Source organism: Bidens hawaiensis, unplaced genomic scaffold, assembly GCF_021521415.1.
Source record: "Bidens hawaiensis isolate Kalapana, Puna unplaced genomic scaffold, B.hawaiensis_p1.1 tig00002338_1, whole genome shotgun sequence".
Lineage (NCBI taxonomy): Eukaryota > Viridiplantae > Streptophyta > Magnoliopsida > Asterales > Asteraceae > Bidens > Bidens hawaiensis.
The window spans coordinates 2,306,080-2,378,168 of NW_027491126.1; the positions used below are offsets into that span (position 1 = coordinate 2,306,080).

Genomic DNA, 72,089 nt, shown 5'->3' on the forward strand with positions numbered 1-72,089 from the left:
ATGATTTATAAATATATTGATTTATGTTGATTATGTTCTTTATTTTCCCCGCTGCGCGTGCGCGATAAAATGTGTATTAATAAATATTGACACCAATAGTGTCACGAGTAATGAAACAATATGTGGCGCCCCGATGTATAATCCGCCTTTGGTCGGGGTGTTACAACATACAATACATACACATATCTTACATACATACGCATCTTATCCTTGTATAATTATCCATAAGAGGACGTCACATAATATCTATTAAAAGAACTATTACTATTACCCTGTTATTTATATTCTCCATAGAAGGACACTCTATATATATTCTCCATAGAAGGAACATCCTATATACTTCCATAGAAGGAACACTATGGTTTCCATTAAAGGAACACTGTGCTTTCAATCAAAGGAACACTGGGCTTTCCATTAAAGGAACACTATGCTTTCCATCAAAGGAACACTCTGTATATTATCCGTATAGGGAACTCTGTATATAAGTTATCATTTAATATCCATATAAGGAGACCATCATATTTATTCTTGGCAATACATGCAATATCCGAAGATCGTTCACGTATCGACAAGTAATCATCCCTGCATTACATACAATATCCATATCTTTATTTATAACCTAACGGTACAGGCAATATCCGAAGATCGTTCACGTACCGACAAGCAATCACTCATACCGTACACATATATCACATAGGGCATACACTTATCACTTAGGATAAGTGTATTGACTGATCACATCGAGTATGCACACAACCCCGAAAACATAACAAGGAAGTGGGGCTAGAAATTCCCCTGAATGCGGTTACGTTCACCGTTTATAGTTATTCCTTTCTTGAACTGTGAACGGCTAACTGTATAACAATTACACGTATCAATCATCTATCGCTATCTATATTGTGTTTCTAGTTCAATTATAACCCACAACGAACGGGGGTCCGGGTGCAGCGCCCCTGGCAGCGGGATCTAGGGGCGGCAGCCCCTAGCAGGGTCCAAGAGGCAGAGCCCCTGGCTGGGGTCGAGCTGCCAGGTCAGCTTGAAAAAATTTTATTTACATTAACTGTTTTAACATATTTTTCACTAAGATTTTAATTTATTTCCTAATTCGTTAGCTCATTCCTCATAACGAATTAAGTCTGATTCGCTATCCGATTCGTTACCGAACTTAACTTACGCGAACTTAATTGTAAGCGAACTTGTATATAAGCGAAGTTAACTACAAGCGAACACATTCATAGGCGAACTTATACGTGAGCGAACTTAGAGTGGCGAAGTTATAGCCAACACTTAGTATCTGGCGAACTTAACCGGCAGCGGACTTAATCAATCAGCGAAGTTGATCGGTTCAGCGAACTTGCTTGCAAGCGAACTTGCTTGCAGGCGAAGTTCGCTTGTAGGCGAAATTGTTCAGTAGCCGCCGTTGTTCGTCCCTAAATCCCCAAAATCATCATCGTTTTACCGAGAAATTCCTGGATATGATGTTAATCGAACCCGTGATCATTCCCATGGTCTTGTTTGGGTAAAACTTGGCCCGGTAAGACATAAATATTGGTTCTAAGGTTTATCTTAAATGAGCCATTTATGTTTACGGTTTCATTAGGTTCGTTTTAACATCAAGTTTATAACTTTACGTTTTGTTTATACCCGGTCTACTCTCGTTTTAAGTTTCAAGGCTAACCGATCCTAAAAACATAAACTTTAAAGGGTCAAAAACATACCTTTAGTGTTCGTTTGGATCTCGTTTAACTTGTTTACGCACTCTAGATCTTGTATATAGCTCGCGTAATAAAGATCTAATACCAAATAACGTTCGTTTGGCCTCAATTCCCTCCCATCTCTCTCTCGGGCATGTATAGGGTGGTGTGTGGTGTGTGTTTTGAGTGTGTAGAGGATAAGATGGAAAGTGTGAGGATTTAGGGTTTTAGGATGGTTTAGGGGATATTTATATCCCTTAAAGCCCATGGACCTAAGGCTCATTCCCCTTAATCCATCTTAATTAGTCCAAGTCCATGATCTTTTCCTTATTAGGTGCTAGTTAACATTATATAACACACGTCAATTTAACGCAACTTTCTTTATTTAATATTATAATATTTGGGATGTTACACTAGGCTTAATTATTTATGTTATTGTTAACTGGGTCTAATTTTAGATGTATGGGAATTGACAATTCATACCAGTTACCAAAATTCGTTTAATTGATATGATTAATTATATTAATGGCAATAAATATCAATTACTAACTTATTCTTGTACATTACTAATTTTATGCTCTAGCTTGAAATATGGTGTAGATTTAAACATATCAATTTTAATTATATTGTAATTAATCGTGTTTAAAACATTATATCACCTAACGTAACTAAAACACGTATTATAAGAATCTTTATAAAAACGTAAATACATTAATTAATTAAAAATAATAATTTATTTGTTACCTTAATTAAAACACGGTAATTAAAAAATTAATAAAGACATATTAAATTGGTCAAATGTATTAAAGATTCTATAATGTACATGAGCACCGGATTATTAACTATATAACTTATTTTTGTAAGTGGTCAAGAATTCGAATTTCAAAATGTTTCAAATAAATAATTTTTATTATTCACTTAAGGAATTTAGTTGAAATTGACATTAAATTCACAAGAACTTGAAATATTTAGAAGAAAGTAATATTTTTTTTATTTAATGCATGAATATTGAATAATTATGAAATGAGTTATATTTATGGATGGTATTCAAAAAAATAAAAAGGGTTGAAAAATATTAGTCAAATTAGGAATGAAAATTATGTTTAAATATGTAAATTTTATTTAAACCTATTCAATATAAATGGTCAAATTGAGTCAAATCGTTAATTTATTCAAATTGTTGTTATTTAAACCTATTCAATATAATCAAATATGTAAATGTTATTTAAACATATTCAATATAATTGGACTTTGACCAACAACAATATAAGATTGATTATCTTACTATAGATAATTTAATGTATTATAGAATAATCAACTAAATTTCATTTCGGGATTATATAATAATCAATTAAATTACATAAATTGTGAAAAATAAATAAATACATGAATACTAACATAAATATAAATCAATATTAAACAAAAATAAAAGACATCTTATCAAACAATTCTCAATCCATGAAATTAGCTATGCCAAGTTGGGGACAATAACCTGAAATAATAAAATTAAATATTAATATTAATATCACATAATAAATATATTACAAATTATGGAAGATTTTGAATCATGTGAAAAAATCTAAAATTGATGTTATAACTTACAACCGGAAAATTTGAATCGCGTTACCGGAAAAACGAAATAGTGAAGATCTTCATTGAATCTTCGATTTTGATATATAAGCTAAAAAGATTATAAGAAAAAATCATATAAATATTAATATAAATACAAACAAAAACGGAAAATTATCAAGTTTAATCTTGGATTTTGATATAGAATCTAAAGATATTATAACAAAGTAATATAAAACTTAAAATAAATATAAATCCTTACCGGAAAACGTTACCGGAAAACCGTAATAACTTCAACATATTAATTCAATATTGGATTTTGATTCACAACCTAAAGAGATTATAAAAAAATTATTTAGCAATTAAAATATGGGCTTTGAATTGTCCTTCAGCCGCCAAAGTTTCAAAATACGCACATTTAGGATACACTCACTGTTAAGAACGTCCAATTGGTTCAACATGGTGATATTTGTTGGCTCCATCTTGCTAGTGGTGAAAAATTTTAAAAAACAAAAAAATCATTTAGAAAAAATAACACTTTTAAGCCAAAATATGAATACAAAAATGGACGATATAATAAAAACAACCCAAAATAAAAACCTTTGGCACAAGGCTAATCATTTTTGCTAAAGAGGGTTTGATGGTGTAAGAATTACCATATCAAAGTTACGTATTTATACGAAATGAATTATGGGAGACTCATTTATAGAATGAAGGTATATAGCTAATTTTTTTTTTTTTTTTTTATCGAAGTTTTATATAATTTACTATAAAACGATTACAATAAAGTGGCAGGCAAACGGGCAACAAACTGCGCCGCAACCCCCTTTTGAACAGCAAAGCCAATCCTGCTAAAAACGAAGCTTTGGGACCTAGAAGCTGAAGAGGTTCCGTGTACGACGCGCTGAACCCTACTCAAAAATTTCACAGCCTCTGGAGCCAGAAAACCAAATGTATCAAAGGCAAATGGTAGAAAGACATGTTGATTATCTAAACAAGCTTTCTCGTGTTTAACAACTTTGCCCGATTCAGCCTTCAACGCAGCCTGACCCACAACAAACCCACGGTCCCTGAGCCCAACAAGAGGAGACACTCCTGTAAGATCCACACATGCGTGTTTCCCCCCTGCCCACCCGAACACAAGAATATCAGCTGGTCGTAAAGTAGACCTCCCTTCAATAGGATCCGTGAGAAAGTTAACAGGGGCCTCCTTTTTAGCAGAAATCCCTGCCCGTTTAAGAACATCACACAGAACATCCCTAACCAGATCATGTCTGTATTTAAAGCCAGGCAATTCTTTGCAATGCACCGCATGGTCACCAAAAGAATCCAAACAGACCTTGCGACAAATTGGGCAAGGTTCATCCGTCGGGAACATAAGGATCATTAACCGGTACTTAAGGATAGCCCGATACTCCAAACCCGACATACGTTGGCCTAATCCTTCAATGGGGATAGCCGTTAGAAAATCCTGAGCCCGAGGAGCCCGAAGGCATTCAAACACCGCCTTTTGGCGAGGGGATAGATCAAACTTCACTTCTAAACTCTTGACGATTCCACTAAATAAGGCACTCGCCACAACATGTTGGGCTTTAGGGGGGGCGGTGTCCTTATTAGAGAACCCGCTAAGATCAAAATCTGGAAGTGAAGTACGTAAACGATCCATCGCACACCCATAATCAGAGTCCAACCCATAAATATCACAACCCCGAAGAATATGGTCTTGCAAACACCACGACTGTGCTCTCGAAGCCACAAAAGCTGTCACACCCTCAAAATCCACTAACGGAGTTTTACCGTCAGAGGGTGTGAACTGGCAGGATCGGAATCATTAGTTATAATCAAACCAAAGAAAAACGTTTAAATGTAAATAAGTGCGGAAGCGTAAAACCTTAATTCAAAAGTTGCGTCACGCAGGACGACTTAAAACCAAATGTAACTGTTAAAAATTAAGTTTGCAGAATAAAGATGGTTTCAATTAATGCATGCTCCTAAACCGCGCGCCCGCCTCGGCTACCTGAGAATAACATACTAAAAGTGTCAACACAAGGTTGGTGAGTTCACAAGTTAAATAAGATAAATCGTTTAGCGTTTTGCGTAACCTCGTTACGACGATTCAGTGTTTTGCGTAACCACGTTACGACGTTTAAGTGTTGCGTAACCCCGTTACGACGTTTAAGTGTTGTGTAACCACGTTACAACGTTTAAGTGTTTTGCATTACCAGATAGTGTTATGTCAAATTATATATCGATAGGTAGCTAATCTATACAACAAGTATCGCTAAGTGGTTCGCGACCGAAGCTGACTGTTTATCAAGTGCCCGTCACCAGGTCAATCCAGACCATGGTAAGTGTTAGCCAAAATTACACCCACTCAACCTCCAGTTGAGCTTAACGTCTGGTGGGGTTTGTCAAACCCAGTAGTACTACTCAACAGTGACTCGCTATTCCAAATATTAACCGGTCCGATGTGTGGGACTTCAAATGTTACGTTTGCCGCTTAGCCTTTACAAGTGATATATAATTTATAACAAAATCTTAAATATGCGTTTATCTCAGAAAATATGTTTATCGGAGTATGTTATCTCCCCCAAGTGAAAAACGTTTGAAAACAGTTCAAAGAGCGGGGTAAGTGAAACTCACTGTTTGCGAAGAATATCCCGATCTAGATCACCAAGTGATGTGCGTCGTAGAAACTCTCTAGCGTTCTAAATAACAAAGAGATTTTCTAAGTATCGGTACGTTTAACGAGTCTCTAGACTCGGCACATAATACCTATGCACGTAACAGATTTCGTGTTTCGTTTGTGAATTGTGTGTGACTTAAACAAGTACAATTGTGATACGATACATGAGTGAGCAATTACTTTCGTGTCACGTACTAATAACATACTTTACTAGCAATTATTCCCGTAAGGGCATTTTGGTCAACAAACAAAGATTAACTAACCATTATTCCCCATAAGGGCAATTTGGTCAATTCATGGCAATCAACTAACAACTATTCCCCGCAAGGGTATTTTGGTCAAAATACAACAATTATACAAAAACTATCATATTTCATGCATTCCTACACAACTCAGCAGCTAGTTTCGTTATGACAGAATTTCTACTTGAAAGATTGCACTAGTTCACCGATCATAACGCCTCAATTAATTCACCAAAAATCACCACATAAGCATACATATCTTAGGTTTCCAGAACATATTTTATCTTATTTTTATTCCACAAATTTTTCTTATAATGACCAAAACATTACAGCAAACTCATATCAGTCAGATTCATGTGCAACAGAATGTTATTTGCAATTCCCATTAAACGAAAAATCCAATAAATGCAAGACCACTTGGGTTTGGTTCCTAACTCAATGAGTCAACTTCCAGAAGTGGAACCAACCCAATTGGTCTCGTAGTTCATGAGATATAACATTTACAACATAACCTAACAGCAGGTCTAACAGCTCAGCTTTGCATCACGTTTTTGTAAAATCATAAAAGTATACTTCCACTTATCCAAAAATTACGAATTTATACTTTATAGAAACTAGACTCAACCTAGTTTACTGCAGTACCCACAATCTCAATCAATTTTCACGTTTACACTTCGTTACAGTCACTTAAACATCGTATATACATTCTGTCCAGAATCTGTTCACATCAAAACTCAACATAATAACAATCTATGAACTATCGTGCATCCATATAACCCTCTAGACACTATAACTACTATCCATGCATATCAATTACACCATACATACAAGATTAGGGTTTGTGTTTTAACTCAAATCAAAGACAACAATGAATCATGCAACAACATCAATCTAGTTATCAATCCATTATCCAACTAACAACAATCATATTAATCACATACATGCACATGATCGGCCGATTAGGGTTTATACACAACCCATTAAACATCAAAATTAAACAACAAAGAGGTAAGAGGTGATCAAGTATACCTTCCTAGCACCTAGTTCTTGGATTAATCTCTTGATTTGATGTGTATATGTGTGAGTTGGTGGACGGCAGCCGTGGAGAACCAAGGAGGGGAGGGCCGATCGGTCTTGAGTTTATAAAATAGATTAGGGTTTAGTGTTTAGGTTATATTTATAGATAACCAAGTTACATTCTAGTCCCTAAACTTTCAAATGCTACATCTCTAGCCTAAACTAGTTGGTTCTTGTTTCTTGTTTAACATTCCACATAACAATCAAGTAACACACATATACCTAACACATAATAATCACATAATTAGTGTTTTGACGTTTGTCGTTTATTTATCAATCGCTCGTGTCAACTCGTTTGCGTTTCGGTGCAAATCCCGAAAGACTACACATGTAGTAAATGTTAAGCGTCATTTAAACCCTAGTTTAAATGTAATGAAGTATGCGTTATAGATTCAACGATCTTAAAGTTTGAATTGACGGAGTTGAGTTAACGGGGTTAACCTGAAATTGACGATTGTCACATCATTCCCATGTTAAAGAATTTTCGTCCCGAAAATTTGAGTCAAGTCGTGATGAGTGTCTGAAAAAAAATAAGAAAATTTTCAGTTTGTCATATCATCCCCTAGTAGAAAGAAATTTCGTCCCGAAATTTAGTTCATACCTCCGGTGATGTTTGACGGTTTGCCGGGTTTCGCGGTTTTCGGTGTTTGGTTAGCCCTTCAAAAAGGTGAGGATACTTTTTCATCATGTGATCCTCGCGTTCCCATGTGAACTCCGGTCCACGTCTCGAGTTCCAACGAACCTTAACGATTGAAATTTTGCTGTGCTTGAGCGTTTTGGTTTCCCAATCCAAAACCTCGACTGGTTCCTCAATGAACCGTAACTGTTCATCAACTTGTAGTTCCTCCAAAGGGACTACTTGGGTTTCATCAGACAGGCATTTCTTCAAATTTGATACGTGGAATACATCGTGTACGCCACTGAGTTCTGTTGGTAGGTCCAGTCGGTACGCCACCGGACCAATGCGCTCAGTTATCCGGTACGGACCAACATATCGTGGGTTGAGTTTGTTTCGCTTACCAAAGCGAACCACACCTTTCCAAGGTGAGACTTTGAGTAACACCCGATCGTTCACTTGAAATTCGAGAGGTTTTCGGCGCTTGTCGGCGTAACTCTTTTGGCGATCTCGTGCTGCTGCCATGCGATTTCGGATTTGAACAATCTTTTCCGAGGTTTCGAGTACCAGTTCCGGACCAGTGATTTGGCTATCACCCACCTCTGCCCAGCAGAGTGGTGATCGACACTTCCGTCCGTACAGCGCTTCAAACGGCGCTGCCTTAATACTTGCGTGGTAGCTGTTATTATACGAAAACTCTACCAAGGGTAAGTGGGGTTCCCAACTTTTTCCGAAATCTAAGACGCATGCACGCAACATATCCTCCAGGGTCTGAATAGTCCGTTCACTTTGCCCATCCATCTGAGGATGGTATGCTGTACTCATATCGAGACGGGTGCCCAGTGCGCTTTGCAGCGACTTCCAAAAGTGCGAGGTGAAACGAGAATCTCGATCGGAAATGATCGAGACAGGCACTCCGTGTCTAGACACCACTTCTTTCATGTATACTCGAGTCAGTCTTTCCATTTTGTCTGTTTCTTTAATCGCTAGGAAGTGTGCCGATTTAGTCAACCGGTCAACGATCACCCAGATGGTATCGCATCCCGTCGGTGTCTTAGGCAAACCCGTAATAAAGTCCATAGAGATGTGTTCCCATTTCCACATTGGGAGTTCCGGTTGTTGCAGTAGACCAGATGGTTTCTGGTATTCTATCTTGACTTTGGCACAAGTCAAATATTTGCTCATGTAGGTGGCAATGTCGGCTTTCATGTCGGCCACCAGTAAAGTGCCTTTAAATCATGATACATTTTATCTGAGCCAGGGTGGATAGAATATCGGGACTTGTGAGCTTCGTCCATCACTAGAGTTCTCAACTCTCCGTATCGTGGAACCCAAATCCGGTTCTCAAAATATCGGACCCCGTCCGATCTGGTTTCAAGTTGCTTGTTCATGCCCCGCATGAGTTCCGATGGAAGATTATCATCTTTCACAGCTTCCAGTTGCGCATCGCGAATCTGATCGGGTAAGCTGGCATGAATCGTGAGTTGCAATGCTCTCACCCGTCTGGGTTTATCTGTTTCTTTTCTGCTGAGGGCGTCGGCCACCACATTGGCCTTGCCAGGGTGGTACTTGATGGCACAATCATAATCTTTAAGCAGCTCGACCCAATGACGCTGTCGCATGTTCAGCTCCTTCTGATCGTAGATATGTTGGAGACTCTTGTGGTCGGTGTAAATGGTAAACTTGGTACCGTACAAGTAATGCCTCCATATCTTAAGAGCAAACACTACAGCTCCGAGTTCCAAATCGTGGGTCGTGTAGTTCTTCTCGTGAACCCGTAGTTGTCTAGAGGCGTAGGCTATAACCTTCTCGAGTTGCATCAGCACACAACCGAGACCTTGTATAGATGCGTCACAGTGTACCTCAAAATTTTCCGTTCCCTCGGGGAGAGCTAAAATAGGGGCGCTACAAAGCTTGGTTTTCAACAGTTGGAAAGCGGATTCTTGCGCGTCACCCCAATTGTACTTAGTGCCCTTGTGGGTCAAGGCGGTGAGGGGTTGAGCAATCTTTGAAAATCCCTCGATGAAACGCCGGTAGTAGCCGGCCAGTCCTAGGAATTGCCGCACCTCAGTCGGAGTCTTGGGTGCTTCCCAGTTTTTGATGGCCTCTACCTTACCGGGATCGACATGGATACCATTCTCGTTGATCACATGTCCTAAAAAGTGAACCTCGCGAAGCCAAAATTCACATTTCGAGAGTTTAGCATACAGTTGTTCCTTCTTCAGTAGTTCCAGAATTATCCTTAAGTGCTCTTCGTGGTCAGTCTCGTTCTTGGAGTAGACGAGAATATCATCAATGAAAACAATCACGAACTTGTCGAGGTACGCCTTGCATACTCGATTCATGAGATCCATAAATACGGCTGGTGCGTTGGTTAGGCCAAAAGGCATAACCGAAAACTCGTAGTGACCATACCGTGTTCTGAAAGCCGTCTTTGAAATATCTTCCTCGCGCACTCTCAGCTGGTGGTAACCGGATCGTAGATCGATCTTCGAGTAGTAACTCGATCCCTGAAGCTGGTCAAACAAATCATCAATTCGGGGTAAAGGATAACGGTTCTTGACCGTCACCTTGTTCAACTCCCGGTAGTCGATGCACATTCGGAAAGTCCCGTCTTTCTTTCGGACAAACAAGACAGGGGCTCCCCATGGCGATGAGCTAGGTCGGATAAAACCTTTATCCAACAAATCTTGCAACTGAGTGGACAACTCCTGAAGTTCCGCCGGTGCGAGTCGATACGGGGCTCGTGCTATGGGTGCTGCACCGGGTGTCAACTCGATTTGAAATTCGACTTGACGAATAGGAGGGAGTCCGGGCAAATCCTCCGGGAAAACTTCCGGAAAGTCTCGCACAACCGGTATGTCCTCAATTCGTTTCTCCTCCGCGGGTTTCTCAACAATCTGCGCCAAAATTGCCGGATGGCCCTTTCGTAAATACTTCTGTGCCTTCAAAAGGGTAATGACGCTGGTGGTCATGCCGCTTCTCTCGCCTCGGACCGAAATGATCTCGCCGGAAGGGGTGTTAATATGGACTATCTTATCATGGCATATAATCTCCGCTCGGTTCTCGGATAACCAGTCCATGCCGACAACGACATCGAAACTACTAAGCGTAAAAGGAATAAGGTCAATGTCAAAGACATGACCTGACAGTTTCAACTTACATCCCGCAAGTATATGAGTTGTTATTACAGTTTTACCGTTAGCTAATTCAACAGGAAACTTAGCGTCTAACGGGGTTGGAGTAAGGTTTAAAAGTTGGCTAAAAGCTTTTGACACAAAACTCCTATCAGCTCCAGTGTCAAACAAAATAGAAGCAAAATAATCGTTTACAGGGAACTTACCAGACACCACATGCGGATCATTGCGGGCTTGACCCGATCCAATCACAAACGCTCTTCCTTTGCCATTTCCTCCACCATTACTGCCACTTCCATTACCCCCATTATTGTCATTCTGTTTCAGCTTGGGGCAATCCTTCCGGAAATGACCTTCCTGTCCACATTCAAAACATCCCTTAGTCGTCATCGGTGGCTTAGGAGCACCCTTCGCCGCAAGGTCAACTCTACATTCCTACGCTTGGTGACCTATCTTTCCGCATCTTAAACACTTGACACGGTCACACTGACCAACATGATGAAAGTTGCACCTGTTGCACTTTGGATATTTCCCAGCATATCCGCTCGAAACCTGCCCGCTACCGTTGTTGTTGTTGTTGTTGTGATTCTGAGTGTTGAAACTCCGAGTAAATTCGGGCTTACGGTAGTGGTGTTGCGGTGGGAGGTTTGAGGATGAAGATCTGGTGTTGTCAAACTTTCTCTTCCCGCTGTTCGGGTTGCTGTTGTTGTTACTGTTGCTGACGTGGTCATTACTCGGGTTGTCACGGGCTTTAACAGTCGAACCCCTCGGTGGTAACGCACCCTGGGTCACAGCCTGATCCGTCAGTTTGTGAGCCAAACGGATCGCTTGTTGGATCGTGGCTGGTCTGGAAGACGTCACCATACCCTGAATCTGTGGTGCTAACCCATCAATGTACATCTCTATTCTCTTGCTCGGCGGATCCACCATCCGCGGACACATTACAGCCAACTCGTGCGAACGAGTAGTGTAGGCTTCAATCTCCGAACCCACCATCTTCAACGACCAAAACTCCGACTCTAACTTCGAAATTTCCTCCCTCGGACAGTACTCCTCTCGCATCATGTTTTTGAACTCCTCCCAGTTCATCGCGTTAGCCAGTTCCAATCCAAGGATCTGGACGTTCGAATTCCACCAAGTGAGGGCGGAATCCTCAAGTGTCCCAGCAGCGAATTTGACCCTACTGGCAGGGGGGCAGTTACACATCTCAAAGGCCGACTCGGCCTTCTCAGCCCAACGCAGGAAGCCTATAGCTCCCTCAGTGCCCTTAAACGTACTGGGCTTGCAGTCAAGGTAGTTCTTGAAGGTACACGTTCCACTCGGACCTCCAGTTTGATTCTGAACGTGTGCGGCTAAAGCGGCCGCCACATGGTCATTCAGCAGAGTTTGGAGTTCAGCTGCAGTCATGCTGATGTTACCACGTCCTCGTCCAGCGTTTCTTCCGGCCATTTCCTAGAATCACAGTATAAAATGTTAAACATGAATTTTTCTTTCATATACAACACACCATACATGTAATAAAAGATAGGTAAGAAAAAAAACATCACATCACAACCACATATTAGTCTAAATAAAAACTCATGATTAAAACCATTGTATTCGCTACAAAGTATTTCCAATCAATCCTTAAAATCATAGAAAAATAATAGTTAGGATGGAGACAACCCCTCCATCTAAGTATCATCATCACTAGATGTCGTCATCTGAGGACACTTCCGAATGTGCCTCCTCCTCAGCCGGTTCTTCCTCCGGTTCTTCTTCGGGTTCCTCCTCGGGATCTTCCTCGGGATCCTCCTCATGCTCCTCTTCGGGATCTTCTTCAGGTTCTACTTCAGGCTCTGCCTCGGGCTCGGCCTCAGGCTCTGCCTCAGGTTCTGCTGCGTTCTGAGCAAGTTGCATTTGTAGGTCATCGCAACGCTCGAGTGCTATCTCGGTTCGGGTTCTTGCTTCTTGGAGTTGCTCTTGCAAGTCTATCATCTCGGCTTGCATCTTCATCATAACCTTCGTTTGTTGCTTACTAGTCTCCTGCATTTCTTTCATTGCCGCTGCCATGCGGGCAATCTCCTCCTGAGTCTCGGTTCCATCTTTAAACAGTCTGGAAACATTCTCTCTCGTGTAGCGCATGTAACCCACATCACGCTCCAAACAAGAAACGACAGCTGCGAGAACTCGCTCCACAGGTTCGGTTATGGGTGGTAGAGTGTTAGGGTAAGCAGGGTGGTTCGGGTGAGGCAATGGGGGAACTTGTTCACGGTAGACCATACGTCTGATCATGTTGGGGTACCAATCCCAGCTAACGTCGTTTTCATACAGGCCTCCGGATAGGCGGTACCTCTTCGGTGCAGGAGCTTCGAGTTCCGGGACTACATGGGGTGGCGAGGCAGTAGGTAACTGCGGTTCCTTCCCGTGAGCATGCGTCATCGAATCGGATGATGATGAGGGTGGCGTCGACATTCCTACAGGTAAGCCGTGTATATGCGCGCGTATGAGTGAAGGAGGTAAAGAAATAAGATTTCAAGACTACACAAACCTATGCAGTGCGTATCATTATAACTAATGGGTCGTCGCGGTTATAGTCTAGTATGCATGCAGCTTCTAGTTCGCTATAAGTGAAACTCACTGTTTGCGAAGAATATCCCGATCTAGATCACCAAGTGATGTGCGTCGTAGAAACTCTCTAGCGTTCTAAATAACAAAGAGATTTTCTAAGTATCGGTACGTTTAACGAGTCTCTAGACTCGGCACATAATACCTATGCACGTAACAGATTTCGTGTTTCGTTTGTGAATTGTGTGTGACTTAAACAAGTACAATTGTGATACGATACATGAGTGAGCAATTACTTTCGTGTCACGTACTAATAACATACTTTACTAGCAATTATTCCCGTAAGGGCATTTTGGTCAACAAACAAAGATTAACTAACCATTATTCCCCATAAGGGCAATTTGGTCAATTCATGGCAATCAACTAACAACTATTCCCCGCAAGGGTATTTTGGTCAAAATACAACAATTATACAAAAACTATCATATTTCATGCATTCCTACACAACTCAGCAGCTAGTTTCGTTATGACAGAATTTCTACTTGAAAGATTGCACTAGTTCACCGATCATAACGCCTCAATTAATTCACCAAAAATCACCACATAAGCATACATATCTTAGGTTTCCAGAACATATTTTATCTTATTTTTATTCCACAAATTTTTCTTATAATGACCAAAACATTACAGCAAACTCATATCAGTCAGATTCATGTGCAACAGAATGTTATTTGCAATTCCCATTAAACGAAAAATCCAATAAATGCAAGACCACTTGGGTTTGGTTCCTAACTCAATGAGTCAACTTCCAGAAGTGGAACCAACCCAATTGGTCTCGTAGTTCATGAGATATAACATTTACAACATAACCTAACAGCAGGTCTAACAGCTCAGCTTTGCATCACGTTTTTGTAAAATCATAAAAGTATACTTCCACTTATCCAAAAATTACGAATTTATACTTTATAGAAACTAGACTCAACCTAGTTTACTGCAGTACCCACAATCTCAATCAATTTTCACGTTTACACTTCGTTACAGTCACTTAAACATCGTATATACATTCTGTCCAGAATCTGTTCACATCAAAACTCAACATAATAACAATCTATGAACTATCGTGCATCCATATAACCCTCTAGACACTATAACTACTATCCATGCATATCAATTACACCATACATACAAGATTAGGGTTTGTGTTTTAACTCAAATCAAAGACAACAATGAATCATGCAACAACATCAATCTAGTTATCAATCCATTATCCAACTAACAACAATCATATTAATCACATACATGCACATGATCGGCCGATTAGGGTTTATACACAACCCATTAAACATCAAAATTAAACAACAAAGAGGTAAGAGGTGATCAAGTATACCTTCCTAGCACCTAGTTCTTGGATTAATCTCTTGATTTGATGTGTATATGTGTGAGTTGGTGGACGGCAGCCGTGGAGAACCAAGGAGGGGAGGGCCGATCGGTCTTGAGTTTATAAAATAGATTAGGGTTTAGTGTTTAGGTTATATTTATAGATAACCAAGTTACATTCTAGTCCCTAAACTTTCAAGTGCTACATCTCTAGCCTAAACTAGTTGGTTCTTGTTTCTTGTTTAACATTCCACATAACAATCAAGTAACACACATATACCTAACACATAATAATCACATAATTAGTGTTTTGACGTTTGTCGTTTATTTATCAATCGCTCGCGTCAACTCGTTTGCGTTTCGGTGCAAATCCCGAAAGACTACACATGTAGTAAATGTTAAGCGTCATTTAAACCCTAGTTTAAATGTAATGAAGTATGCGTTATAGATTCAACGATCTTAAAGTTTGAATTGACGGAGTTGAGTTAACGGGGTTAACATGAAATTGACGATTGTCACAAAAGCATATGTAGATACATCCTCGGCCGAACAGAGACCCAACCCCCCATAACGGATCGGAAGTGACGCCAACCTCCATTGGAGATCCCCAAAGAACGGACCTCCACAAACCACGATGTCCTCAATCGCCCTTCGAAGACCATTGTCAAATATAGAAACAGCTTCCCCCACATACATAGGTTGGCATGTTCTCAAACCGAACAAAAGCTTGGCGACTCCCATACATGAGCGAAGCAAAAGAAGCTCGCATTGAGGATCCCGAAGTCTTGGGAGACAGCTCATCAGTTCCACAGCGCTAGATGCCCTTTTCATAGCCAAACTGCTGATAAACCCCGCATCCTGGCTTACAGCACCACCAAGGAGTTTCACGCCAAGCACCGGCCTTCCAATTGATTAGAAATTTTTTTAGGAAATTTCAAAAATTTTCAAAAAACTTTTAGTAAGAACGAATAGAAGGGAAATCGTAATTAATGGAATTTTCAAATTTTGAATTTAAATTCGTAATATAAATCTAAATGTTGACTATATTTAAACATTTAAACATCAATTATAACACCATATATTATGTAATGTAATTTAAATCAGTCAATAAGTCAACATTTGTATTTATAGTAAATCTTAAGGATGGTTAATAAAATATTTAATTAATTGAGACGAATTATGGGAGACTTTTTAATGTAGGAAGATATACAGGTAATTGATTAGAAACAAAAAAGTAGGAAATTTCAAAAAAAAATCTAAAAACTTATAATAAGAACAAATAGAATGAAAATCGTAATTAATGGATTTTCAAATTTTGAATTTACTAAAATGCAATGTTACAAAATTATATTAGTGTAAATGTAATATTATTTAATCTAAAAGTTGACTATATTTAAACATTTAAACATCAATTGTAATGTAATTCATATAAGGTGTGAAAATAAAAGTTACTAATTTTGTATTTATTTATTAACATGCGCCGTATACTATGATGTCTAGTGTTTTAATTTATCCAGTATAATCAATTTTCTTATTTTAAATCACCAATTATTTAAATCAGTCAATAGGTAAAATCACCAATCTGTATATTATTTGATTTGATTATTTGTTACGTATATTTGTTATGATTAACCATCATTAAGTTTTACTATATTCACTAAAATCAATTATTATATATTATTTGATTTAAACCAAATATAATCAATTAGAATATTTAAAATCACCAATCTCTATATTAAATCCGTAATCTCTTCTGTTGATGAAATATCAAGTGATTATCTAAATTATATATTATATATTAAATCCGTAATCTCTTATATATTAAATCCACATATTATATATTATCTATATCTATTATATAAAAAAATTAAGCCTAATGTGAAGAAAAAAAGGTTGTGAATGAAATAAGCCAAATATAATAAAATAAAATTAGTTATAAAACATAATTATAGTTAGAATTATTAAGTTCAAACATAATTATAAAATATTCAAAATTCAAAATTAAACATTAAATGAAAGATGAAAGAAAATATTTTAATAGCATTGATGAATCTTATTTAAAAATATTTTTGATTTATTTTATTAAGATGAAAAATAGAGAAGCCATTGATATACATGGTAAGTATAGTCACCAACCAATAGGAAGGGGGTATTTTGACATAAAGCCTATTACTTTAATAGTATAGTTAGATTGTTAATGAACAAGAGATAAAAGAGAGAAAATCAATAAATGTTTATAAAAACCTTACGATTAGTGGTTTTCAATATCTATCAATGGAAGTTTTTATCATTATTGATTCAAAGTTATAGTACTATATCATACAAGTACTTTATAGGTGAGTGCATCGTGTTTTTCGAACTAGATCTCAGAAGTATGATGCGTTCTGTTTAGCCAACATCCTGACCTTCAATGTGTCAAGCCCGCAAAAATCCTTAAAAACTTGGCATTTGAGCACTATATAAAGGAATCTGATGAAGTGTTGATAGAATTTATCAGTTAATTATTGTTTATTGTAATTAATTGTATCGTAATTAGGAGATATGATATGATCATGTCTTCTTTATAACTACCCTCGTTATAAAGTGTCAACCTTGCTCATCGTCGTCGTCAAACATTGTTTCTACGTACCTTTACCTTGAAATTGTGTTCAAGAACAAGACTGGTAATTAAAACGAGTCAAAGGATTATTCCATCTTGTCAATCAAAGTGTTATTATTGTTGTTATTATTTTAGTACGGCAGTTAAGACAGGTTCTTCTTCCATCAAACCACCTAGCTAGAAAACACTTAAAAAGAATTTTAAAAAGGAGAGGTATATTTTTCTCAGTGAATTATTCATGTCTTCTCTAACATAACTTAAAATTTCTTTTTATAAACCTTATATAATTTAACCATCCATAAAACTTAAAAAATATTATACATCCAAAACTTCATTAAAAATAGTTTAATTCACCTCTAATAAAAAAAATTATAAATAAAAAAATAAAATAGAGGGGTTTTAGGTTGGGTAAATAAAAAAAATAAAATAGAGGGGTTTCTCACATATGGTGGATTACCTTTTGAGAGTTGTCTCCGGGTTATTCGAGGAATGAAAATGATCGGATGGGTCAGTTGTCCGTCAGTGATCCAAATATCCGTTTAGACAAATGAATTATACATGGTTTGTATGTCAGTACGTGTATGGTGACTCGGTCGAACACAACAAATTAACAATTGCCCCAACCCACCCCACCCTCTCCTACCCCACCCTCGTGCTACCATTAAATTCTTCTATGTAAAATACTAAAATCTCAAAAGTGCATTTTGTCATTTTATTTTTTTCTTTAACCACCAAGAGTTCATATCTTTCTAAATTTTTGTATACAAAAACATGTTTAGCAATTAAGGTAAGGAATTGACTGATAGGAACAATAAAGGGGAGAGCTATGGAATTTGAGAATACTAATTATTAATAAAAGAGTGGCATGATATATGTCCGGTTAAAATGTTATATGCCAATTAGATTTAACTTTAGGTTATAAATTCTTGTTGATGTCCAATTTAAGAATTAGGTAAGAGACAATCATAGAATGAGTCGATATAATTGACCTTGTGAAGTATCATTGATCCTTATGTAATACTAGTTTTTATCCCCCGTATACGGGGGTTGTTTATATTATTTGTTTCTAATATTTATTTATTTTTTGAATTTTTATTTTTTTTATTGTATGAAAGTTAATAATATACTTACGTTTTGATGATAAATTGTTTCACAAATAAATAAGATGTTATAACATGGTTTAAAAGTTATCTGGGTTTGATGAGATCTAATACCCGCTTATTTTTTTTACTATAAAATTGTTTCTTAATTATAAATAATATATTTTTATTAAAAAAAATCATATAATAATTTTTAGTATATCCTATTTTATATGATTTTCACATCAAATATTTGGTGAGAATAATTTTTAATTTAATGAGATATAACCCGTTTAAGAAATATCTGGGTTTGGTAAGACCCATACCCATGAATTCGAGTCAAATGCATGAGAAGCCTACATTTCAAAATCAAGCAAATCTGGTGACTCCAAAAAAGGAGGGAGCGACCACATCGCGACACGTAGGATTTTTATGTTTTCGTTTACATATATTATAGATAGATTATGGGTTCACTTATTGATTCGAATTAGGAAAGTTTGAAGTTTTTTTTTGTAATGACCAACAAAAATAATTTTCATTAAAAGTCTACCGGTGTTAACAAGAAGCTAGCTACCGCTAAACACCACGCATTACAACCGTGTTACATACTAAAGTATGATGTAAATATTAGAAAAATAACCAGAGGGAGGATGGGTAAAAAACAATTACACAATCAAAATTAATCTATACACGGTAAATGTTGAGTTTAATAGTTTTCTTTTTTTTTATTTTTGTCTTTGAAATGAATCTTATGTTTGCAAGTTCAAATTTATGTTTTTGTGAAATTTAAACCTTGTTATATTAACCTCTAATGCACAAACTTTATCGTTAATTGTAGTCACTTTGTCACAAATTTTTATACTTATAGTATTAATAGAGCAAATTAAACATTATTATTAATAGTAAGTTATGGACTTCAATACCATGTCGTAATGATTCAACTTTTGCAAGACATGTCTTCTGATTACTTTAAATTCACACATGGTGTGATACGTGCATAATGGTCGCTAACAAATGTACCGTTTATACAATGACACCGTGTTTTTATAGGTGTGTTTTGTAGCACCACAAATTCAAGATCTTATTGTCAATATTGACATATCTATAGTTTTGTTAATCTAAAACGTGTCAATCTTCCGTATGTTCTCCATGATCATAAGAACTTTTATAGAAGCCTTGATCCCGTGAATTTGGTCTAGTGGTTAGCTGACATGTCTCACTTGGGTCATTTCCATGGACATATGGGTAAAGGGACGAATCATGGCTTTAATCACGGATTCGAGCCCGACATGGGCGAGGGTTTACGGATTTCACCCGGTTGCCGCGCATCAGGAGATACGGTCTCACGGGCGTTAAAAATATGATAATAGGGGGGGGGGGGGGGTAGACTAACTTGCCAAAGCAAGACCTAAAAGATATTATTATGAAATTAATTAAATTAAACAAGTCAACACCTAAAATCTAAATCTTTAATAACCTAATAGTAATAATTTGAGTTAAGTGCCATTTTCATACCAGTAGTTTGCTCAATTACGCAACTTTAGTACTTTTTTTCGAATTTATTGCAACTGGATACTTCACGTTTCAAAAACATGCCATTTTAGTACTTTTTTCTAACCCCGTTTATTTTGTCCGTTATGTCGGGGGTAAATTGGTAATTTCATTTATTTTCTCTTTTTCTTTTAAACTACTTTCCCCTTTTATATCATTCCTAATCCCTAAATCAAAATATCAATTGAAGACATCATCTAAACCATAAATCCCTCCATCTGACTTTGAACAATCGAGCAATTTGATCTTCACAAATATGGCTGAAGTATACTCCTCATCACTTCTATCATCATACCCCTTATCGCTTGTTCATGGACACACACCAGTTACGAATAACTGTTTTATGAGCTAAATTAGGTATTGCAATTGAAAAATTAGGCTTGAATCTGTCTAGTTTAAATCGGAACAAAATTAAGCTCTCGACATACCTCAACGGACCTCCGTTCAAACGTCTGGCCGGAGGAAACTGCCACCGGATCAACGGACCTCTCGACATAAGCCGAAAATCGGACAAATGAATTTATTCCTTTTCTCCGGTGCCGATGCCGATGCCGACGACGACTTGTTTAAGGAAAGTCTCCATTTCTTTAGCTTACCATTCCTCACCATGTCTTCTCAGGTTTACCAATACAACAAGTGTGTTGTAATACATCATAAATAATTTTGAGAAAGCTGGAAGACCTTGTCGCCGGTGATAAAAATGAAAAAATAACAAGAGTTTAGTTTAGGGGGTTTATTTGGGATTTTGGTTGAAGAGGATCAGATGATATTCAGATAATATGGTCAATTGATGTTTTGATTTAGAAAATAAATATTAGGAGAAATAGTTTAAAAGAAAAAAGAAAATAAATTAAATTACCAATTTACCCTTGACTTAACGGACAAAATAAACGGGGTTAGAAAAAAGTACTAAAATGGCATGTTTTTGAAACGTGAAGTATCCAATTACAATAAATTCGAAAAAAATACTAAAGTTGCGTAATTGAGCAAACTTCGGGTATGAAAATGACACTTAACTCTAATAATTTTATGATTTAAACCCATGACTGGTTGATAGTTGAGACATGAGTTGAGGTGAGGATGGATGGTATGTGGACTAATAAATTTAGCCCATCTACAAAAGCGGTGAAGGTAAGGTGGCCCAACCTCTACTTCAATGCACTGTGCACACAGGATTTCTTATACTGCTTTTCACGTCCTTTTATTTTATTATTTCTGATGAGAGAAATATCTTCATCATTTATTAAACCTCTTTCGATCTATTAATTTCGAACACAAAGAAATGCCAAAACTTTTGTAGCCCCTACAACAGTGTTAAAGTAAATCGGTTTTCTTTTAACTACCTGTAGGGGTATGGTACTAAACCCGGCTTACGACCTTAATTTATTATGTCTGGCTTATTTTATTATATGGACTAATACAATATTATTGGGCTGAGGGGGTTTTGTGGAGGTAACCCTAACTGGGCTAGGCCCATTAGGGTACCATGATGGTGGCCATGAGGCTCCCTATATAAGGAGGTCTCCACCTCCTTATTAAGGGTTGTTGTTCTCAATAAGAGCCACCACCATAACCATTTTTGTGTCTGTAAACAAGAGATCCTCGAGATTTCTTAGCAGTCACCTCCACACCCCCAAAAGCCATTGCAGATCTGAGCGGAGAAGACGATCCGAGATTTGGTTAGATCTCAAGCTACCGGAGAAGAAGATCGAGTCGTGGTTCGTTCATCTCGAAGACCGGGGAACATCGTCATGGATCAGGTCAGATTCATTTCATGTTTCTTCATTGGCGCCATCCGTGGGATCGGCAACGAGCTACCCTTCGATCTTCGTCTCGGTTCTCAGATCTGTTCATCCATTATTCTAGATCTGTGATTTTCTTTCTCCCAAGAAAAATCCAGATCTGGAAGTTTACAGAAAGATGCTTCAAGATTTGTTCTATTAAAGCTCAAAAAGATCCATAGATCTAAAAGATGCTTCCAGATCTGTGCAAAAATGAAGCTGAAAAAGATCTAGATCTAGGTTATAGATCTGGATTTTAGGTTTAAAATCACATATCTAACTTTCTCTCATCGTCAAAATGGAAGAGACATCATATACTGCGCCATCGCCATCGCTGAAAAATGTGATGGCCGCACGTGCGCCATCGCAGATCAGTACTCCGTCATCACGTGCGCTCCAGCGAACAACACTCACGACGCCGTGCATGTGCGCCCGCGAGTCATTACTCCGCCGCCATGCATGCATGCCCGCGAGTCACCACTCCGCCGCCATGCATGCGCTCCCACGGAAACTAACATGTGGGTTGAAAGACTTAGTGCCTTTGGTTTGGCGCAGAAGACTCCACCGCCATGCATGCGCGTCCGCAAAAACCCACCATGTGGGTCGTGCCTTTGGTTTGCGCAGAAGACTTCGCCGCCATGCATGCGCGCCCGCGAATCACCACTCCGCCGCCATGCAAGGGCACCGCGGAGGATCAATATTCTGCTACCACACATGCGCGCCACCGGAGATCAAGTCTCCGCTTCCATGCATGCGCAGTGCCGAAGATGAAGACTTCGCCACCATGCATGCGTGCAGCCGCGGATCTACACTCCACCACCTGTGGAAGACTTCGCCACTATGCATGCATGCGTCCCCGCAGATGAGCATTCCACCATTATGCATGGGCGCCCGCGGAAACCACCATGCGGGTCGGAAGACGACTCCATGTCCTCGGTTTTACGCAGAAGACTCCTCCGCCATGCATGCGCGCCGCGAATCAACATTCTGCTGCCATGTATGCGCATCCGCGGATCCTTAGTATGCCGCCATGCATGCGCGCCGCGAATCAGCATTCTGCTGCCATGTATGCACATCCGCGGGTCCTCAATACGCTGCCATGCATGCGCACCCGCGAATCCTTACTACGCTGCCATGCTTGCGCGCCGTAAATCAACATTCTGCTGCCATGTATGCGCATCCGCGGGTCCTCAATACGCTGCCATTCATGCGCACGACTCTTCGCCATGCATGCGCGCTCAACTCCCGCCATGCATGCGCGCTCAACTCTTCGCCATGCATGCGCGCTCAACTCCCGACATGCATGCGCGCTCAACTGTCTGCCGCTATGCATGCGCGCCCGCGGATCACTACTCCGCCGCCATGCATATGCGACCTTGGATCACCATTCCGCCACCATACGTACTTGAGTTTTGGGAAAGTGGATTATGCACACAAGGTGTTTGATGAAATGCCTGAACCGGATTCGGTTTCGGGTAAAAATCATTCCAGATCTGTGGTTACTAGCTATTGTCTCCTTAAGCGTATCCTTCAGGTCTAGTTCCAACATGTCAATCATGGTTGGTGTGATTTGTAAATCACACGCAGGTTTTGGTGGACTAACTTCGGTCACCACGTGTCGTGTAGACGCTCCCGTGGTCAATTCCGGCTTTCCGCGAATCTCTAACCAAGCTCCTGCATGTCATTCCCATCGTGTGCGAAGCATTAGCAAAGCTTCCACGAGCCGTAAGAAAAGTTCCCGCAAGGCACAATCAAAGCCTCGAGGGTCAGCTTCTGCTTCCGCAAGCAAAGTTCCCGCGAGGCGTTATCAAAGCCTTAAGGGTCAACTTCAGCTTCCGCAATCAAAGCTTCCGCAAGCCGTAAGCAAAGTTCCCGCGTGGCGTTATCGAGGCGTTGAGGGTCAACTTCAGCTTCCACAAGATAAGCTTCCGCGAGCCGTGAGCAAAGTTCCCGCAAGGCGCAATCAAAGCCTTGAAGGTCAACTTCAGCTTCCGCAAGCAAAGCTTCCGGCGATTCAACTCCGCCATAGCATGCCGCACGCGTTAAATAATATTAGGAGGATCACATTGTGAGCTCCCGCGGATCAAGGAATAACTCTAGCAGGTCACTTAAATGTTGGAAGGGACCAACCTCACATACGGGTCACTAACGCGCAACCGCGGATCAAATCTGACCTCCGCGGGTCATGGCGAGAAACTCCAGCAGCTTAAGTACAACCTCTGCGAGTCACAAGAAAGTTTCCCGGGTCACGTGTACGCTCTGAGCAAAGAAATGGCCGGTCAGGTTCGGCTCCCGCAGGCCAAGTTAAAGCCCCGACACGATCACCGCGGGTAACATAAGCGTTTCAGAAGGTGAACTTCAACCCCGCGGGTCGTTTATACTCTTTCGCTGATCAATTCAAGTTTTCGCGGGCTGCAAGAAAAGTCTGGCGGGTACACCCCACGACTTTCGCGGATTATGCAAAAGCTCCGGGCAAAATCACGGCGGGCCATTTCCGCCTCCCGCAAACTTTTTGTACGCTCCAGAATGAAAATATAGTTCCAAGAACCAAGTGCAAGCTTTGACACTCTAAAACACTCCCGCGTATTATGTAAGCATTCCCGCATGCACGTTCCTGCGGGCCAACTCCATTCATTGAGGGTCACTTACCGCGGGTCAACACCTGCGTGCCACCATGCATGCGCGCCGGCGGGTCCTCTCTCCGCCGCCACGCATGCGCAGTGCCGAGGGTCAAGACTCCCGCCATGCATGCGCGCTCAACTCCCGCCATGCATGCGCGCTCAACTCGCCGCCATGCATGCGCGCTCAACTCCCCGCCATGCATGCGCGCTCAACTCCCGCCTTGCATGCGCGCTCAACTCCCCGCCATGCATGCGCGCTCAACTCCCGCCTTGCATGCGCGCTCAACTCCCCGCCATGCATGCGCGCTCAACTCCCGCCTTGCATGCGCGCTCAACTCCCCGCCATGCATGCACGCTCAACTCTCCGCCATGCATGCGCGCTCAACTCCCGCCATGCATGCGCGCTCAACTCGCCGCCATGCATGCGCGCTCAACTCCCGCCATGCATGCGCGCTCAACTCCCGCCATGCATGCGCGCTCAACTCTCCGCCATGCATGCGCGCTCAACTCACGCCATGCATGCGCGCTCAACTCGCCGCCATGCATGCGCGCTCAACTCCCGCCATGCATGCGCTCTCAACTCTCCGCCACACATGCGCACTCCCACAAGTTAACTTCAGCCATCATGGATGTATCGCGGGTCATTTCTGGCTCCCGCAGATCACGAGAGAGTTCCATAGCGGGTTGATTCGCGCCATTCCGCGACCGTAAACAACTTTTGCGGGTTACTACCGGGGCTCGTCACGCTTCCGCATGGATGAAATTCACTCTACCACCATCATCGGGGACTGAAGAAGCGATCTGGATGTCTTTCGTATGATGAATGAAGGTGTTTTCTTGATGTATGAGTATATAGGATTTGCATGAAATGGCACAACAAGTGCTTATATTAATGCAAAATATATGGCTACGCGCCAAACTTAAAGGTTGGGAATCCTAATAAATCAGCTCGGCTACGCGCCGAATATTAGGTTGGGTACACCTCATAATTCGCCTAAGGATGGAAGACATCCGAATATATAGGTTGGGAATCCTTATAAACCCATACGGCTACACGCCATTTTAAAGGTTGGAAATCCTTATAAACCCATACGGCTACGCGCCAAACTTAAAGGTTGGGAATCCTCATAAACCCATAAGGCCACGCACTTAAAGGTTGGGAATCCTCATAAACCATACGGCTACACGCCATATTTAAAGGTTGGGAATCCTTATAAACCCATACGGCTACGCGCCAAACTTAAAGGTTGGGAATCCTCATAAACCCATAAGGCCACGCGCCAAACTTAAAGGTTGGGAATCCTCATAAACCCATAAGGCCACGCGCCAAACTTAAAGGTTGGGAATCCTCATAAACCCATACGGCCATCGGCCGCGCGCCAAACTTAAAGGTTGCGAATCCTCATAAACCCATACGGCTTCGCGCCGAATACAAGACCGAACGCGGCTCCGCTCCGCTCAACACGCCATCATGATTAAACCTCTTATAACCCGAAGCACTCCTAATAAGTCCAGAACTCCAACTAACCGCTTGCACGCCCAGGAGCAGCACTGGACTAGGGGGACTAGTGGAGGTAGGATCCTAAATACCCGGTGGGTCCAGTTTCCAATTTTCTTATCATCATCCAAGAATTTCATTGAAAAACCTATCACCGGAAAAAACAAAAACATGGTGGGCAATTAGAGTCCACGCCGCCTCCTGCTCCAGCAAGCAAGCCGCAAGTTGTGATGATCACCGTGGCACAACTCTCCGCCACCGCGCATGCGCTCGCCGTGGTTCAATACAATGCTAACATTCATGCGCACCACGACAAGTGAACCTCGCCACCGGGTAATGTCATTGCGCCACCACGCGTACACGCCACCGCGGATAACCATATGGCCGCCATGGTGCATGCCACCATGCATGAGTTCCACCGCTATGAAGCAGCAGCGCGCCATCACGCATGCGCGCTGGCGCCGAGCACCGCACCGCCGCGATCCAACACCTCGCCACCGTGCATGCGCATCGCTAAACAACACACCGCCATCATACTTGCGGATCACCACTACGCAATCACGTCACAAAAGAACACTGCGCCACATGCGTGGGCGCCGTCGCGGAACAACACCGCGCCATTATGGATGGGCGCCTCCAAAAATTTGGTTTCTTGCATCCGCATCACTGTTCAAGCGGGAAGACATGAAGGCCGCCATCACGAAGACCACCACGTTTGTTATTTGTATTCCGTTCATGGCGTGTCAACCGCTTTCTCATGCACGTAGGCGGACAAAAACAGGCACAGTGGATTAACACCCGTCACCGCGGATCACATACACACTAGCATACCAACAGCGCCACTGTAACGCAACAGCGCCACTATAGCAGGGTGAAATACAAGCCCCCCAAGTATCAACACCGCGGATCAACATTCTGCCACCGCAGTCGCAGATCAACCTTTCCGCCACTCTACATGCGCACCGCCATGATGCTTGCGCGCAGTCGCGTATCACATTCCACCACCTATGAAAGATTCCAACGCCATGCATGCGTACGCAACCCTTCGCCATGCATGCGCGCTCAACTTTCAGCCGCTATGCATGCGCGCCCGCGGATCACCACTCCGCCTCCATGCATGCGCGCACCTCAGATCAACACTCCGTTAGACGAACACCGATCACCGCGGATCATTATGAACGCCGCGGGTCACCTATGAACATTCGCAGGTCACTAATGCAAGTCAGTGGATCAAAACAACGTAAGTCGCCTCTGCAACCTCATGAAAACTCCAGCATCTGCGGCCACGCGCCAAACATAAAGGTCGGGAGCCTAATAATATCCCAAACGGCCACGCGCCAACGTAGGTTGGGCACACCTCATAATTTGCCCGAGGATGGGAACCTTGTAATACATCCACTTTTAGTTGATATGTTTTTGCAGGTTCGGCTACGAGTCGCACAAGCACCTATGACATTATTATTATTATCTGGCTGTTTGTGCCTCCATTATTATTTTGAAAACAAGTTGGGATAGTCATCCTGCGTAGAAGAGGCCCTTGTGGGCCAGTCATTATCATCATATTATAGCTCATAAGCCGCAACTCGCGCATGCTCCATTATTTTATAGCTCGTAAGTCGCCTCGCGCGCAAGCTTCATTATTTTTATAGCTCGTAAGCTGCCTCGCGCGCAAGTTGCATTACATTATTATCGAGATGCGCACTCTATCTTTTATCAGGCCCCGCGCCACTATTGTTATGATGCTTGCTATATCTTATTCATGCCAGTGCACCATTATTATCATAAGGATCACAACATGTCACCATCATGGAGAAAACCTCTCAAAACTCAAAGACAATAAAGACAAGGCCGAAGAAAAGGGAAAAAACCGCCTCATATCCTAACACGCCTTATGAAGTCCAGCGCTTCACCTAAACGCTTGCACGCCTAGGAGCAACACTGGACTTGGGGGGCTTGTAGGGGTATGGTACTAAACCCGGCTTACGACCTTAATTTATTATGTCTGGCTTATTTTAATATATGGACTAATACATTATTATTGAACCCTAACTGGGTTAGGCCCATTAGGGTACCATGATGGTGGCCATGAGGCTCCCTATATAAGGAGGTCTCCACCTCCTTATTAAGGGTTGTTGTTCTCAATAAGAGCCACCACCATAACCATTTTTGTGTCTGTAAACAAAAGATCCTCGAGATTTCTTAGCAGTCACCTCCACACCCCCAAAAGCCATTGCAGATCTGAGCGGAGAAGACGATCCGAGATTTGGTTAGATCTCAAGCTACCGGAGAAGAAGATCGAGTCGTGGTTCGTTCATCTCGAAGACCGGGGAACATCGTCATGGATCAGGTCAGATTCATTCCATGTTTCTTCACTACCATTTCAGTAGTACTTACCCTTCATAAACACCAAGTTGTGATACTGATAACATCGATGATATGAAATGCTTTCGCCTTTCGTTTTGGAAACTTGTAAAACTTATACAGATTTGTCAACTCTCGATTACAAAAAGCAAAATTTGATAGAACCTTACACTAGTGAGAATTAACTTGCTAAAAAAATTGAGACAAATAAAATATATATAAATCTTGGTTCGTATTTCCTGAAACTTAGTTATTATTTTGTGTAAATAATCAAGTAAGCAGGATCAGCCCAACAGTTATACAAAATGAAGCTAGAACTTTAGACTTCAAAAAATAATAATAAGGTCCTCATTTAAGAATTTATATATTTATGTGTAGTGTAAACCTTATAATAAGAGGTATATAATTGAGGTTGGTCTAGAGGTTGTGGGTTCGAAACTGATCCTAAGCGTCAATCGCCTTACCGCTGAGTGAGGCTGATTTACCTCTCATATGATGGGCCAGGGACGGTCTGACGTGGGCCGGTTTGCTTGTCCAGAACAACATGTTTTGAAACAATAATTGACTTACTAAGTAATATGATCCATTGGTTAACTGGTTAAAGCACTTAGTTTAATCTCTTTCGACTTTCCCACCAGTGTATAGTGTTTGATTCTTTTAGTTGGCACTTCTTTTTTTTCTTATTTTTCTTTTCTATCAGTAGTGTCCGGATATATTATGGGGCTATTATCTTCGATTTGTTTTTCATTTTCTTCACACTATATAACATATCACACTCATTTTAAAAATTATTAATTGAATTCTAAATTTTATAGTTTTATATGCAAAAAAGACAGGCAATCGTATTTAAAAAAATAAAAAAAATTAAGTGGATGTATATATATTTTAAAAAAGGCCCCCAATTTTTGTTTTTTCATTTGAAGCTATCAAAATCTTAGACCGGCCCTGCAATTAAGCCATGTAAAACATATATTAATCTTGATTATTATATAGTGAATTCATTTTTTTTACTTTACCTAAAGTGTAATTGCTCGTAGTGGTTAGGTATGGACATGATGCAATAAAATAATAAGAGGACTTACATTGTTAATATCAAAACCAAAATATAACAATTAAAACTATACCACCACTAATCAAATCCTAATTAAATAATTAACCCAATAATCCACATTATCCTCTAAGCATGATGTTAGAACTCAAATCCCATCCTACCACTAATCAGGTCTCATCGAATCCATTAACAAACCCGATTCGAAAACCACAAACAACCGTTACAACATTCTTCAAGTTTCCACAAACTCAAACACTCAGTTTATCACAGTTACAACTCAAAACAAGGAGCAGAAACCATAAGGGGTTCAAGGTATTGTCTTGGGACGAGTCGCAAGTTAACGAAGGCAGGTATGAATTTCCGAGACTTAATGTGACATGGAGACGCGGTGGGGTTAACCGGGGCGTTAGCATGGGCAGGTGTGCATGTGTTGTGGCAGCTGTTTGTTGTCACAATGACCATCATGATTGCTGCAATAAGGTACACTTTTTTAGGTGTGTTGCTAATATTTGTTGTTATTACTCTCCTTTGACATTACATTTTCCCCTTCGGAATTCTAGGCATTTTTTTTCTGATTAGAATTGTTTTTCTATGTTTCTTGAAGAACTATGGTCTTAATTTTACTTAAAAGGAAAATGCAATAATAATACTTTTTTTATTAATACAATACAACCATGGTTAATAAAACTTACACGATCCAAGTTATAGCAAAACTATTGGTAGAGTTCGACAATGATGAAATATATGCAAAGTGCAAACTATGTTTCTATCCACAGCGGCGAAGCTTGGACTTAATCTACTGGGTGACCGAAGTCACGGAAAAATATTTTAGGGGGCGTCCGGACTCAATATATATAAAAATTTTCGGACGAAATTGCAAAAATTTAGACTACTGAGCGAAAAAACGAGAGGTGACCCGGGACACCCCAGGTCCCTCTTAACCTTCGCCCTTGTCTATCCGGAAAGCATCCATAGTGTAGCCATGTGCAAAGTGAAAAACGTCTGGCCATGTCACATAAGTTTTTCTTGGAAAAAAGTCTTCAACCACTAAAGTGTGTAATGGTTTTACGTGAAAACTAAATAAAAAAAATAAAAATATGAAACATAACAGTGTGGTAGTGATTGGCATTAGAAAAAAACATACACCCGTCCCATCATGTGGTTTGATCTACGCTCAATGCCCCGCGCCTTTAAAAAGTTGGTGGCATACTGGTGTTCCACGTCCAATTTGATTACATGGAGGTAGGGGTGTTCATAAGATCGGATATTGGTTATTCAGGTTGTTTGGATTTGAATTTTTTTTCTTAGATCCGAAAACCGAACCAATCCAAATTCAAAATTTGCTAACCGAACCGATTCATCCGAATTCAATTTAGACATGTTTCGGTTAAAATCTGAAAAACCCGAATTCAACCGAAAAACCTGAATCTGTATATTATATCATGTGCAACGGCTAATTACCAAAAAGCAAATTACCAAACACAATGCAACATGCATAAGTCTTACACACAACAATAGTCTTAATATACAAAATGTAAAGTTCAAACAAGAACAAAAAATAAATAAAAAGAAATAAATAGAGGATTAGACTTGAACTTGTAAATATAAGGCATACATAATTACATAAAAAAAACCCACATTGCCTAGGTTGGCTTTTTCGGTTTTTCCGAACATACCGAATAGCCCGAATTCAAAATTTTTCTAGATCTATAAACCAAATAGGGGATTCGAATTCGGTTAATATTCTATCGGAAATCCGAATTCACAATTCGGACACAGTTAAGTTTACGGTTTTTTCCAATTATTTTAAACACCCTTACATGGAGGGGTGTTGATGCACCGCATATGCCCCCTCTGAAAGACTACTTAACTGTAGGGCTGTCAAACGTGTTGGGTTGGCAGGTTTGCAGGTTAACAGGTTGCGAGTTGGCGGGTTAACGGATTGAAATGTGCAACCCGAACCCGACCCGTATTATTATTCGTGTCAAATATGTCAACCCTAACCCGCACACACAAATTCGGGTCGACCCGAACACGACCCGTTTAACCCATATTTTTTAAACAACTTAATTTATATAATCAGACATACAAATTATAATTAAATCAAAACCATATATTACAAAATTCAAATGAAATTTAAGCATGAGTCGATTTAGATATAGATGAATTTGACGATGTGTTCTTGTATATTGGTGAATGGACATAAGAAATGCATCTTGGGTAACGAAATTCTGGTTGAGAATTTAAAAGTGTCGTTCACGAAAAATAGAATTTAAGAGGAGACGTAAAAGACTAAAAGGGTAATGGGGAATGAAAAATAATTAAATTCTCCAACACATTTTAAAACTAAAGAGGAAATATTAAATTAATTTTAAAGTATCTAAAACTAAACGGGTTAACGGGTCAACTCGTTTTTATATATGTCAACCCAAACCCGACCCGTTTTTTAAACAGGTCGTGTTAGCCGACCCAAAACCTGTTTTTTTCGTGTCGGGTTGTTAGGGTTTCGGGTCGTGTCAATAATTGACACCCCTACTTAACTGACACCTCCCATTAGGCTATGCGTAGTGGAGGGGCTACAAATTAGGGCGTTTTGCGCCGTGTGGCGCCCAGTCAGCAATGGGTGAAAATTTGTTTTTAGGATGTAATGGTGTAGGGGCTACAATAGTAATATAATAATATACATATATATATATATATATATATCTCTTACACACAAATATATATAATAATAATAATAAAAACAACACGACACAACAAACATGCTGGGCGAGAAATAGTTACCGCCCCCGCCCCTTTTCGCCCCAATATCGCCGGGGGGGGGGGGGGCGGTGTTCCTCCAATTTGTCGCCCCTTTTCGCCCAAATTACCGCCTCACTACACTCAGCCTTAATAACCATATGTGGAACATTTTTTATTAACATAAATCGATTTAATATTTATTGTCATTTCTGATCCTGAAAGTACCGAAATAAATACTCAATGGTGTGTTATTATCATATCTGACCCAGCTTGTCGATATAAGAAGAGGCAAAGTGTCAAAAGAAGTAAAGGTCTACCTTTTTTTTAATGAAAAGTAGTAATCATCAATGTTTTTGTACTTCATAACTAGTCAGCATCAGTTTTAAACACGGTAAAATACTTCAGTTCTTATGTGTGTATTTTTTTTCTGAAACACAACCACCTTTTAATAAAAAACACATCTTGCAAGTATTATTGTATGTATTATAAATATTATTGATAAAATGTTAAATTATAAAAATTGTTTAAAACAGAGAGCAATTAAGACTTCAAAAAATATATATATAAACCCAATTCAACCATTCGCATACGTCGAAATAGATAAACGACATTGCTTTGAAAAGATTACGGAAAGTGATATTAAGAAATATTTTGTAGAAATTTGTTCAAAACCAAAATGTGAGCCACATTTAAAGCAACATTAAAGAATTTGCAATATCAGATTTAACAACCAAAATTTCTTTCATCAGTCAATAGTTACTACATGCTACATCTTAAGATATATAAAATTCAAGTCCCGATAACCTTAGTCGTCAAACTTGATCTTCTTCGGTGCAGGAACATCACTCCCCACCTGCAGATTAAGCAAAAGTATTAAATCGACCCATTCATACGTAATGGTTTATAATTCTCTACAAATCTAAATACAGATGTAGAACTCTTACAATTTCTGGGCACTCATAGTCAATGCCAGCAGCTTCAATCTTCCTCCGCCTTTTCTCGTCCCTTTTCAAGATTCCATCCACCAGCTTCTTGTGCTCTTCAAATGTCCTTTCCTGAATAATCATATCACATTATAGTTAACCAAGTGTAGACAAATATACACAACAAATTTGATGGCATATTGAGATATTTATAGCATACCTTGTTATGGCGTTTACGTTCGATGTGAACCCGGTCCACGGGTTTATAGTAACGGTTCACACCTTTCCACCTACAATCAAAAATAATAAATTTCCTATGCACAGCTACAAGCAAACAGAAAGAACAAACCTTTTATCCTAAATTAGTTGGTTAACATGTCAAAACGGGGTGAAAAACAAAAAACTTAAGTATGGGTCAAATATGTTGACTTGGCTCAAAACACTTTTATCTATCTTTTCAAAATATTTATTAACATTAATAATCAATGCAATATTATAAGTTTTGGAATACTGTAAGCTTTGAAAATATGGACTTTATACGGCATTGTATCTCATATCAAATAATCAAGTTCTAGTTATAAATATGTGAACAAGAATTTAAAAAAAAAGTCATTAAGTCATAACATTTAAACACTTACAATTTGGGATGAACACGCTCTGGAGGAATGATCTGTACTTGCAACAAATGCTCAAATAAGAGGTAGTTATGCATTGTTTCAGCAACAATCTTTGCCACCTGCGCATATTTACAAATATCAGATTAATGTCTCCTGGTAATGAATTAAAATCTTAACTAAAAAAGAACTAAAAGAACTATGTTTCACCTCTGGAGACGCAAACTGAATGAACCCAAAATGCTTTGATTTTCCAGTCTGAGAAACATAGACAAAAGGGGTACAAATATTTAGATAAAAGAATAAATCATTAACAAGATGATTCTCAATTTTTGAAATTAACTACAAATATTTAGCTTTTTTAAAACATGATATTATAACAGAAACTTCATAATCACACTTTTACTGTGAAAGTGAGCTAGAGATCAAACCTTCTTGTTCCTTGCAATCCTGATCCTCCTGATCTCTCCGAATTGTTTAAAGAAAGCTGCATCAACGATGGGATTAAAAAATTAACTTAATGCATTTAAAGTTCCACCTCGATAGAAGTTGCAAAGTTTACAATAGCTAGAAATCCTAGAATGTTGGTATGTATAAGCACAAAAAGTCAAAAATAGTCCACAAATAAGAAAAATTACCTTCCATCTCGTTCTCATAAAACCCATGAGGAATTCTTCCAATATACAACACAGTGGATTTATTTTCTGAATTTTCTGTGATTGGGAGTTTTCGAGCTGGACCGCCCTCCAATGGCTGTTTCATACACATAAACCAACACAGAATTAAGAAAACAAAATACTCCCTTCATATCTATATAAAAAATCAAATCCACAAACAAGATACAAGTTGAAAAATTAAAGTGAAAAAAACAGTAAATAACACCTAATAAGTTGAATAAACTATGCAACACATACTGAAAATTAGAATAAATGTAGTAAAGATTACCCAGAGATATGTATCGCTAATAAACATAGTTACTTCATCAGATATGTCATAATTTTCTGTAATCAACATCTAATCAAAATGTCATGCAAATAAAGCATCTATCTGCCTTTTGAAGGATCACAGAAACAAGAATTTTGGGCACTCTTAAAATGAACAACAGGAATACTTTTATGTTATATAGTACTTCATTTGCTTCCAGTATAGCAAAAACAGCTAGAAGCAGAGGGAATAAACTAGAATACAAAAAAAAACTTTAAAATTAATTAAAAAATATCCGTTGGATTGAAAATTAGTTATAGAAAAAACTGAAACAGACAAGGAAATATTCAATATATTAGCTTCAGTACATACAGAAAAACAAATTAACGTTTCCCTGTGTGATTGATATAAAAGAGCCTAAACAATAACATCAAGAACAAAGTTCTCCTAAATGTGTCCATTTACCATCTCATTCAACACGTAAAAACACCACTATTCAAGTTTCACTGCCTAATATTATATTCGTTTTTAAACGTAAATTTAGCTTGGCCATCCTGTACCAGAATACATATATGTGCCCATGCCTCCAAACTACCAATATTAAGAAAAAAACTACTAACAATAGGGGTGTAAACAAGCTCGGCTCGTTTGTTTCTTAATTAATTTATAAGTTTTTAACTTTTATATACTTTAAGAAAACCATAAACGAGCCTAAGGTCAGCTCAAGCTCGTGCAGTACCCGAAACGAGCCAAAGCTCGGCTGTGGAGTGTAAAATTAAAACAAATAATTACAAAAGAGATAGAACTTAAAAGTTAAAAAATACACAAGGCTCGACTAGCCTAAACGGGATTCCTATAAAAGGTTCGAACTCGGGCTCAATAACTAAATGAGCTTTAGTTGTCATGCTCAGCTCAAGCTCAAAAAAGCTCAGCTCAATAATCTAGCTTTTTATCAGTCCGAGCTCAAGTAGCTCGTGAGCAGCTCGGCTTGTTTGCACCCCTAAACACATGGTCCGCTCTAACTAACAAAGCCAATTTCATTAATAAACCAACCGTTAGGTGTTCAACTGTTCAACCTAACTCAATCTGCATATAGACTACAAATTTGACTGATAGCTGTTCTACCTAACCCTAGTAGATGCTTAAATTTTGAAACCAAGTCAGTCTGCTATATGCTACAAAAAATAACACTATTATATATCCTTATATACGAAAGTATATCAATCAAGCTAATCTGTCAATAAGTATTTATAAAAGAATAATAATAATACATGTAAATAAAACTATGAAAGCTGAGTAATTAAACACTGTATATACAAACTGACCAAAAAATCAGCAGATTGGTCTTTACGAACAACGGCGAGTTCGGTAGAACCCTTTTTAACTTTCTTCATCATCGATTTTTTAGCCTTTATTCCCATCTGTAAATAATTAGGTCTGAAATTGAACACGGATATATGCAGAAACTAGGTTAAAAATCGATTGAGTACTAATAAATTAATAATAATACCTCTGCTGTGTGAGTTAACGGCGGCGAGAAGCGAAGAGAGAAAGGATATGTGGAGGCTATAACCTAAGCCTTATTGTATTGGGCAAGTATTAAATAGTCTCTCATAAACCCTACACTATGAATGGTTTACAAGATTATACCCTAAACTGTCAATTATTTAGGGATGTGTTAAGGGGTGTTTTTAAGAAATCCGAAATTCGAAAAAAAAAAACGAAATCCGAACCGAAACCGTTCCAAATTCTTATTCGGATATTCGGATAGGATCAATCTGAATATCCGAATAACTAATTCGGACTCGGATATGGAGTTTTAAAAAATTCGGATTGTTCGGATTATTCGGATATCTGTTTAATTTGAATAAAAAACATGTTTTAGTGGTATTTTCCGGTTTGGTATATTTATTAGACTACTATTTAAAGTCTAAACTTTAAATTTTTGTTAAGAGTAATTCGTATTTTCCGGTTTCTATGTTTATTGTGATTCTAAACTATTAAATGTTTGGAACAAAAAAATAGGAAATTTTTTTAGGTTTATTTCGGATAATTTCGGATTTTTCGAATATTATCCGAATCCGATCCAAATTGAATTCGGATCGATTCGGATCGGATAGGAATATTCCTAATTCGGACCGGATTTCGGATAGGGTCCAAAAATTGGCATATTTAGGCATGTCGGGATTTCTATTAAGAAATAAGCACATGTGAATTTCTTGACTAACATTTTCGTCTTTGGATGAAGTGGGATGGAAACATGCGTGTATAGACCTAACAGGGGGTTTCCCCGTTGGTGGGCTTGGCGAGTATTGTTTCACAACGGCGTAGATTGCTTTAATAGCTACTTCATGCAAGTTGGTTAAACATGAACATGCATTATACCTTTTACTTTTGACACTTTTGGTATCCTCGCACCTGAAGTTATGGAACTATTTAGTCGAGTCCAACGGGTCATGCATAGTAATTTGACTCAAAGATCTATCAATGTAGTTTTCAAAAGATTGAGTTTAGTAATTCAAAAGGGACTTGCGACGCAACATGTTGTCCGTTTTTCTTTTTAAAAGTATAATTAGATAGCTAAAAAAACCCTATACTTTTAGTTGTGTTTTATTAAATTCTATTTAACTATGTATTCAATATGAATGCATAGCCGTCAAAATGCTAAGCTCTAATCTCATCCCTCTCTATCACCGACAGTGTGTTATACATAGGGTTGTCCAAAATACCCGAACCCGATTAACCCGACCCGAACCCGAATAAGCTAATTAGGGTCGGGTTCGGGTTCATTTTTGAAAAAAAAATCGGGTTTCGGGTTAACCCGAATAACCCGATTAGTGATGATACTTTACTTCAAATAATGAAAATGTGAAATTAGCACTAAAAAGTCAATACCTAAAGTTTTATAGAGTAGTTAATTATTTTGCTTGTTCATGAACCGTTAGACTGGAAATTCTTTTAAAATAAACGCACGAACATGAACAAATGTTTCACTCGTTCATCTATGCTCGTGAATACTCGTTTATGATCGTTCATTTAAGTTTGTTTACGATTTTTCATGTTCGTTTACATATTTATAGAAAATTATTAAATATTATTTGCATTTAGAAATTATATCACCATAATATGTTATATTTGTTTATTTGTGTTCATTTAAATGCGTTCATTTGTGTTCGTTTATGTATGTTTGTTTCGTTAATGTATGTATATGTTCAGTCATGTTCATTTGTCTTTGTTTAATTGTGTTCATTTATGTTCGTTTACCGTTCGATTAGATTTTAAATGAAGGATCATAAATAAACACGAACATGTTATTTTTTAACTAACGAACATGAACACAAATATTTATTCGATTAAGTGCTCGTGATCGTATTCGTTTAAAGTTAAACGAACGAACATGGGTGTGCCTTTGTGCATAACTGCATATCTGTCCGGTTCGTTTACAAGCCTATATGAAATTATTAGATAATTACTTGTTAAAGAAATTGAAAATTGAGAGGAATGAGAAATTATGCAACCCACGAGTTACCAGTATAAAAATCAACTTAAAACTATAAAGTAACATGGTCAACCCGATTAACCCGACTAACCCGACCCGTCTAACCCGACTAACCCGAACCCGACTAACCCGAACCTTTTCAGGTTAGATATTTTTTTAAGAAAAACCCGACTAACCCGACCCGATTAACCTGATCGGATTGACCCAGATTAACACTCCTAGTTATACACACCATTCATCATTTATAGTTTTGAATCACTTTAGTGTCTTATCAAGTTATCATTACTTTTCTCTATGGTCCACTCTGTTTTTTAACCAACGTTATACCTTCATTTAACAAAAAAGACATTACTTGTAAACCTCAGATAATGCTTACAAGTTACAACATCCCAAGCCGCCATATGGGCAAAAGACGTGTCGTTAATTTACACACCGTAGTGAGCATTAGTCATATTCAAAAGATTTGACTTTATCCGTACCACTTCTTCTTAATTGTAGATGTTGTAAATGACATGAAACCTCATCAACTTCCATTTCCAATCCTAATTTCAAGTTAAGTTGATGGTGTGTACGATATCTTCATGTTGCAACGAATTCAATTGATTATTATCATTCCATTAGCTAGTTTAGTTATCCAGTTAGAATTGAATGAATCTTTATTTTCTGTTGCTTGATAGCCAGGAAAAGACAAATGAATAGAATACAAATGTAGTGGTGGTGATCGGTGGTAGTGGTAATGGTGCAGGAGGTGGTTGGGGCGATGGAGGCCAAAGGTGGTGGCGGTGGCCAGCGGTGGTGGTGATTCAAGTTTTAAAAGAGAAGAAACAAACCTTATTTTCATTTTTGGTTTTAGTTTGCAAGGGCAAAATGATCCAAGATTAAGAATGAACACAAAGAGCATGTTCAAGTTAGCAGGTTAAATTGATAAATCCAAACACGATCAATATTCAATACATTTATTTATTTGTGTCAATGCATCAACCATACCCAAACATAAATGTTGTAGCTCACTTATCTAAACGAGTCAAAAACATCTTGACAAGCTCGCAGGGTAAGACGCAGGTTAAAAAGTTTAGCGGTTTGACCTTACAAAATATACTTTTATTCTAATTTTAAACAGTTGGTGAGTCAACATGTTTAGCTAAACAAGTTAACACGAACCTTTTTATTTAATATGACACACAATGACACAAACCCAACTACTTTTCAACTTAAAGGGAGCTTCAATAGCAACCAAAAAGAAAGTTGACAGCATTATTGAATTTGGATTCTTCCATAAAATTCAAGTTACAAATCTGTAAAGAGGAAGATATTTGACAAACTGATGCCACAAAAACATGTAGATATTCTGAAAATGAACTGACCACAAGGCAATGAACAGTTGTATCATTTAATATGGAAATCTTGTTCTTGGTTACAATGTACGATTCCCATCAAGGCAGCAAACCTGCAAGAACTATACTCTAGCAAAAAACAAAGCTATTAACCGTAACAAATCGAATAAACCTGTTCTAAATGAATGAAGATATTCCTACAAAGATTCACAATTCCACTATACAGTCCATATAAGATCCCGAAACCATAGCCCTCAACCTCGTCAAGAAAGCACATTCACGGTCATCAGAGACAACCACAACCGGTGATACCATGGCCATAAGAACAATATTCCCATCATTCTTAACATCCACCGCATAGACCTTATGAAAAACATCTTGAAGCTTTTGCACCAATGTTTCATAAAACAACTCATTAGGAGGAATCACATTAATCACGACGACACCATGATCATAAACAAGTGATTTCACAGCCCGAAAAGCAGACTTCTTAACAAACTCAAGCGGTGGAGCACTAATCCCGCTTCTAGCCTCACTTGAATCCAAATCAACCATAACCACATCAAACTTACCGTTCAAACCCTCAACCGATTTCATAGCATCTCCGACAACAACTTCAACAGACTTCCCATCATTTAACCCGAAATACCGTCTCGCAACATTCAAAACAACCTCATCCGCCTCAACCCCAACAACCTCAAAACCGAGCTTACTATTTAAAAAACTCAACAAAGCACCACCACCAACTCCTAAACATAACGCGCGTGGAGTAAACCCTAACCGATTCCGATCATTAACAGGCGCAACAATTAACGAAATACCCGACACCATCGGAGTCAAGTACGGTTGAACCAACGTCCCTATATCAACCTCAAACTTTACTTTCTTCATACTCCTTAAACTTTTTAAACCCAACTCCATATCACTCGGGTTAATCACAACCTGCGATTGAATCAAATTAGGCATTCGTTTGAACCGTAACCTTCGTCTAAACTCATTATTTAACCTTCGTCTAAACTCATTATTCTCCAATTCAACGTCTTCAACCACAAACTCACCAACAAAGGGTCCATTAAGCCTATCGACAATCACCCGAACCGACACGTCATCTTCATACGTCAAAAACAGGGGTTTCGGTACACCGTTCACGAAACTTAACCTCGGATGCAACGCGATCACTAACCCATTCAATTCCAATTCTATTTTATCCTTATCAACCGACTCAACAACAGGATCAACAACAGTACGGACGTAATCTAATGGTTTTGAATTGGGGTTTATATTATTACCTATGAGAATGAGGCGTGAGACGTTGGGGTTATTGAATAAGAGCTGAAGATGGCCGGGTTCGGTGGAGAATGTCCAGTCGGTTTCACGGTGCTCCGGGATGATGATGGCGGCGATTGTTGGGGACGCGCCACCGCCGGCGGTTGATGGAGAGTCGAGGACGGCGATACGGAGGAGTGGGGTGTGGAGGTGGCAGCGGCGGTTTACGGTGTTTGGGATTGTGAAAGTGGTGAATTGAGATGGGGTTAGGGTTTCGAATGGTGATGGATTGAGTGCCATTAATGGAGAGAAGCTTGGATCAAGTTGAAATGAGTGTTATAAAATAAGCTTGTTTAATAAATGATTCGCGTGGGTGGTGTGGGTTGTCGTTGATTCGTTGGGCTCGAGTTACGGACGAGAAGATTCATCGGCTTGTTATGGCTAAATAATTCAATTCACATGATTAATATATAAAGTTATCCTTTATGCTTTAAACTCTCCTGCTATTTCTGATTACTATCATGATTTAATTGTATTTGCCAATTTAGACTTACACTAGATGCTCTGTTCGCAGGCGGCTAACATCCTTAAGTTTAGGCGTTGGGATAGAAGCAGCTTTAGGAGTTAACGCGACTAAAGCTTTGGACAGATCATTGCTATCTTGCATTATGTTCTGCAAATTGGTTGTGAATTCTTCCATGTTAAGCTTGATACTTGGAATTTCATCAGAATCTTCATAGTATTGATCTTCAATGTCACTTATTGATAACTCATTGGTTTCTGGCTCAGGAGTTGTTGGTTCCTCAATGATTGGTTCACAAGTATTCCCGGAAATTTCTGCCCTTTCGTTTGGTTCATTTACAGCTGGAGGTAGTGGCATGGGCCTGATAACCACAGGTGGTGGCATTGGATCTGTTGTAACAGGAGCATCTGAAGGCTCCTGGGAGGGCAACCCTTGCACTGCACAGTATAGATTTCTGTTATACTATCGTCTTTACTAATGAATTTACATGTTACAGTATTATATATTCTTGTATATCTCCTGTGGTCAACAAATTGCTAACTGGTTTATTGTTTTTAAGGTTTTCATTCAGTCTTAATTCAATTTCCTAAACAAAATTATAATTATATCTATAATTTGAAGTTGAAAAGTAATCTTTCTATCTGAAGCGCACACACTAGTTTTACATAATACGATTAGTTTCACAAGACATTTTTCCACATGGCTAATATATAGCAATTTCTGAAATACACTATTGCCTTCTAATATCTAGGTCTGCATATTTAGTTGAGTAGACTATATGTACTAAACTTTCAATCTGTGGTCATACAATGCTGCATGTTTTATCCTTCAAGCTACTTAAAGAAGCTGAAAAGTCTAAAAAAGAAAAAGAGATTGATTGCCATACCTTGCAAAAGCACTGGCAAAGTGTCTGCACTCTGCTCTCATTGGACATGCATTACAGTTTGGTTTACTCTTTGTGCAAAAAACCTTCATTTAAATTTATATAACATCATTAAACCTCTAGTCTAGTTTGAAACAACTAAGATAGGAACTGGGGTGTAAATTAGAGGAAATACCTTTCCAAATGTAATCATTTGGTAGTGTAGCTCATATCTGTCAAAGAACCACATGTTAGTCAGTACAACAAGTATATTTAGTTTTCATATATTTTTCCGTCTTTTTAATTTTTGGTGTTATTTTATGTATAGTTCTCGGGATAAGTGTTAGTTACAGTGTCAACTGATCCAACTTGCACAGCCTGGGCCAAAGGTATTTCTGAATGGACTCCAACACTGGATACCTGTGTGAAAACTTAGTCAGCATACTTTTCATAACTTATGCAATATATGCTTAAGTTCTATGATATCCATATACTTACATTTCCAGTAAATGCAGTTGGAGTGATTCTGGTAGTGGCTGGAGAGGGACCCACCCAAGTCTCACCGCTATCCTCCCAACATTTGTGTCGACCTGGAAAACAGCCATCACGTAAGTCAAATATCATCAGCATGTCTAAATGTTTATATATATGCATACTTTTAACATAAACTTACTGGAAAAGCAAGATGATGAAGTGTTAACAAGCGAATACATTCCACACTTTTCAGCCCCAACCCCCGAAAGCTCAGCAAGTAATCCCTTTTAAACAAAGTTTAAATAAAACTCATAAGCTAAAAATTTTATGAGTGCATTAGTTATAGTTTAGTCAACTGCTTTTTCTAGAGCTTACTTTGCTTTATCAGGGGGTGCATCTCTTAACCATTCTAGGTCAACTGACCCGTGATCTCTCACCAGGCGGTTAAGAAAATCCTGCATATAGGCAGTAACCATTTACTCCCTCCGTCCCATTATAAGTGTCATAGTTAGACTTTTCAAGTCTTTCTTTTGCAACTTTGACCGTAAATATTTTTGTTCGTGTCATATAATACTTGATGAAAATTATATCAATGAAGAATACATTTAAAACCCAATCCATTCATATATTTTACATCAAGTATTATATAACACAAACAAAAATATTGTCGGTCAAAGTTAAACAAGAAAGACTTGAAAAATCAAACTATGACACTTATAATGGGACGGAGGGAGTAATAGTTATAAGTTTATAACCATGAACCACGGTACTATCTAGTAACTACTAATGCACAAAGTAGTTTGTTTGCAGTACCTTCATTCTATCAGCTAACAGGTTGTTCATTCCACGTTCCTTGATAACATCTGAAATCTCATTGACGCTGGCCCGTCTCAATGCTTCATAATCCATTGTGTCATATGCATCTTTGCTTCTCTCTTTCTTTTCACTATTAGATAGGGCCTGTTTTCTCAAGCTATCCCAGTCAATTGTTGTTTTTCTTTCATCCTCAGGCGTTAACTTTTTTTCCTTTGGCACATTTGGGCCTGACCCACTTGTTGGTGCACGCGAAGCATCTTGCTTCTTTGAGTTTTCTTCAGTGACTGTATCCTCAAAGCAGTTTTGCTTATTAGCTACTGATACCCTGTCCTCAACACTTATAATAGGTATACCTCGAAGCATATTGGTGTCCAAAGGCTGACTAGGATGGCTGCTCGGTAAGTTGTATTGGCCTTGTGGAGGTGTTTGGAACTTTGGTATCTCACTTTGTGGACTGGTTACATTACTTGTATGATATGCATCTGTCACTCCAGAGTTAGATGAAGGTAAACCTGATGTTATACCCGTTTGAAACTGACTGGATGGGCTGTTTAGATTGATGTCATTTGTTTCTGGAACTTGTATGTTACATGCAGGTTCTTCTGGTGTATGATGCATGTTTGTTGTCAGGTCATCGTTAAAGAAAATGGTCTTCTGAGTTTGACCCTGCGCTGGACCCACATTCATCAACTGTCTGAATTGTGGAAGAGTCGAAGGACTCTTGTGACGGTATCACTTCTTCCTCTGATATCTTGAAATGAGTATTTTCTGCATCTCTAGGTGATGAAATTAGATGTGTCATGTTTTCAGGCGAATTTGGAAATGTTGTGGTCTTTTCATGACATGTTGGGATGTCATCTTGGCAGCATGTTTTGTTGTCTGCTGTTGACTTAACGGGGAATTTTGCTGCCAGAGACATGAAGGCAGAACTGCATACATTGCATAAGGAACAAAACCATTCAAAACCATATTAACAGGTGTTATTTTAAAGGTAGTTAGACTACAGAAGCTGCCAATTTCACCTTGAAAGATGATCAGAAACATTTTGTGTGAGAAAGACGCCAATCACCGAGTCAACTACAGATCCTTTCCATCGTGAGAACCTTCTGTCTCCTGAGGAAGGTAGCGTGTACTGACATATTATTATCTGTAACATTTTTTTTTTAATGAAATGACAACTAAGTTTCACCTAGATTATTAGTTTATACCTTGAACAAGATGCATACGAGCGATGAATGAGTCCGTTCTCCCACTGAACACTCGCCTTTCATTTTCCCACCATTTTTCCTTATCATCATCTTGTTTCTCAGCATCATTGCTCTCTTCATTACCCATCAATAGATTCCATAGTCTTTCTGATTCTGGATCTAGGTCTACTTTAGGACGTTGGTTTCTTTTTTTGATTGGCACAAACGGAATCATGGCCTCACTACCTTTGTATAGAACAAGTTCCTTTTGCTGTACCCTGTTCCCATCATATATTTGTAGTCTTTCTAGACCACGTGTAATAATATCAACCGGATCTACAACTTTCTGCTTCCTTGGTCTTCCTGCACAATTAGCTAGAAATATTCAAACACGCTACACTCTGTAGCACTTCAAAAACCATTATCTTGTTCAAAACCATATACAAGTTGCATTTTTGATCCATTTGTTATAGTTTTCTCTAAACAGGTGAAATGGGTACACTAGTTAATTATCTAAGCTGGAAATGAGTTGAGCAGGTCAAAAAACCACTCAAAATGCATAAAACCTTCTAAGTTGTTTTGCTATGTTTGACACATTAACCATTTATAAAGCTCAAAAAAAGACAAAAGACTGATTTTGTGTTGGCCGATCAGAACTAAAAAGTTATCTGTAAACCTACGTCGTTTTTAGCCATTACACTCTAATAAAGTGTTTTATACTGATTTCGAACAGGTACCTCTTGGTGCTTTCGATGGTTTCTGGTAACTTTTTAAGGAATTGTTCCGATGCTGCTGAAGCATCTCACGCAATCCATTAACCCTCTGGTTATATGAATTTGGTCCAAACTTAGGGTAAGTTGTAACTGCATTTCTGAAGGCTCCTTTTGTTGGGATTGGCGATGGTTTATTCCAGCTGATCATTGTACCCCGACTGTAATTTTGTAATCTTCCTGGCATTGATCTCATCATGTGGGGTGGTAATCCATTCGAGAGCTGACGCTTCAGTAAATAATGTGTTGCCGACATTGGCCGCCAGAAGTGGTGGTTGCCACCATTTCCACCTATATTTATTACCTTACAAGAAGGGTCAATTCTTCCTGTGCTAGAATTTAGTAACCCCATGGCTGACCCGTTTCCATAAATGCCCTGCATTTATCTTGAGTTATCTAGAAGCTCACTTTGCATCTTCATTTTCTTTCGGTTTTCTAACAAAAAAGTGCCCAAATGGGTGCTATTATAAGCGCGGTTTGCAACCCCTAACAACATTTTTTGGTACATAAGGAGAGAATTCATAGCATTTGCATTATAATTCATCTGCTCACAACTCTGTCTTTTGATGCCTCTTTTTTCATCTAAACTAACCATTCCTTCACTTTTCAATGTCTGAGGGGTGTGTTGAGCGGGCACGAGCCTCATGTCTGTTTGGAAAACATCATTTTTTATTCCATTTTCATTAACAACTTGGTCTTGTTTTAGACTTGTGGCCATGTTTCTTGCAAGCACATTTAAACCATGGTAACTTGGTTTCACAAGAGGTGTACCAGGAACAATTATATTTGGTTGGCTGGTTATATTGTCATGGCCTTCATCTTGAGTCATGTTCTCCAAATCAAAATTCAGCTGTTTTTTGCATGATTTGGGTGGGGTGTTGTCTACCGTCATTCCATGTTCGTTAACAACTCCCTCTTGTTTTAAACCTGTGGTCATATTTCTTGCAAGCACGTTTAAACCATGGTAAGTTGGTTTGACATGAGGCGTACTAGGAACTGTTATATCAGGTTGACTGCTTGTATTGTCACAGCCTTTGTCTTGTGTCATGTTCTCCAAATCAAAATGCAGCTGTTTTTTGCATGATTTGGGTGGGGTATCGTCTACCGTGCTCTGGTTGACTTTCCGATTGGTCAACGCCCTTCTTCCGCACATATTTTCTTTTCTGAACGCTCTCCGCTGGAGTTTTTTCACCGTTTACGCCTTTTCTTCTCACATATTTTCTTTTCTGAACGGTTTCCACAGGAGTATTTTCGTTTGGATTATTCACACCTTTTCTCCTTACATACTTTCTTTTAACTCGGATCTCACCCGGAGTGTCAGTTTTTGGATCTTTAGGTGTTCGTTTTGCTTTCCCTTCTCTAAACACTTTCGGGCGGTGTTTTTTTCTTCGTGATGGTGTTTTTTGGTTGGGTGTTTTTTGTAAGTCACTGGCTTGTTCATCTTTATCTTCAGAAACTAGGCAGTCTTTCTGTGTTGTTGAAACTGCTGAAGGTGGAGAGTTTCCAATCGTTTGCAACAGCTCGTTGTACAAATTTTCTGCATCCTTCATTGATACCGCATCATTTGCATTCTCGTTTTCTGTACGAGACGAGGTTTCTTCATCCAAAATGTTGACCTTTTCATGCACCCGTTGACCGTTCATATGCTTTATTTGATTACCCGGTGTAATTGGGGCAAACGGGAAAGAATCAATTATGTGATCGGGTTTCAATCTTGGTGGTGAACCCGAGATGTAGTGTGATCCATAATTGATTGTAAATCCATCTGCGAAACAAAAATAGTTTTCCTCAGTTTGCTAAAAGTAAATTAGTGGATTTTGAAATTTAAACTTTAGAACCGATAAGCAAAATTACTCACCTTTTGGGCTGTGTCCATTATTTATCACATTAGTTGAAGTGAATCTTTGAGTTTGTTGACTTCCAAGCATAGAAGTCAGTGAAGTGTTATAGATTGAGGGTTGGTTTGATGTGTGATTCTGATATGGGACCGGATTCGGTGTTTGGGTCAAGTTCGAATTGGTTATACTTGCAACCCAATTCTGATTCCCATTATTATAAACCGGTGGTGGTTGATCAGCCGGCTTTTCTTGCAACAAATCTGTGTACATCCCAATCAAATCGCCAGTTCTCGGTTTCCAATTGATTTTCTTGCATCTCAACTGGTATCGGATTTAATCTCTCGTTTATTTGCTGTTCTGAAGTCACCGGAATCCAGGAGTTACTACTTTGGCTAATTCCATTACTTTGCAAAATGGTACTCTCGGTAGTTGTATTCCAAGAATCCATGTTGCTAAGCGTTCCATTATCCATCGGCATTGGCCTTCCTGTAGCCATTGTAGGATCCCCGTAACCCACAAGCTCAATCCCACCGCCACACCCAATTCCATTCTCTTCCGGAATCGACATTCCATTAGTCATAGAATTCCATGTATCCATGTTTCCATGAGGAATTGGAAATTCTTTCTCAAAGCTCATACTAAACCTCTTCCAAACAGCTTCCCGAAAATTATATCTTTTTTACGGAAACTGAATTCTTGAAATCGGAACGGAATGAATTTCACTGACGGATCTGAATTCCTTTCTCTTAAATTAACCTGTCAAAACACCCAAATCCAATTTCTGTCACTAAAGCGACCAACCACCCAAACAGTATAATTCAACAGTTAAAAACCAGACAATTGTTAGGCGAACAAATTGACATTCTTTTATGTTACAACTACAAAGAAATACAAAATCCATGCAATTATTATTATTATCATCAAATTGATACAATAATCAATAAATCCCCAATAAAAAAAATTGTCGGCAAAACACAAATTCTGATTCTCTGTTTCTGTTATTAATTCCCATATATAAATTCACCGATTCACGAAATAACCAAATTAATCAAATCAAAACAACAAAATCCATTAATTTTAATAATTCAATCACACAAATTACAAAAATGAGGTTTTGAAACCGACCCGAATAAATCAAAATGAAACCCCATGTTTTTCTAAAACAAAACCATCAAACCGAAATGCGAATCGCGCCAATTCGACGAAAAAAGATTACAAAAATTACATAAACACACACATGGTAGAATAAATATGTGTAAATCATACATCAATTAGGTGTGGCTGAGCTCACCGATCTCAAGCTCAGGCATGATGGCCGGAGCAAGTCACCGGAGAACAAGTCAATGTGATGAGCCAAGTCGGTATGTGTGTATATGTGTGTGTGAGAGAGGAGGGGATAACAAGATAGACACGTATTAAAACGACACATGGGTGTGAAAGTCATGAGAGGACAATTCAAAACATAAAAAAAAAATAATCGCATTTAACCCTTGCATTTATTTACTTTTTACTGAATTAAAAACAAAAAAAGCCTGATTGCATGCTTGTGAATTGTTTAAAACTATGGAAACAAAACCCGCGCGTTGCGATGGATTAAAACTTTTTGTGTTTTGATGTACCCATTATAGTTGTAATGTAACCGAAACATGTTTGTTTTTTTTATTTATTATTACTAGGTAGACAGAACCCGCGTGTTACGAAAGCTATACAATATTTTGTGTTTTGATGTACTCGTTACAAGAAGCCAGAAAATAAAAAATCTAAAAATATGTCGTAATGTAACAAAAATGGTATTAAAACGTGTTTTTTTTGTTAAATTATGTAACGCCTAAACCTGCGTGCTGCAACGGATACCGAACAAAAGAGAAAACTAAAAGTTATTACGATTAGTATGTTTTTGGTTAGATTATTATGTGAGTTAATTAAAAAATGAATAAATTTATTTAATAATAAAATAATAAGAAAAAAAATAATATAACATGGTCGTTAGTTGGTTAGATTAATACTTGAGTTAACTAAAAGAAAATAATTAAATAAATAAACAGTATGTCAAAAGAAAATAAAATAGATTAAAAAGGAAAGAGAAAACGCAAGAGGATTTTGAGAACGATGGAAAGAAAAATATATAAAATTAAAAACACAAAAATAAAATAATTAAAACATACACGGTTTTGTAATTATTTAAAAAAGTTTGAAAGTATAATTTTTTTAATTAAGTTCGAAGATATGGTATTAATTCTTGATTTGGAAGTTTCGTATTTTATCCTCTTTTACATGCATTACTCGATATAAAGAGTTATTAATTACACATGTTTATTATAGTATTAAATTTTATTTTAATTAAATAAATTACATAACATAAATAATTAATAATGTTGTTAAATCTAGGAGGTTTGGTTCTTCAGTGGAGACTCAAATTCAATTCAGTGGCGGATCTAGATATAAACCTCAGGGATAACGTTCAAAAATATGTTTTTTTTTGCCGTAATTCATACAATGTAAACAAAACAAAAGTAGAAATACGATAATAACTATAATTAAACACATGGGTGTGAATGTAAATCTCTCATTTTCGGTTTTTGAAAGCTTGAAATTGAGCAATTACATCCTTTTTTTTTTAATTTTTATTTTATCAAGCGTTTATTTTTCGACTGCACAAACTAAAGCGTTGTTCAAATACTCATCACCCATTTGTTTGTGCAAACCCGCATTGATAAGATTTATTTTAGAAAAAAACATATTTCAACAGATGCGGCTGCAACCGGTAAAACCTACACTAGCTTCAATATTCGGTAAACCAAAGGAAAAGTGGTGTGCTTTTTCGTTTTCACCATTACATGAAAACGGTCACACGTTCCATTCAATCTTGCTAACGTATCATCTTTCTTTAAATTGTGATAAAATGTCGTACGATCACCTAAAATACACCCTCTTTTCATTACTAAAATCATTCGGATACATCCTCGAAAAGACCACTATCTTAGATATATATCAAACTTGACAAATGAACCTCATAAATTTAAACCAAATATATTTTCTAACAAACTAGTTGAGATCTCAGTGAATCTACTTTCAAGTTCTTGAATTTGCATATCCGAAACCGTATTAACAGCTTCAACCTCAAAATGATAATTTTGTTAAGCGTGTTTCCATTTGACGTTTCTCGTTCAAACAAGAGAAAAAATGGTTTGAGTTATTCTACAAAGATCAACAAAAATTAAAAGTGTGAGAAATCATAATTAGTTTACATGTGTCAAGTATGGACCAAAGGAAAAATAGTATAGAAGTAATAGTACACACGTTCTCTCCCCGAATGCAAGTCACATGTTAATTCTCCAGTCATTTTTAAACGTCTATAACTTTTTCATATGATATTTTTATTTTAAAATAAATTCACATAAAAACAAATGTTTTTTTATCTTTAATATGAGTATGATTTTGTTATATAAAAATAAAAAAAACGTCATCTTGTATTTTTTGCTTACCATTGTGTCTTTTTTTTCATGATTGTGTCTTATTGTTGCCATTGTGCGTTTCAACCCATCATTGTGTTTTTTTAATACGAATAACACTGTTGTGTAATAATAATATGTAAAATAATGATAAAATAACAACAAATTAACAAATACATAAAACACAATGATGAATACATGTTACACAATAACTTGAAACGTAAATCACAATAGTGAATATATATAACACAAAGACCTAAAACGTAAGACACAATGATGAATACATATAACACAACGATTTAAAAGGTAAAACACAATGGAAACAACATATTACACAATGACATGAACGTAATATACAATGAACGTAATACTATTTTTCTCAAATTAAGTGAATGTCATATATCAATCCGAATAAAAGATTATGAACGTATTACACAATGACTAAAACATATTGACGAACAAAATGACACAAAGACGTAATCTTTGTTTAATTTATGTCTTTAATATGAGTACCAATTGAAAAACACAATAATCAAAATCTATAATATAATGTGTATGAAAACTCAATTAAAAGACACAATGAACAACAAAAAAACACAATTAAAAAAACCCATTAATTTTTTTTATTTTTATATAACAATATGATACTCATATTAAAGGTAAACAAACGTTTGTTATTATGGTGAATTTTGATTTTTAAAAAATGTCGTATGAAAAAGTTATGGACATTTTAAAAAGATTTAGGAATTGACATGTGTCTTGCATGTCGAGAGAGAAAAAGTCAACAAATGTGAGTTATTACTTTTATGAACTTCTCATCAATTTTTATTTATTAAATTAATCTCAATTATTCAAATCTAAAATCAATGGATTAGATTCTTTCTCACCCTTGTTGTCCTTTGTATTATTACTTTATCCTAAAACTTAATATCACCAAATATTTGATATGAAAATTCTTATAAAATAGGGATACACTAAAAATTAATATCTGATTTAAAAAAAATATTATTTATATTTATGAAACAATTATATAGTAAAAAAAATTAGCAGGTCATTGGCATCACCAAACCTATATAGCTTTTAAACCGAGTTATAACATCTCATTTATTTGTAAACCTCTTTTATCATCAAATATTGAGTATATTATTAACTTTCTTACAATAAATAAAATTCAAAAAAATATAAAAATATATAAAAACATAATAATTAATTTAAACAACCCCGTAATAGCCGGGGGGGGGGGGGGGGCTAGTACACGCACACACGCGCGCGCGCACACACACACACACATATATATAGAGAGAGAGAGAGAGAGAGAATACCCGATAGGGATGAGCAAATTCGGGAACTGGTACCGGTACCGAATCGGTACAAAAGTTTTGAGTTTCAGTATCGGTACTGGTATGTCTCGATTTTTTTACCTTCAATACCGGTACCGAACCGAAGATTTCAGTATCGGTACCGGTACCGAATATTTGAGATTTTTGGGACCGGGACCGGTACGGGTACGATACCGATCTCATCCCTAACACCCAAACACTTATAAGCCCACTCCGTGATAAATTCATTACGATAAACAATAATTTTGCTAATTATTATGTTTTTATAACCTTAATCATCATTTAAAAAAAATAGTTTACATTACTTAGTTCGTTAAGGCCTAAGAGGCATATTTTTCCCGGCTCAGGGGGGGAGGGGTGGTGCAAAACTCATCACACACCCCACCCAATCAAAATGTGCCACATCACCAACCCCAAATCCATCACATTTTTATGGAATTTGGTAGGGGTGGTGGTGTGGTGTGATGGGCCTTTTTCCGGCCACCTTCATCCCACCTTCACCGGACCTTTTTCCGGCCAATTTTCCGGCCACCTTCATCCCAAACACCAACCAACCACCAAACGCCAACCTTTTTCCGGCCACCTTCATCCTTTTTCCGGCCAAACACCAACCCACAAACCACCAGATCCGTACCCGACGACACTACCAACCACTAGATCTGTTCTTCACGCACCAGATCCATTCATCACCGGAGCTCCCGCAAGAAAAAATCATCGGAACGGACCTTTTTCCGGCCAAACACCAACCAGCCAACCATTTTTTCCGGCCAAACACTCTCCCCTCCAACGTTCCATTTCCTCGATTTCCACCCCCATCACTTGCGTGATGGCCATCACGCAACACTCTCCCCTCACGCTTGACAAAGGACCGGCGGCGGTGTGTTAAGAGCCATCACGCGTGATGAGTGGCTTATCACGCGGTGCCCCGTCCGCCCACAGCTGAGGCCGTGAATTCTCACGGCCCGCCAATGACTATCTCTATTACTTTTTTAGGCCATATACTAAACTTGCATTTATAGTAAGTTAAAACTTACCATAGCTTGCATTTATTGCTCTTGATTCAATTCCTTCACCAGCGATAGGCTTGAATATATTGAATGTTCTCCCAAAATAAAGAGATATTTGTGGGAAAAGATATAAACTAAGCAATTTACTATATATTTGTACTAACCTATTTTGACATGGCCTAACTCAAACTAATGTGCTGATTTTTAATCTTTTCTTTCAGTGACTATATAAGAACCAATGTTGCTTTATACTGTATTATAGCATTGGCTATTTAATTAAAAGAATAAAATACCAATCGCTTATTCGTTGGCTTGTAATGTTTGGACCAACTACTTATATGAGTGGTGTTATGCAAAGCTAACTTATAATAAGACGAGAGTACAATCGATGCCACACAATAATTGCATAATACTTGACACTTGGCCAAAAAAATGTGCAACATACACCTATCTTAGTGTTTGAACCGGAGGTGTATGTCGCCTGATCCTCTTAAAAGACTTAAAAATCGCATGACATTCATGTTATGATGTTCATGACTGAAGAAACACTAACCGGACCCCGGGTAGATTACGAGTAACCTGGGGGTTAGATAGATGTTTCCCACGAGGGGTTAGACCCAGAGAAGATGGTTCTTCTGATAACCTGCAAAACAGACACCGTGAGCTTGTCACTGAGAATGGAGGGGGGGTTCCTCCTTGTGACCACCCTCCGGCGTGAGAATCAGACTAGATTGCTCTTTAAATATAAATGTATATTAAGAGATTGCTAGAGCAGATATCAGGTATAATATGATGGGATATGAAAAGATATGATGGTCATACCATTTGTGGTATTTATAGCCGAAGGTAGGTTTCCAAGGAGGTGTGGCCGGCTGCAACAGTATTCCTGTTCCACCAACAGTGGCCTACGCACGTGCCCTGCTGGTAGTTGGTGGGTAGGCAGCGGCTAATAGTGACCAGGCCTGCTGTGTACTATTCCTTTTCCACCAACTGCCGGCTATGCACGTGGTATGGCAGTAGTTGGTGAGAAGGCAGCGGCTAATAGTGACATACAGTACAGGAGCATGCTGCTCGCCATACTGTTGTCAATAAGCTGTCGTATCTTTAGTCAGATCTTTTTCCCATACCTCGTCAGGTACAGTACAGAAGATCTTCCCGTATCGTACGGACTGGCTTATTTGGGCGGGAGTATTCCCCCTCCCGCCCTTGTGCGGGATTGTTCCCGGCTTCGCTCATTCCTTCAGGTGACACTGAATGATTGAGAGCTAAGTACCTTGTGCGTGTAGCCTTGCTGCGCGGGTGGCCTTCCCTGATGGCTTGTATCCGAGGCTGCGGGGACAGGCGGAGTCCTTCACCATTGGGAGGCATTTCCTGCGGGAACAGCTTGCGTACTGCGCGTAAGGACGTCACGTCTCTGAGCATGGTTGGTCCTGCGGATCCAGTTGGTTTCTGCGCAGACGTTCCTCTTCAAGGTGAGTCTTGCGGGTCCAACTGGGCTCTGCTGGGACCTACCTCTTCAAGTCCCCCCAGTCCAATGTTCTTCTCATGAGTGTTTAATAAAGTGAGGTGAACTTTTGGACTTAAGCAAAGGGTTTTTGAAAAGGGTTTTTTAAGGTTTTCCATGGGGATTCTTCCCGCGGAAGTCCTTGTCACTTGCAGAAATTCCCGAGTTTCCTGCTTGGTCTTTGGGTATGATGCGGGTAGGTCTGTAACCTCTTCGCAAGTCAGGAGCGTTTAGTCCCACTTGTGTGGATTCTCCATGAGGTTTTGGTAGTTTTGAACATAGTGATCAATTATGTTAAAACCACCAATTCCATCCTGGAGCTTCAAACAACGTAGTTCTCGACGTTCCCGCTATGCGGGGATGTTATTTCCGTTTCCGCAAGCATTGCCCAGAAGATCCTTATTGGTTTCAATTCCCAGCGGAGCGCTAGGTATGTGAAGGGTTTTGCCTTAACACTGTACCCGCGCTCGTCTTACGGTTACTTTACTTCCAAGGTATTCCTGGCTTCAATTCCCTGCGGGTGCTAGGTATGTGAAGGGTTTTGCCTTTACACTGTACCCGCACCCGTCTTATAGTTACTTGGTTGCCGAGGTATACTTGGCTTCAATTCCCTGCGGGTGCTAGGTATGTGAAGGGTTTTGCCTTAACACTGTACCCGCATCCGTCTTACGGTTACTTGTTTGCCAAGGTTTTCTTGGCTTCAATTCCCTGCGGGTGCTAGGTATGTGAAGGGTTTTGCCTTAACACTGTACCCGTATCCGTCTTACGGTTACTTGTTTGCCAAGGTTTACTTGGCTTCAATTCCCTGCGGGTGCTAGGTATATGAAGGGTTTTGCCTTAACACTGTGCCCGCATCCGTCTTACGGTTACTTGTTTGCCAAGGTTTACTTGGCTTCAATTCCCTGCGGGTGCTAAGTATGTGAAGGGTTTTGCCTTGACACTGTACCCGCACCCGTCTTATGGTTACTTGGTTGCCAAGGTAAGGGGTATTTTCCCGCTTACTTTTGAATCTTTTTGAATTTTGAATTTCGAAATTCGAAGAGTTGGTGGAAAGAGGAACAGTCCAAACATCTGAAACGTCGTGCGACGGTTTCTTCTGACTGTGTCAGGACGTGCAGGAAGTTATGGTGACGTGACAGTACATGGTCATTCCAGACGCTTTTTCAGGCGCGTGGGCGCGATTTTTCGGGCGCGTGGCCGCTAAATTAATGGTATGCGTCCTGTCAACAGCTGTTGCCAGCTTGCTTTTTGCCACGTGTCATAGTTTCATTGCACCTTCGTTTTCTCTCTCTTCCGTATTAAATGCATCGCATTAATTGCGATTAGTATATAAAGGGGGAGAGGGTTCTTTGTAATCCACACTTTCACTCTTCTCTTCATCTTTTAAGCGATTTCCGGCGAATACTCATCCTTTTCAGGCAAGCATTCTCCCGAAATCGTTTTCTTCTTCTTTTACAAGATGTCTCGTGATATTGATTCTACAGCTGATGACAAGAGTACTGCTGATGAGTGCCAGTGTGCTCTGCCTGGCGATCTATATCGGTACGTCGTCAGGAAGTTCATGCTCGAGTCTCTCGAGCCTGAGTTTCCTGAACCCCACCAGACGGTATACGATGCCCCCAGAAGCAAGATCGGGGTTTATGCTGCATTCTTTGTCTATGGGAATCTTAGGTTCCCGTTGACAAAGTTTGTTTACCGTGTCCTTGAGAGGCACGGTGTTCATTTGACCGAGTTGCACCCCATGGCGATCGCCAAGATTCGCCACTTTGAGTGGGTGTGCCGGATACTGGGCGTTGAGCCCTATGTTGACCGCCTGATGACCTTCTACACTTGGAGGTGCATCCAGGGGTGGTACACGTTGACAACTCGGATTAAGGGTTTAAAGATCTGCGCGACCGAGCGCAGTCTTCGCGCGTGGAAGAGGGAGTTTTTCTTCATATCCGCTCGCGCCATCCCCATTGCCATGAAATTCAAGAACGGGCAAGCACTTCCCAGCCTTCACGCCTCCAGCTACCAGGAGGCGGAATGGTTTGCGAAGATATCTCGGGTCCAATCTCCGGTTTACCGGTTTGCCGAGTCCGGGATGGTGATGCTGGGGATGAGCCGGGTGTGGAAGGAGGCTGATGCGCGCAAGATTCCGATCGTCCTCGAATACGGTTCGAACTCTGTTCCTTACGGTTTGCCTTTTTCCCTTTTGTTGATTTTGAATTTCTTCTAACTTCTTTAATGTTTATTTCAGAGGGGAACGACTTGCAGTCGCTCCTAAACCCGCGGGAGGCTGACGGTCCCGCACGGATGGGTACTCGCGCTCTAGATGAGAACGAGTTGCCCATCCTAGAACAAACGGCGGATCGGTTCGTGGAGGTCTATCCGCTAGGCCATGAGATCCTTAGCGCCCGTCGGCCAGGTAAGGCGCTCTTCGACCCTCGACCCCTCAATGTTGAAACCTCTGCTGGAATTCCTCTAATCGTATGTTCTGATGAGGAATCCGCAGATGGTCCTCCGTTGGTGCGGAAGAAGAAGGCTGCCGCCGGGAAGGGGAAGGAGAAGGCCTCCACTGCCGATCCAACGCCTCGGTCTGATTCGGAGACCGAGAGCGAAGAGGTGGCGGGGAATCCTGGTGGTGATAAGACCACTGCTCCGGAGACTGCGACTGTCACCTCCGGAGAGCCCAAGAAGACGACGGTAACCGGTGCAAAGAGGCCGGCTCCATCGGGTTCGTCCCCGCCTCTCCGTACCTTCAGGCTCAAGAAAACCCGTAAGTACAATTTTCTTTTGCTTTTATCTTCATAGCTTAATATCGTTAACACTTATCTTCTTTACGCAGGCGTGGATGTTGACGCATTCCATGGTGGAGCGCAGAGTTGTACCTCCACGCCAATGACGGTAGGCCCGGTCAGCCTACCTGAGGCGACGACCCAGGCGGCTGCGCCTGCGCCCGCTGGTTCAGTTGCTCACTCCTTTGAGCTGACTGTTCCAGCCGAGATGACGTCACCGCCGGCAGTGAGTGCGATTTTTACAGCATCTTTCACTGAGCCGGCGGTTACAATTGCTGCGGATTCCGCGGCGGCGACTGCGGCGGCCACCGCGGCGGCTGCTACGATGCCCCCGCCATCGGCAACGACTGCCGATCCATCAGGTACGCATGGGGCTTCTCGCCAATCTTTGCCACCTTCCCATCTGCCTGACCTCTTGGATGGATTTCCTTTGGGTTCAGGTGATGGGTTCGGCGGCTATCGGCCTGTTATTGACCCTACAGGTGCGTAGGGTTCCTTTGGCCCTTTTATATATATTTTCTTTATCATCTCTTCCTAACTGCTTTATGTTTTTTGCAGTGTCGGATTCCAATGAAGTGTATGTTCCACGATGGAACATTCGCCGAGGAACAACCCTTCGCACCCCTGTGGAGTGCGTGGAATGGGCTCGTCACGCTGCTCCTAGTGGTGCGTTGGGAGAAGCCATGGCTAGCTACCAGGAGGGTAGGCTAACCAATGAGCTTCGGGTTCTCCTAGCTCGGATGCAGCCGCGCGTCGAGCTGCTTTGTCGTGAAAACGACAAGTTAAAAGCAGCTCGCCTTAAAGAAGTTGCTCAGGCGCGGGCCATCCGGGAGGAGAACCAAAGGCTTTCCGCTGTAGCTGCGGAAAAGGAGAAGGCCTTCAAGGCCCTTGAGGTTGAAGTTCAGGCACGACTCGAGGCCCGTTCCAAGGCTGCCCAAGCTGTTAATGAACAGCTTCGGCTGGCCAAGGAAACTGCGAGGAACGCAACCGAGAGGGCCACCAAGGCTGAAGCTGTTGCCGAGCCTCTATGCGTGGAGAATGAAGAGCTTAAAGCCAAATTAGAGGCTCTCCAGCAGGCTCATGATGCCTTGGCGATGGAGGACGCGAAGAAGCTTCAAGAGATCCTGGACCAGAGGGGCGTGCTTGACCACACTGAGCGGAAGCTAAAGGGCGTCGAAGAGGCTGCTGCAAAGGAAGTGTTGCTTGCCAACCTTAATAAAAGTGAAGCCGAACGCGCATGTACCCAAGCTCAAGCCGCCCTCTAAGAAGCTCTGGTTGCCAAGGAATGGCTTCTTCGAGAAGCGTTGTCTCAGGTAAGTCTAACTTCATGTCTTCACGCTTTTCCTTATAAATAGAAAAGGTTCTGACACTTGTATTTTTCTTTGTAGGTTGTGCATCGGGTCTTCTCAGAGACATCTTACGACGATGCTATGAGCGCAGCCCTCAACGCTTCTCACGAGGATGGGGAAAAGGCCGGCTTCCTGCTTGGTCTAGGGTTCGTTGAGAAAGGCATCCCGCCTTCCAACTTCCCTTTATTCGATGTAGATACTGAAGCCATATATGACCAAGCAGTAAATCAATACGCCGTCTTCCCGCATCCGGTGGTGGAGAAGGTAAACGAAGTTGCTGCTGCTGATGATGGGCTAGCTATCATCAAAGCTTTCCTTGAACTGCCACGCTCTTCTGATGGGGCTGGTCCAAGTGGAAGTGGCCCTGAAGCCTGATCCTGAAGATCCCTTCCCGCTGCTAGGATAGATTTAGCTTGTATAGATTTATTTTCTTGTAGGCGGGTAGTTACCCGGCCATTCTTGTAATCAATATTTATGAAATATAAATCTTTGTGCGGCTAAGACCGCTTCTTCCATTGGATTCCTTGCTTTATAAACGTTATATGACTTGCATACTTTAGTTTGAATTAGCAATTTTCCTAGTGTTTTAGAATAAGTTAACCTTTGAACGTGGTAGATAATAGGTGTGAAGTTTTGCCTCCTCTTTCGTGATTGTGCGGGTAGGACCGTCACTTGCACTTAGTAGGATGGCTAAACTTTACCTATATCTGACCTGCGTGTAGGTTTTCCTCATCCTTTTGAGGATAAGTTAACCTTTGAACGTGGTAGATAGGTGTGAAGTTTTGCTTCCTCTTTCGTGATTGTGCGGGTAGAACCGTCACTTGCACTTAGTAGGATGGCTAAACTTTACCTGCGTCTAACCTGCGTGTAGGTTTTCCTCATCTTTTTGAGGATAAGTTAACCTTTGAACGTGGTAGATAGGTGTGAAGTTTTGCTTCCTCTTCCGTGATTGTGCGGGTAGGACCGTCACTTGCACGTAGTAGGATGGCTAAACTTTACCATCTGACCTGCGTGTAGGTTTTCCTTATCTTTTTGTTAGAAATTGTCTTGAACAGTTCGACGCGCGGTTGTCAATAGGTTAGTGTTCAGTTCCCTTTTTCATGATTCATGCGGATAGACCGGCACTTTCATTTAATGGGAGGACTGAACTTTTTCCCCTTCGACTGACCTGCGTGAAGGTTTTTCGTTTTTTTGGGTTTATGCGGGTTTTGCCGCCTAATCCACGCAACGATTTTCCACGTATTTATGCGGTGAAAACCGGCATATTCGTGTTGAATAAATTAACCGTTCGACGCGCGGTTGTCAATAGGTTAGTGTTCAGTTCCCTTTTTCATGATTCATGCGGATAGACCGGCACTTTCATTTAATGGGAGGACTGAACTTTTCCCCTTCGACTGACCTGCGTGAAGGTTTGTCGTTTTCTGGGTTTATGCGGGTTTTGCCGCCTTCCCCACGCAACGACTTTCCACGTATTTATGCGGTGAAAACCGGCATATCCGTGTTGATAGTTCATAAAAATGTAAAATCATCAGCGTCAATGTTTTAAGGAGAATCGTTTCCATTAGAAGTGGCTCTTGGCCTTTTCTTTACAAATTTGGAATTGATTTACATGCAAACTGTGTAAATGAGCTCCCTTCCATGTTGTTGGGATGGGAGTGCCATCGAGCCGATACGCACCTGGTTCGGGATCTCGTTCTTTACGCAGCATGTAGTCTCCACATTGAAGCTGGAATTTTATTCGTGTTTTCCCCAGCTGGGGTTCTACACGCATCAGCCTGCTCAGCGTTCATTGCGCCACGAGGTGCGCGAGCGTCCCATCTCTGACGAATGCTTCGACCATGTCCTTCACGTCTATGCATTCTTCGGTGTTGTGGCCTTTTGTCCTGTGAAAGTCACAGTACTTGCTCCGATCAGCATTGTGGCGATGTCGGATTATTTGAGGCTTTGGCCATGGGAGCTCCTCGGTGGCGAATATCTCGGTGACGCTTTTGGTGAGCGGCGTCCATCTGGAGTTCTTGTTGGACTGTACGTTATCCCTTCCGCCTAACCGATGCTGCAAGCCGGATGAGGTGTCAAAGTTTACCCTTGACTGCCAAATGCCTAGCTTCCGCTTTTTGTTTAATCGGGCGGTAAGGACGTTCTCTTCCCTTGTTTTCTGGGTGTAGAGGTTTGTGCTCTGTGGGAGATCTCTACCCAGTTGCTTTTCCGTTTCTGCAAATCGTTTAGCTGCTGTCATGATGGCATCCCATGTGGATGGCATGCCATCTTTACCCGTTAAGGTGCGGATGAGCTCTGGGTCGTTCGCGCCCTGAATAAAGGTAGCGCGAACAAGATCTTCACTGATGTTACCCAGACTTAGCTTCTTCGAGTTGAAGCGAGTGATGAAGTCCAGCAAAGATTCATCTTTTTCTCGAATGCACTTGAGGATTGTCCATTGCTCCTCGGTATACTTTCTTTGCTGGCTGAAGTGTTGGCTAAACTTCTGTTGGAAGTCAGCCCAGTCGTAGATGTGGTTGACCGGTAGACGGTCGAACCATGCTCTAGCAGCCCCGACCAGTGTCATTTGGAACATGTAACACCATGTGGGTTCCGTCCAACTACTGACGGTTGCCCCCGCTATGAATCTGTTCAAATGATCATCTGGGTCGGATATACCATCATATGTGCCTATGCTGGTCATTTGTTTGGCACTTTTTGGGGCAATTGCTTCCGCAATGTCCCTTGCAAATTTGGACGTTCCCGCATTTGCAACGTTTGGTCTGAATGTTTTGGAGAAGTCTCGTGAACTTCCACCTGTGCTTTTTGGTTTGAAGGCTTGTCCAAAATGCCTTCTCTGTTAGGAATCCATTTCCTTACGCTTCCCTTTTGCCCTATGGCGAGGGTTCGCGTCGGAGTCGGATTCCTCCGAGTCATCCAAGTAATCCTCGAATTCGTCAGCCTGTTGGACGGAGCGCAAGCGTTCGTCCAACTCGGCTTGGAATTCCCTCTGACGTGCCTCCGCCCATGCCTTAACTTCATCGAGTGTTTGGCGGGGGAGTCTTGTTCGTTTTCTCTAACTGGGCATCGGTGAATCCCAGTGAGCGATTATTTACTGCACTTGCCCCAGCTTGGGTAGCTGGGGTAGTGTTCGTAAAATTTACTTCACTTGCCCCGGCTTGGGTAGCCGGGGTAGTGTTTGTAAAAACTGTGTTGCCGGTATTCCCCCCAGTAGCTGGGGTTGTGGTTACCGGAATTTCTTTAACCATCTTAGAAGTTTGAAAAAACTGGAGAAAAATGAAGTTCTAGCTTTATGCACGGATGGCGCCAATGAAGAAACACTAACCGGACCCCGGGCAGATTACGAGTAACCTGGGGGTTAGATAGATGTTTCCCACGAGGGGTTAGACCCAGAGAAGATGGTTCTTCTGATAACCTGCAAAACAGACACCGTGAGCTTGTCACTGAGAAGGGGGGGGGTTCCTCCTTGTGACCACCCTCCGGCGTGAGAATCAGACTAGATTGCTCTTTAAATATAAATGTATATTAAGAGATTGCTAGAGCAGATATCAGGTATAATATGATGAGATATGATAAGATATGATGGTCATACCATTTGTGGTATTTATAGCCGAAGGTAGGTTTCCAAGGAGGTGTGGCCGGCTGCAACAGTATTCCTGTTCCACCAACAGTGGCCTACGCACGTGCCCTGCTGGTAGTTGGTGGGTAGGCAGCGGCTAATAGTGACCAGGCCTGCTGTGTACTATTCATTTTCCACCAACTGCCGGCTATGCACGTGGTATGGCAGTAGTTGGTGAGTAGGCAGCGGCTAATAGTGACATACAGTACAGGAGCATGCCGGCTGTCGTATCTTTAGTCAGATCTTTTTCCCATACCTCGTCAGGTACAGTACAGAAGATCTTCCCGTATCGTACGGACTGGCTTATTTGGGCGGGAGTATTCCCCCTCCCGCCCTTGTGCGGGATTGTTCCCGGCTTCGCTCATTCCTTCAGGTGACACTGAATGATTGAGAGCTAAGTACCTTGTGCGTGTAGCCTTGCTGCGCGGGTGGCCTTCCCTGATGGCTTGTATCCGAGGCTGCGGGGACAGGCGGAGTCCTTCACCATTGGGAGGCATTTCTTGCGGGAACAGCTTGCGTACTGCGCGTAAGGACGTCACGTCTCTGAGCATGGTTGGTCCTGCGGATCCAGTTGGTTTCTACGCAGACGTTCCTCTTCAAGGTGAGTCTTGCGGGTCCAACTGGGCTCTGCTGGGACCTACCTCTTCAATGACTTACCACATGACAATAAAAAATTGGTAGGATCACGTTGATTTAATAGTACAATTTGATATGTCTTTTTATCGTGAAAATGTAAAATACATAATAATATGTTATATTTATTAATATTGTGTGATGCATTTATAATCATACTCTAAAAAATAAAATCTAACACTCACAAAATTTAGAAGAGCTGTTGGAAATACTTTTTAGTAGAGGTGCACAAAAAACCCGAATTCGGAACCGGACCCAAAATAAAAACCTGAAACCGATTTTTCTAATACCCGGGTTTTTAATACTCGAACCCGTACCCGATCCTACCCGTAGGGTACAAATAGGGTATGCATTTTAGCATTAAAACCCGGACCCGAACCGGACCCGATTTGTACCCGGTAATACCCGAAAACCCGAACCCGTTCCATACCGGAACCGGGTATTTCAAATACCCGATGTATACCCGAAAAAATACCCTAAAATACCCCTAAAAGTGCAAACTTTTACAAAAATCCAATTTATACCCGAAAAATACCCGTAAAAATCCTGAAAAAACCACTAAATAGGGTTTTTTCAATACCTCATAATAGGGTATTCAAATACCCGGTTTTAAAATACCAGATTCCATATCCGACCCGAACCCGATACATAGAGTATGGTTTTTAAAAAACCCGATTTATGCAATTCTACTTTTTAGGCTAACAACAGAGGTATGCATATGATTTGGACATAACCAAAATATGAGATGTGGTAGCGTGCCCCGCAAACCCAATATGCATTAATTAATCTTATTAATATACAATAAAACTATACCTTTGAATTTTGTACAAACGTATTTACATATTGTGGCGCTCAAGATTCATTTATTTACATAACTATACACACCAACTTATTTACATATTTAATCCCTCAAGATTCTTTTGTTTACATAACTAACCACGCAAATGCTACATATGGTAGCTCTCAAGTTTAATCAATTACACAATTAACCTCACACGCATATTTACATATGTTGTCCACAACTTTCATCTAGTTACATCATTAACTACACAACTTTTTAATATGCTAATCCTCATGTTCTATTAAGCTACACAAACAACCACACAAATTTTATTAGGGTACGAACCAATACAGTAACATGTTGAACTGATACCGACCGAGTTCCTGCCGTAACGCACAACTTTATAACAACTTTTTTTATATTATGAAGAAATGTTGAAGTTTGGAGTGATCACTTCAAAGTGATAATAGAGTCAAAAGATTTTAATTTTTTCTTAAAAACTCAAAACCAAGATCTCATACGAATTAATATAAACTCATAGCTGAAACGTATAGCGCTTATAGATCATGCAAGATGAAATCCAACCATTATAGTGCAAGATCGAATCCAAAGATGTAAAGCTTCAGAATTCTCTTATTTTCGATATTCACACTTGATATTAATATGTGAGCAGTTGCTAGATCATTTGCAGTTTATAAAGGTTAAGGTTTACAGCGTTTGATATTGGCGCAAGGAAAACAAACTAGGCCAACCTCATTAGTCACCCCCCGGCTTTCCTCTTAAGGATGTTTTGCGATTTGATTCGTAGTTGCTGAGTAAATCACATCATGCGATTTTTTTAAGTTAATTACACATAAGTTAGTTTTTTTTAACAATGATGGCACATAACTAAAAAACATAACTAGCAAGATGCTAGAATTAATATACAATATAATGATTACACTTCCTCTTTGCTATTTTCATTTAAAAATTTATACCAACTCGGCCAGTTTAAAAAATTTAAATTTTGTTCTATTTCGGATCCATATATGATACGCATTAATATAAACTCAAAGTTGAAACGTACAACGCTTACAAATTATGCAAGATGAAATCCAGCTACTATAGTGTAGGATCGAATCCAAAGCTGTAAAGCTTTAAAAGTCTCTTATTTTTCGATATTCACGTTCTATACTCTGCCAAATTATTCGCACTCTATAGAGATTAATGTTTTATTTTAAGTGTGTTTTTGGCGCTAGGAAAACAGGTTAGGTTAACCTCATTATTTACCCCCCACCCCCACCCCCATTTTCTCTCAAATATGTCTTGTGATTTGGCTCGTGGTTGCCTAGTGATTTTATGTCATCGAGTGTCTTTAAAGCAGATTCATTTTTATCATTGAAAACCTTGTGACTTTGATTACTCCATTTACACCAACTACAGTAGAAACTCTATAAAATAATATACTTGGGACCACCAAAATTTATTAATTAAAAGAGTTATTAATTAATCGATAAATTAATAATTATTAATTTATATATTAATTAATACTTTATTAATTTATAGTAGAATACTTTTACAAACACCTTTCAAGCTTCCACTTAATTATTGTATACAATGCATGTATATCAAATGAACGGCCCAATTTGAAAGAAACCTTCAATCTCCCACCTTATTATGCTTCTTGTGTTTAATGTATCACTTTATGGAGATTAAAAATATTTTCTATATAAATACAAGATCAAAATAGGTTAACACAAATAAATCATACACACAACATGGCTTCCCATCTTAAAGGTGTGAAAAAAACAACAATAGGTTAACACATTGAACAATTTCTTATTGAGCTATGAGAAAACAACACCAGAAATTCTTGCCATGCCAAGAAAAATTAGAGACGATATTCAAGGGGAAATTGATTTCAATAAAAAAAAAAGACAACTGAGTCATTTTTCAAGAAACATTCATAAATCATTCATGTAATATGCTATATATAAGGAATTATTAATTTATATTTTATATGGGGTCTAAAGAAATTATTAAAAATATATTATCTTATAATTTTAGCGAATTATTAATTTAGCAACCTATCCCCGAGTCGGGACCGGTAAAAAATATTATCTTGAAGAGTTTATTAAATAATCGAGTATTAACTTATCGAATTTCTACTGTAGTAACATGAAAAAACCCTTTCGGTGATCTTTTTAGCTTTATTAATCGGTAGTGTTTCTTAGTATTCCAACATATGGAATACTAGTTATGTTCCATTTATTTATTAGTTTATCAATTAATTATTTGTGAAATAAGATTACATAAACATTATGATTAACTAATATATAAATAAGATTTATATGTTAATGATATAATAAACATAGATAAAGAATTAAAATGGTTTAATTAATTAACCAACTACAAGTTCAATGGGTTAGCTAGTTGGGTTAAATAGTTTACTCCAAGATGTCAAAATTTAATTAGTTAATTTCAGGCCGAAGTTATAGGGGAGAGCAATAATTAAATCGTGAACTGAAACCGAACCGAAAACCTACGGAACCTAACCGAAGTAATCGAAATAAACCGAACCGCACCGAACTTTTCAATTTTTTTCATATATTCCTGCATTTTTCCTCTATTTCATGTATTATAAGTATTAATAGTTTAATGCTATCATTTCCATATATTTATATCTCCATTCAATGTACTAATATCTCAATTTCATACATTTATACCTTCATTTCATGTATTTAAGCGTTCATTTCATGTATTTTTAAGCTCCATATTTAATATCGCTTATTAACAAAAATTAACCAAACCGCGCACACCCCTACGAAGTTATGCTTCATTAGGGGTTGGATTCAAAAAGTTATAAATAGAGGTTTAGAGTGCCACCGACTAATATGCTCTCATTTCATGGGTAAATCTGCATTAAAGATTGGTATGTGAAACCAACGATTAAACTCATATGTTTTTTTTTTGTAATAAACTACATAACCTTGACCGTATACACACAATCCCAAAACATATATAAAAAGGAGATTTAGAACTCACCTGATTTGCTAGCTTCTAGTATAACCAAGATAGTTCCTTATCTAAACCCTTGATTTATTCGTCTTTTTTTTTTTCCTACCAAACAACATAAAATAATGATTTATTTTATTATCATAGATTAACTAAACAAGACAATGAAGTAATGATACATTTTGTTTCATTGTTCATTCTATTATATCTTCATGCAATTACTCCATACTAAATAAACGCTTAGTCTTTCTTTGTTAGTTCTTGAGAACTGAAATGTATATAGGCTTTAATGCATTGCAAGTTTACCAAAATAAAGAGATATTTTGATACGGTTCATTTGAGACAACCGTCAATCTCTCAAGAACACAAGAGAAGAAGAGAAAATAGACCAAAAATTATAATTTTTTCTTATTCTTTTTCTTAAACGAGATTACAATATATGGGAAAACAAAGACATAAAAATAGAAAAAGATAAACAATAAGGAAACATAATTTGACTAAATAAGGAAACTAAATAAAAGATAAACTTAAATAATAATAATATGGTTACTAATATTATAGGATCGTATCAATTCCCGACCCATTGAAAACGTCCTTGTCCTTAAGGACGGAATGTCATCGCCATGGCGGTCGCCACTCAAGTCGTACACCGTCATTCGAGGCAAACTCAACGTTGAACCACGGTGGCCACCATTCGAGTCTTCCGGTGTTATTCGGGCCAATGTCAACGGACCACCACAAGGGGCGCAACACGGTTCGGCTTGTTTTAACGGTGTTGGTGCCAACGATCTAATTGTATTGTTGTAAATTTGATTGACATCTTTATTAACCATCAAATTACCATGTTGTTGCTTATATTTACCAGTTGCATGCCTACCTAAGGTCACATCCCCCAATCCTTGAGTAACTTCCTCATCAACGATGGTTTTATAATCAGACTTAGCAATTGCATTAAAAGAACTAGCGTGGAATTGAGTAAGCATTGCTGGTGAAATCATCCTAGGTGAGGAAGTCTAAACTCCGAAGCCAACCATTGAACAACCAAAATAGTTCATCATCAAAGAATTCATTAACATAGGGAAAGCGCTTGTCGCTATAGATTGCGCAAAAGAGAATACACTTCAGCTTGAGAGATCCATAGGACGTGATTAGATCAAGTGAAACAAGGTAATTGCGGATGCTCCCACAAGAGTTTTTCCAAAGCCATCTAGGCTAAGGCTCAATGAAAGCACCAACTGATACGGTTTATTCAATACAACCGTAAATCTTCCAAGAACACAAGAGAAGAAAATAAAATAGACCTAAAATACTAATTATTTCTTGTTCCTTTTCTTAAACGAGATTACAATATATAGGAAAACAAAGACATAAAAATAGGAAAAGACAAACAATAAGAAACCTAGTTAAAGTATAATACGAATACTAAATAATTGGTTAACTTAAATAATATATATTAAACATAATAAATATTTAGGATCACATCATATTTGTTAATTAAAAAGACGTAAACTAAGCACTTTACTAGTTTACTATAAGTTTGTACTATCTTATTTTGACATGGTATAAACTCATACTAACATGAAATTCTCTTAAATATCAGTATACAAATTTTGTTCGCCAAAAATATTAATACACCGTGTTAATAGTTATTGTACAAACTGGTAGCTTCGTGGACCATACATGTAGCAGCATGGTCCCTTGCCAATTCAATGTGATTTAAGTGAACTCTTTTTTTATTTTTATTTCATAAATAAAAACATTTCAATTTGCTACAAATACATTAGTGAAAAACATCATAAAGTAAATCTATATAAATACCTGGGGCAAAAACAAAGAGTAATTTACGATTACTATATAGAAGAGTAAGAGTAATATTTGCGATTAAAAAAAAAAATTCTAAATTACATGTCATCCCACTCAAAACTAACAATGATTGGATGATTATTTTTAGTAATTGTTACATTTGACTCATGTTTTGTCAAACTTAACATTTACTCCATTAAATATACTCCTCTTCTTGTTGACTTCCCTTTGTCTTTGTCTCTCACCTCCGGGTCAACGGTTCTTTTCTTCCTCCACATACAAACACATGAACCATTTTGTTTAAGGGGAAATTTTTAAAATAAGCATTTATGAAAATAAATTTCGAGTTTGAGGCATTATTTGCAAGAAACTCTATAAATATGTATTATAAATTAGTCGTGACAAGTATATTATGATAGCACACGAACAATTTATATAACCAATTAAAACTTGTCATTTGACCATAAACTAACTGTCACGAGCACTTACTCGTCACGAATAAAAAAGTTGTATGATCAAATGAAAGAATCCTATTGGTTGAAAGTATTTCATAAGTAAACTATTAAATGTCAAACTTTAGTTACATCTGGAATAATTCATTGATCCCAAACCACACATTATTACATGGAAATTTCTCATTGGTTGGTGGTTATCAATTGCAAGCTTTAGATCTTGAAGGCTACGTGTGATGAGGCCGTGTAGAGGCGAATAAAGCTCTTACACCATCCCATCAATATTATAGGTTTTATAAGGGCATGAAGGCATGGACGTTTCTACAACAAAGTCCTTGTATCTCTTGAAGCGGTAATAATTGAAGAACGTTAAGAGGTATCATCCATTATACATGTTTTAATCTAAAAAGGGTGATGATGAGGTGACGAAAAATACCTCTTATAAAAGGCATTCACGGTTACTCATGGCCTAATTGCAGGCTTTGTTTAATATGCATATACAATTTATACTTTTATGGATTTTAAACAATTTAGTTTTAAATATATCTACGACTTTAATATTGATTAGTTAATCTCATTTTCACCAAAGTAAACATCACAATGTTATCTTTCATGAGTTCGAGTTTGTTTAACAACTTCTATAACTATTTGCATTTTATGTATAAATATTGTTTAATAAAGTAGATAATAGTAAAAACAATAATAAAGTATATTTACCAAACTAAGAAAGGTTGTTAGCTTGTCATTGTATACTTTTGAGTTTTGCACAAAAAAGAAAAGAAAAGAAAAACAAAACCGGCACATGCCAAATCCAATTCATGCGGTCCTTTTTTGTCATGATACATGGTAATTATAAAATTATATAGAAGATAGGGTTTTGTAGTTATGCAATGATGGATAGGAACATTTGTAAATGTTAATCAGATGTATTATATTTATATATATAAAAAAAAGTCACATGGTGGTGACATATAATAGACCATAGCAAGGAGTCACTGAGGAGTTCAAAATTAGTACATAACTAATACATTAAATCATACTAAAGATGTTAACCAACAAATTTAAAATGCTTGTTAAAAAAAACATACACACTCATTTAAACAACTTTGTACGGTAACATGGACTACTATTGATAATCTCAATTGGCTCGAAATCGATCTATCGATCAATATCTCTTGTACCAATCTACATGATTAGCTTTCTATATTACAAAAGTTTGCATATTTATTTTTGGTTCACTTACCGCTAGTATGAAATTAATCCTACTCAACTGTGCTTATCTGCAGGGGCACGCGTGGAAATGAGAAGAATTTTTATATATAAAATTTGAGATTGTCTAGAAACAATAAACTGAATTAGGACCCTCTAGTTTAGCCAATATAAAACAGGTCCTTATGATTGACCCCTCGATGAAAAAGTTACGCATTCGTCGCTGCTTACTTGCAGAGTCTTCTCTTTGTTCACAACCAACGTGTTCAAATATTGTTGTCTATCTGAGGTTAGACATTCTATGTATTGGACATTTATCTTGCCCATAGTCGATATAGAATTTGTTTTAAGATATTAGAATATATATATATATATATATATATATATATATATATATATACTAAATAAAGGTTTTAAAACGCCACATGTCATCATACTAGAGTGATTCTTACAAAAGTTTCTCTCATATTTCTCATATTAAATAAATTTCTATTGGAAAAATTCTCAAAATGACCTAAAAGAAGAGAGAGAGAAAAAATTGATCATAAAAGAAACCAGATTCCCAAAATAACTCATCAAATTTGTACCGAGCCGACACTTTGGTATTATAACCGATGAGATTTTACAACCAATTAAAACGTGATACTTGGAAAGTTTCCAACATTTCCGACGAGATTTTTAAAATTCTTGGGGTTTTCGTCCATATTTCTAATTTAAATCATTTTGTAAAAAGCAGTCTCTCTAGACGGTTTTTTATGTTTCTTATCTAGTCTGTTCAAATTATATTTTTCTTGAGAAAGAGCTTTATGAATTTCGTCTTCCAAGACGCATTTTGAATAAATTTGTTCCAAGGAGTTCATATTCTCATGTTTGTTCTTATAAGTTTTAAAAGTTTAATATCGTCTCGACCGATAGGATTTTTGGTATTCCGTCTCGACCGACAAAGTATTTGAATATTCCGTCTACCCCGACTATATTTTTAATTAGGTTTCAGGTGGACCCCACTTTCTTAAATTAAACTATCAATTAAATCTAATATTAATTATCTTCATCTTCTTCCATTTTCATCTTCAACTTAAACCGAGCTTCAAGTAAACCCAACAACTTCGAATGGTTGATGTTTGAATCAAGATTGACACCTCCCCGTTTACAGTTTATTGGAACATATTCACAGCTTTCATCATTATTGTTTTGCCATTTACCACTATAACAAACTACAATAGTATCAAATTCCATAAAACCTAACTAGAAATATACTTGGAACTTGGAAGTTAAAGATGAAAATGGAAGAAGATGAAGATAATTAATATTAGATTTAATTGATAGTTTAATTTAAGAAAGCGGGGTCCACCTGAAACCTAATTAAAAATATAGTCGGAGTTGACGGAATTTTCAAAGACTTTGTCGATTGAAACGATATTAAACTTTTAAAAGTTATAAGAACAAAACATGAGAATATGAACTCCTTGGAACAAATTCATTCAAAATGCGTCTTGGAAGACGAAATTCTTAAAGCTCTTTTCTCAAGAAAAATATAATTTGAACGGATCAGATAAGAAAACATAAAAAAACCGTATGGAGAGACTGCTTTTTGCAAATTGATTTAAATTAGAAATATGGATGAAAACCCCAAGATTTTTAAAAATCTTGTCGGAAATGAAACTTTCCAAGTATCACGTTATAATTGGTTGTAAAATCACGTCGGTTATAATACAAAAGTGCCAGCTCAGTACAAATTTGATGGGTTATTTTGGGAATCTGGTTTCTTTTAAAATCATTTTTTTTCTCTCTCTTCTCTTTTGGGTCATTTTGGAAATTTTCTCATTTCTATTTCTTATTAATAGTTTTAATTTTTTTTTTTCTTTTTTAATCTATTTTTTGCTCTTTTAATATTATTTTCCGATTTAAAAAAAT

General features: G+C 38.8%; 2 protein-coding genes and 1 pseudogene across 3 annotated transcripts; all 3 read right to left on the reverse strand.

Annotated features, from left to right (window-relative positions):
• Positions 1-32,898: 32,898 nt before the first annotated feature.
• Positions 32,899-36,136, reverse strand: LOC143618466 (putative RNA-binding protein C1827.05c). Its single transcript, XM_077090677.1, has 8 exons — positions 36,015-36,136; positions 34,404-34,518; positions 34,197-34,252; positions 33,976-34,023; positions 33,790-33,887; positions 33,372-33,441; positions 33,173-33,283; positions 32,899-33,081 (listed from the first exon to the last, which is right to left on the reverse strand). Exons 1-8 carry the CDS (start codon positions 36,108-36,110, stop codon positions 33,034-33,036), a joined length of 642 nt encoding a protein of 213 aa, XP_076946792.1. The 5' UTR covers positions 36,111-36,136; the 3' UTR covers positions 32,899-33,033.
• Positions 36,137-39,729: 3,593 nt separating this feature from the next.
• Positions 39,730-41,088, reverse strand: LOC143618693 (uncharacterized). Its single transcript, XM_077090799.1, has one exon. The coding sequence runs from the start codon at positions 41,086-41,088 to the stop codon at positions 39,730-39,732; it is 1,359 nt and encodes a 452-aa protein (XP_076946914.1).
• Positions 41,089-41,338: 250 nt separating this feature from the next.
• Positions 41,339-48,516, reverse strand: LOC143618694 (uncharacterized; annotated as a pseudogene). Its single transcript, XR_013151065.1, has 12 exons — positions 47,279-48,516; positions 45,388-47,185; positions 44,672-45,013; positions 44,486-44,576; positions 43,461-44,392; positions 43,023-43,102; positions 42,847-42,931; positions 42,672-42,763; positions 42,525-42,593; positions 42,370-42,406; positions 42,198-42,280; positions 41,339-41,748 (listed from the first exon to the last, which is right to left on the reverse strand). The product of XR_013151065.1 is annotated as an uncharacterized LOC143618694 (transcript).
• Positions 48,517-72,089: the final 23,573 nt, after the last annotated feature.

Coding starts and splice junctions, on each gene's coding strand:
- LOC143618466 (XM_077090677.1), bottom strand. CDS start 36,110: ATGGGAATAAAGGCTAAAAAATCGATGATGAAGAAAGTTAAAAAGGGT. Junction 34,024..34,196: donor GGATTGCAAGGAACAAGAAG/GTTTGATCTCTA, acceptor TATGTTTCTCAG/ACTGGAAAATCAAAGCATTT. Junction 33,888..33,975: donor TTCAGTTTGCGTCTCCAGAG/GTGAAACATAGT, acceptor AAATATGCGCAG/GTGGCAAAGATTGTTGCTGA.
- LOC143618693 (XM_077090799.1), bottom strand. CDS start 41,088: ATGGCACTCAATCCATCACCATTCGAAACCCTAACCCCATCTCAATTC.